This window comes from Spea bombifrons, chromosome 1, assembly GCF_027358695.1.
Source record: "Spea bombifrons isolate aSpeBom1 chromosome 1, aSpeBom1.2.pri, whole genome shotgun sequence".
Classification (NCBI taxonomy): Eukaryota; Metazoa; Chordata; class Amphibia; order Anura; family Pelobatidae; genus Spea; species Spea bombifrons.
In genome coordinates this window covers 61167351-61239439 of record NC_071087.1, presented here as the reverse complement: position 1 = coordinate 61239439, position 72089 = coordinate 61167351, and the positions used below count along the sequence as shown (strand labels likewise).

The following is a 72089-nucleotide window of genomic DNA, read 5'->3' as shown; positions in this document are numbered from 1 at the left end:
TAACGTTCGTTAAAGTGTATTGTGGGTTTTCTTCCTTTCCTGTCTATTTTCTTAAAAATCTTATTTATAGAGATACAGAAATACAGCCTTAAGCAAGAGGCATAGTAATATATCTTACTTTTATTTATTGTCATAAGGATATGACGTCTAAAGCAAGTTTTTACTGAAACAGAAGTTATGAGGTCACCCTATTTAGCGTAATGTGCATCAATATCTGATTTATGCAGAGGAGCACAGGCACAGGTTCAGCAACACAGACATCGGCATCAGGGGCCATGTCTGGCCCGACCCCCGGGGCGTCAACATCCGCCATACACTATAGCGGGCATTCAACACTGAGCACCCACCCCAGGACGCGCCGTGACCTCTCCCGAGAGCAGTCACAACTGCCACTGCTAGTGATTTTGCTACTCGCAAGATGGCGGCACGTCCTGTGAACAAAATAAAGAAGTTGAAAAGGTATCCCAGAGGGTTTCTCCAGAGAACTCTGGCTCCACTTGCAAGTTGAATACAGGTACTGCAATCAACCATGCAAGTCAATGGAGCCCAGTTTTCTAATCACAGTGTGATCACTAAAATAAATTAAAACCAAAAAAAAAAATAATACAAAATAAAAATAGTTAAAAAAATAACATGTAAAAATACATTTTTCCACTGGAAGAAAAAAAAAAATAATAATAATAATAATGGAAACAGTTAAAATACTTGCATGTTAAATGCCCATGGGGTGGCCAATTGCATTGGCCGAATTCAACAATGTCCCAATTAACACTGGGGGAAGGATGACCACATGTCTAATTTTCAATCTGAAAAATGCACACGTCCCAAATGTAGCCTTTTAGTCTCCAAACAATCCAACAAAATTTTCATGTACCAGAAGCAAGTTTCCCCCGGGCTAAACTTCAAAAAAGGTCTTAACTGTCCTCACCGGGCGTTCTGGGCCTGATGATGCTTTTAGTGTTAGCCATCTTCCCACAGAGATCACTTTATAGGCAAAATTTAATACACTTAGAAGAGACTGGAGCTTGCGGTAACTAGGCAGCCTGGCCTTTCCTACCTTGTCTGCATTAATTTCCTTTTGTACTGTGGCTATTTCAATACCCAAGACAGACAATCTATTAGGCCAACAAATATAGTAAAGCAGACAATAGTAAAATCTTCAAGGTAATGGGCTATGGATGATAAGTTTGACCTGTGTTGTAGTCACCAATGCAAAAATGTACTAAATTACTCAAAGAGACCGCCTGATATGGTGCAACTCATAGGCAAATATTTATCAACATAAAACTTCCCTTGAAAATAACAACCCGTGTACCTGTCTGGGTGCAACAGGAGCAGGGGCGGGCTGGGCCGGTGGGCCGGCCGGATGGCCGGCAGACGGATATTCAACGCAGCCGCTTAGTTTGCGGCTGGATTGAATGCGGCCGTCGTGCCGTTAGCGTACCTGGCGGGGGGGGTGGCGTGCCCGGGCTGCCGCTTATCTGAGAGGTGCCGGCGCGGCAACTGTGGCTGCGCGTCAGGACTTGTGCACTGAAGCCACGCCCACCATCTTCCGCACCGGAAGGACAGGACACAGAAGAAGAGGAAGAACGAAGAGGAGGAGGAAAAGTGACAGTGACAGAAGAAAGGTAGGACAAGATTCAGAGAGAGTGGATAGTGTGTGAGAGTGATGGGTGTTATGCTGAATGTTTGTGAATGAGGGTTTCAGATAGCATGGATGTGTAAATTTTGGGTGATAGCATGGCATAGAGAGGCTGTAATCACATTCCTTTCATGCCCAGATTCCAGCATATCCTGGCTGCCTAGGCATGATAGGAGTGTGATTGCTGTTACCATTTTTTTTTTGGTCCAACTTTGGTGTGTTAACAACACTTTTATTGGACAGAATACTTATATATATATATATATATATATATATATATTGCAAACAGCAATCACACTCCTATCATGCTAAGTCAGCCAGCACATGCTAGAACATGGGCATGATAGGATTGTGATTGCTGTTTTATATATATATATATATATATATATATATATATATATATATATATTATATATATATATAAATTAATTAATATTGTTGTTGATTTTTTTTAGTCTAGTTTTGGTGAGTTACTTTTAATAAAGTATTTTAAAGTTTTTTGGTTTTTGTTTTTTTGGTTTTGGCCAAGTGAATGTTGAATTTTCAATTTAGGTCCAGAATTTTCATTTCGGTGCATCCCTACTATATACTAAGCCAGTCACTGACGTGGTAGGCCTACACCACATCAATGTTTGGCTTAGTATATAGTGATAGGGGTTGTAGTGCAGTATTGTCAGTGTCTGGCTCAATGTATAGTGATAGGCACGCATTGACGTCAATGTGTGCCTCAGGAAATAATAGTTATGCTGTACCCCTGTCAATGTTTGCCTAACCATAGAAACTATGCAGTTTTAAAGTGTGAGGTGGTGCCACATACAGTATATGCCACAGGTGCCAAATACTCTCGGTACACCCCTGCATCATGCGGCAGTCAGACCCAATGGCTGTGCCTCAGGTCTTTGTCCTACGTCCTAAAAGGGGTGGGATGAAGAGCTGAGGCACAGCCATCGGCCACTTTGATTTCATTAGGCGCCGGTGGAGTGACTGCCGCACGACAGCCGCTTTCAATGTCGCTCACAGCCGCTTTGGTGGCGCAATGGGCCAGTTCACTAGACTTGCCCTCCAGGCCTTGGGCTGCCAGCCCTCCCCTGAACAGGAGTAACCTGAAAGCTCATTCAATGTAAATTTTGGGCCTTTAATGCTTTTGGGCCTTTGATGATTTCCAGGGCATCCTCAAATGGCTGGTAATGGACTCTGTAAACCTCCTTAACTAAAGCGTCATTGACTGAACTACCTTCTGAGTAGAAAAGGTGTTGAATAAGCATAATCCTTTCAATGATAAAGAAAAACCCCTTCACAACATTCAGCCAAGTGAAGAATATTTCTGAGGAGGTAGGCATATCTTTCTCCATGTCTACCATAAAGAGAAGACTTCACAAGAGCAAATACGGAGAGTTCACCACAAGGTACAAAGCATTCATAAGCCTCAAGAGAAGAAAGGCCAGATTAGATTTTGCCAAAAAAACATCTAAAGAAAGCCAGCCCAGTTCTGGAACAGCATCCTTTGGACAGATGAAACTAAGATCAACCTGTACAAGAATGATGGTGTCACGCCCCATTCAGGCTGCGGAGCTGCTTGTCTCTAGGTTCCCCTGTCTCGCCACAGGTCCCCCTTTGCTGTAATCCATTCCTGGATTTCCATATGCTCTGTTCTGTGCTTCTAATTCCTTGATTCCAGTTCTGCTCTGTGCTTCAGCTCTTTTTCCTTTATAAGGTGTACCCCACCTGTTTGTTTGTCTCAGTCAGCAGTCTAAAGGTATGTCCTTCTTGGTTTTGTGTTTAAGTTCAATGTTTAGTTTCAATTTAATAATAATCCAGTAGGCAGGGTTTAGAGCTATGACCCACTGAATATTGGGATACTTTGGTGTAGTAGTGGGCTAAGCATGCTATGGCCATATGATGTGATGGAATCTCCAATTGTTATCGCATAGTCCTAGGCTAGTCCTGTATTTATGTGTGTCAGTCTTTTTGTACCTTTGCCCTCTTTTTCCCGAATCATCTGAGGATTCCGGTTCCTCTTTCCTCTCCCCATGTCCCAGTTAAGATGTCCTATCCTTGCTTAAAGGAGAAGCGTCCGAGGATTCCGGCTCCTTACTCCATCCCCTGTGTTCCTTGCCTTGTTCCCTGTCCTCTGTTGTGTCCTGTACATATATGTCTTGTCTGGCTATGTTTCTTACTTGGTCTCCCTGTCCCTTGCTTGCTCTACCCCCCTTGCCTGCTATGTTCTACTGTTACTCTGCTTAGCTTCCCTACTCCCAGCCTGGATGGACCCTGACAGATGGGCAGAAAAAAGTATAAAGAAGGCTTGGAAAAGCCCATTACCCAAAGCATACCACATCGTCTGTAAAACACGATGGAGGCAGTGTGATGGCATGGCCTTGCATGGCATCCAATGGCACTAGGTCAATAGTGTTTATTTATGAAGGGACAGAAGACAGACACTTCACTTTACAGATGGGCAATGACCCAAAACATACTGTGAAAGGAACCCAGGAGTTTTTTTTTAAGGCAAAGTGGAATATTCTGCAATGGCGGAGTCAGTCACCTGATCTTAACCTGATCGAGCATGCATTCCACTTGCTGAAGATAAAGCTTAAAGCAGAAAGACCACGAACAAACAAATTGAAGAGAGCTGCAGTAAAGGCCTGGTAAAGCATCACAAAGGAGGAAACCCAGCATTTGGTGATGTTCATGCGTTCCAGATTTCAAGCAGTCAGGTGCCTGCAAAGGATTCTCGACAAAATTTTAAAAATGAACATTTTATTTATGATTCGTTTAATTACATATGACCCCCTGAAATAAGGGCACTTCCTAAACGTTTGATTTTTGTTCATCCCCTTGAATTAAAGCTGAAAGTCTGCACTTCAACATTTCTAGACCTAACACATATATGTATAGATATACACACACATAAGTTTACAAGTTTCATCACACCCAGCCATACGAATAATGAGGGTAATGGGAGTTGTAGTTGAGGAGCAAAAGTTTTGCATAGATATGGAATGTGTAGTTTTTACTTTTTGTATTTTAACTATTTGTTTTGTGTGTGCCTGTTTTGTGAATTGTTAATGAGAAGAATGCAGGTATACATACTGTACTTTCACCAGCAGAGTGCACTGTCGTTTACAGAAAACCAGAATCATGCCATCGGCAGTGCACTATAAGCCTACTAGGGCGCACACTATGTAATGAAGGACTGGGTATTAGATACCATTACAAGCCAAATAAACTTAATAATCATGCTGCCTTTAATATTGCATCTATCACCAATTGACAACATTGTGTAAGCTACAAGTTACAATGCAGAAGACCAGTTTGCTTAATTGTTTTATAAAAACTAAATGTTTCTTAACATATTAACTGCAACGTAACTTTTTGTAGAATACCAGACATATCTAAATACAGCATACCAAAGCACGATAGCAAGTGTGGTTACTTTGATGTGTCTTTCTATGAGGTTATTATGCTCATGCTCAGAGTTGGTTGTTATTTTTGTCTCGTGAAATAGCAGTGGCATTTCATACATTAAATTAATTGCAAAGCAAAGATCATTTGTAAATATAATTTAAAAATATGCCCAGTCCCATAAAAGTCCAAAATTACACTAGCATTCAGTGGATTCATGAGTAGGAAGGAAAGAGTGATAAACTGGACCCTTATACTACACTGTGAGTGATATATTTTAGCCTAGGATGACTAGGTTAAGGTGGCCTGCTTGAATCAGATCTGCATTGACATGACCAAGGTGCCACCGGATGCCAGATGGCATTGCAGGGCTGCTGGTGAGATGTAGCGCAACAAATCCTTAATAGAGGACCATGAAGGAGCCTCTGCTGGCTCAAACCAATATAGTACAGGTGGCCCTCTTCCTTGCTTCCCAAAGACAATGCGCCCCAGGATATATATGTTTATCCCAGCACTCAGCAAGAGTAAATGGTGCCATGTGCGGAAGCTGTACTATAAAGACTCCAGAGAAAAATATATCTGCTAGTTGTCCAGGGATAAAAGCCCACCCCACCCTATGGTTTGCATAGAAGAGTATGGTAAATGTCAATCTGGGGAAGGGAGACTTGATCAGAGCCAAGGCAGAACAAAATATAAATACAACATTGGCTGAATTTCAGTAAGAATTTGGAAACATACAATAAAATGCAGGTGGTGTGCACAGTGACAATAGCTTTAAAGTCAACCAGTCATACCAAAAATATCAAAAGTCATGCCAGCTTACAAAATAGCAAATGAATGCTACGTGTATTTTTAAGAAAACAAAATGTTCCCACATAAGCGTTGCTGTATTCATCTTCGGGTCTGCCATAGACCTAGCTTAGCCTTTTACGAATGTACTGTGCCAGGACGAAACTGGCCTATTGACAATATGGAGTACTGTGCTGATGTGGCACAGTACTCCATAGCGGCAATGGGCCAGTTTGGAAGACCAGTGATCTCCCTTTTTAACCTGCTCATTCAGCAGTGGTGCTAGAGGGCGCCTTGTTGTCAAGTAGGGCAAGTGGCTGCTTCACCCTTGGAACGGCTGGCCTAGGCCAGAATACACTGAAAATATTCTCCAGCTGCAAAATTGAAAGAATAGACAACTAAGCTAAAGTTAACGTAATGGTATTGTTATTTTGAAAGAGGTATGGATCAACAACTTTTTTATTGGGATGGCATTACCGGTACCAGAACCAAAATGACAGAATTGTATTCTTCTATTATTGATTGTAAGCTCATTTGAGCAGGGCCCTCCCAACCCTGTTTGTGTAAGTTCACGTAGTTAATTCTTATTTAGTCCTGTTTGCCTTTTGTACAGCACACCTGAATATCGTGGCACTATATAAACCAATAAATAATAATCTGTCAGAGGCTTATGTAATGTGATCTGAACATCACATTGGAGTGTCTTTTGCACCCTCATTTAATCTGCAAAAGTCACAAATGATTTTCAGGATTGTTTAGTCCTAACAAATACAATTTCACGTTTAATTTACTGTTTTACTTATAGTTTGATTCTTTGACTGGAAAAGAGGAGAGTTTTTTTGCGGTATTAGTTAATACCCTGCAGTTCATAGTATAAATAGCGCAAAACAATAATAAAAAAAAAGTTCCACCACTGTTGGGTCAGGTCAGTTCTGTGACAAATTGGGCATTTGAGCCTTCAAGATTATTAAGTAAAAGGCTACTTTTCAAAATCTCCAACAAGTTTCAGCTGCTTTGCAACCCGTTTTATTGTTCCTCTAGTGAGAAAGCAGGGAGATAACCAAAGGATCTACCTGGAAATCCCCGGCCATCTTTGCTTGCTTTCTTACACTCTGGGCCGGCAGATGGGTAATCACTCAGGTTCTCGGAACAAGATATGTCACCAGAGTCACGGACCGGGTGAGCAGGTCTAATAGGAGCCCAGGTGCAGGGGATACAAGGGGCTCTGTCTGTACCCCATGATGCATGATGGCTTGGGGTTGTTACAGACAGGCGCAGGAAATAAACCACAGACAGAAGATGCGGATTAAGAGTTGTATTGCAGATGATGGTACAACAACATACAATGATAGAAAGTAGGGCTGCAACAACTAATCGATAAAATCGATAATAATCGATAATGAAATTCGTTGGCAACGAATTTCATTATCGATTAGTTGAATCGATTATTATCGATTATAAAATGAGGGTTTTTTCAGAGCAAACGCTCTGAAAAATCCCCCTCATTATACAATCCGTTTAGTCTGACTCACCGTCTCACAGCAGCAGCTCCTACTTACTCCCCCTCCCTGTAATCACTGTGACAACTGGCCCCGCCCCTTCCTTCTCCAGGCCAGAACCACATGGCTGTGACACTCATCTAACTGTAAGTATATGTATATATGTGTATATGTATATGTATATATATATATATATATATATATATATATGTGTGTGTATATATATATATATATATATATATGTGTATATAATGTGTATATATGTATGTAATATATATATATATATTTGGGCTACTGAAAGTTAGGGGAGGTGGGGGTTAATTTAGGGGCAGTTATGGTTAGTGGGGTGTTTAGGGTTAATTTAGGGGCAGTTATGGTTAATTGGGTGTTTAGGGTTAATTTAGGGGCAGTTATGTTAATAGGGTGTTTAGGGTTAATTTAGGAGCAGCTGTGGTTAATGGGGTGTTTGGGGTTAATTTGAGGCAGTTGTGGTTAATGGGGTGTTTGGGGTTAATTTGAGGCAGTTGTGGTTAATGGTGTGTTTAGGGTTAATTTAGGGGATGCTGTGGTTGATGGGGTCTTTAGGGTTAATTTAGGGGATGCTGTGGTTAAGGGGGTGTTAAGGGTTAATTTAGGGGCAGTTATGGTTAATGGGGAGTTTAGGGTTAATTTAGGGGAATCTAAATCCTGGGGGCAGTGAAGTGACATATCTGGGGGTATAAGGCATATACAGTATATAAGGCATATGTGGGGAGGGCAGTGTGGCATGTCTGGGGAGGACGGAGTGGTGTATCAGGGTGTATAAGGCATATCTGGGGGTAGAGTGGCATATCTGGGGGTAGAGAAGTGGCATGTCTGGGAGGCAGGGTGGCATGTCTGGGGAGGATGGAGTGGGGTATCAGGGGATATAAGGCGTATCAGGCACAGTGGCAGATGTGGGAGGCAGCGTGGAGTGGCAGATGTGGGAGGCAGCGTGGCATATGTGGGAGGCATTGTGGAGTGGCAGATGTGGGAGGCAGCATGGCGTGGCATATGTGGGGAGGGCAGGGTGGCATGTCTGGGGAGGATGGAGTGGTGTTTCAGGGGGTATAAGGCGTATCAGGCACAGTGGCATGTGGGGGGTAGAGTGGAGTGGCGTGGCAGATGTGGGAGGCAGCGTGGAGTGGCATATGTGGGAGGCAGCGTGGAGTGGCATATGTGGGAGGCAGCGTGGAGTGGCATATGTGGGAGGCAGCGTGGTGTGGTATATGTGGGAGGCAGCGTGGAGTGCTGTGGTAGGCAGCGTGGCATATGTGGGGGGGCAGCATGGCATGTCTGGGAGGCAGCGTAGCAAGCCTGGGCTCAAATGTGCATATATTGGGGGGCTGGTTGGGAAATAAAGACAAGAAATGTATTATCAAAGTTTTTTTATTCTGCTGTTTGTATTTAACATCATTTGTTTAGTAAATTATTTTAAATAAATGAAAAATTTACATTCATTTTTTTTATCCGATTAATCGATTAATCGAAAAAATAATCGGCCAACTAATCGATTATTAAAATAATCGTTAGTTGCAGCCCTAATAGAAAGTCTCTTTGCTGGAAGCCCTCTGGATGGGGCACACACGGCAGGAAGCCCTCTGGATGGGGCACACACCGCAGGAAGCCCTCTGGATGGGGCACACACCGCAGGAAGCCCTCTGGATGGGGCACACACCGCAGGAAGCCCTCTGGATGGGGCACACACGGCAGGAAGCCCACTTGCAGGGCACTCAGCTGTGGAGTCCACTTGTGGGTCGTTGGCCGTAACTCAGGAACAGATCAGGAACCAAACAGGAGCCGATGAGGAACCAAACAGGAGCCGATGAGGAACCAAACAGGAGCCGATCAGGAACCAAACAGGCAGTCCTAAAACATCAATGTCAAGGCCCAGACTGAAGGGCTGGGCAGGTTTATAAAGGCTGGCTAAATCAGGTAATAAGGTGCAGCTGGACCTGATAATCAGTCTGAGTGGTTTAGAGTGACAAGGTTTAGAGTGACACTAGTGGTTGGAAACGGAAATGAGCCACACAAAGTTTGAACAAGTCCAGCCAGCGCAGGGTGAAACGTTACACAACATGACAAGGAATGAGATGCAAAGTGACTAACATGTATTGGGGGGAAACACATGATTCTTTTAAGCTGTTTGCATTTTCAAGACATATTAAGCAGATCCTAAAAGCATAGAAGACGACAACAAATGCTACAATTCAAATAGGTCCAATGGATATCAAGCTGCATATGCACTACCCGGTGTCTTGAAGATTCGAGGAAACAAATAGAAAAGGTTAGTAGTTAAAAGAGTATAGAAAATAGTGAGTAAGCAAAGAAGATGGAGGGGGATAAGAAAGTGGGGACTCTATAGAAGGATGGTATTTTGGATTCACATTGTCTCAAATTGGTGTGTCTCATCATGCAACTTTTTAGAACATTGAAACTGGCAAAGGGCACATTTCTCCTGGAATTTCCCATCTTGACATTAGAATTGACAATCTTTGTTCCAGGAATCTGAGGCGAGGTCTGGAAAGGAATTCTATCCTGCAACCTTGGGTCATAATGTTTAAAACCCAGTGTTGTGAGGTAATCTTTTTGAAGGAAATACATAAGACGAGCCTCAACAGAAGAAAGCCTGGAAAAAGAAGATGGCTTGTCACTCCCTCTTCCTCTGCCATGTCAGAAACTAAATCCTCCTCCACATGGAACATGTCACAGAAGCAAAGGCCATCCAGGGCTTTAAACTGGCTGTGGAAGCTTCAAAGGACCTACACAAGGCACCTTCTTCTTTGCGAACTAAGGGTCTTCAAAATGGCAGACCTCTGCAGGGAGAATAATTGTTTTAGCCACTGCGTAGCCCACTGCATAGCCCAGAATTCTGTATCCCAATCTTCAAAATGATTTTTTTCTCTCTTCTTAGATACATTTCATTTTCTGACTCGATGCTTCCAACTCTTCCATAATAATTGGACAGAGTGAATAAATGCAAAGGAAAATTGTTTGCCTTTCTAGCATACCCCTTGGCTTTTTGCTTCGCTTTACCTCCTGAGCTGCACATACTGCAGAAGTTAGCTTTCCAATTTCATGAATAGAGAAGAAATATGATTGTTCAACAATGTCACCCTCTTTCTCCAAAGGCAAGGCTTTATAAGACAGAATGTCAGGATCTGAAGCAGATGATGATTCCCCCTTTGAAAACATGCAAATCTTTTGCCGCAGAATGGAAAGGCTGAGAGGAGGCTGCCATTGCTTGAAAATGAAGGAGTGTAGACTAAAGCTCCAACATTATTCTCTGCATACAATCCTTCATGTCATCTACAAATTCCTTTGCTCTGAGAAATGCTTAACAGAGGGACCCCTTAGAATTTTAAAGGGTCTCCTTCCAGGTAGCATGATTAGTCTTGGCGGAAGCTTTATGATGAGCATCCCCCTATGGACCCTCTGAACATTTGGGCTCAGTTGACATCATGGGCAGAAGTGGCGGGGAGAGGGGAACTCCCCCAAAAAAGAATCATGTTGGAAGCACTGAAACTTGAATGCATGCTAAACTGCAGCACAGCCAGCAAGGAAATGCTTAATAAACACACACATTTGCGCATGCACAAAAGATGGAAAACTTTAATGAACAGAAAAACTGTGCAAGCTCCTCCATAGATGATCACACAGGGAAGCCCCCACATGTACAAAATCGCAGCTCAAACAAGGCTTCAACGAGACACCAGAGAACGTGGGGAAATGAAGAACTGATACAGAGGTCCTTAGGGGACCTACAGTTGCAATTAAAATTATTTGTCCATTGCAAATCAGGTTTGATATTCCACAGACTTTCAGCGTTTTGCAACGAACAAATCAAACAAAAGCAATTGAAATAGCTCAACACAACAAATACCTGAGTGGTTTCTCTAAATTCAACTGAAAATGCAACTGATGACTTCTCAAAATGATTCTACCCTCTTCATGACCAGCATCTTTAGTATTTAGTAGAGCACCCTTTTACTGTTATGACCTGTTTCAAATGAGATGCATAGCCAGACACCAGATTCTGAACAATGAACATTCCTCATGAACAATGGCCTCCACTTCAGTAATATTCATAGGTTTGCATGTTGTAAATGCCTTCTTCAAATCCCACCAGAGATTTTCTATGGGTTTCAAATCAGGTGACAGTATTATATACAGTATCTCACAAAAGTGAGTACATCCCTCACATTTTTGTAAATATTATATCTTTTCATGTGACAACACTGAAGAAATGACAATCTGCTACAATGTAAAGTAGTGAGTGTACAGCCTGTATACCAGTGTAAATTTGCTGTCCCCTCAAAATAACTCAACACTCAACCATTAATGTCTAAACCTTGACAACAAAAGTGAGTACACCCCTAAGTGGAAACGTCCAAATTGGGCCCAAAGTGTCAATATTTGGTGTGGCCACCATTGTTTTCCAGCACTGCCTTACCCCTCTTGGGTATGGAGTTCACCAGAGCTTCACAGGTTGCCACTGGAGTCCTCTTCCACTCCTCCATGATGACATCACGGAGCTGGTGGATGTTAGAGACCTTGCGCTGCCCCACCTTCTGTTTGAGGATGCCCCACAGATGCTCAATAGGGTTTAGGTCTGGAGACATGCTTGGCCAGTCCATCACCTTTACCCTCAGTTAGAATACTGAATACCAAAGGGAGGGGATAAGGCTCTGCTTCAGTATGTCACAGTACATGTTGGCATTCATGGCTCCTTCAATGAACTGTAGCTCCCCAGTGCCGGCAGCACTCATGCAGCCCCAGACCATGACACTCCCACCACCATGCTTTACTGTAGACAGACTTGTCTTTGTACTCTTTGGTTGCTGCCACACACGCTTGAAACCATCTGAACCAAATAAGTTTATCTTGGTCTCATCGGACCATAGGGCATGGTTCCAGTAATCCATGTCCTTAGACTTCTTGTCTTCAGCAAACTGTGGCTTTCTTGTGCATCATTTTTAGAAGAGGCTGCAGTGTGTGGTGTATGGTCTGAGCACCGACTGGCTGACCCCCCCCACCCCTTCAACCTCTGCAGCAATACTGGCAGCACTCATACGTTTATTTCCCAAAGACAACCTCTGGCTATGACGCTGAGCATGTGCACTCAACTTCTTTGGTTGACCATGGCGAGGCCTGTTTTGAGTGGAACCTGTCCTGTGAAACCGCTGTATGGTCTTGCCCATCGTGCTGCAGCTCAGTTTCAGGGTCTTGGTAATCTTCTTATAGCCTAGGCCATCTTTATGTAGAACAAAAATTATTTTTTTCAGATCCTCAGAGTTCTTTGCCATGAGGTGCCATGTTGACCTTCCAGTGACCAGTGCTCCCTATTCACACCTGAGACCTTGTAACACTAACAAGTCACATGACACCAGAAAGGGAAAATGGCTAATTGGTCCCAATTTGCACCTTTCCACTTAGGGGTGCACTCACTTTTGTTGCCAAGGTGTAGACATTAATGGCTGTGTGTTATTTGGAGGGAACAGCAAATTTACACTGTTATACAGGCTGTACACTCACTACTTTACTTTGTAGCAGAGTGTCATTTCTTCAGTGTTGTCACATGAAAAGATATAATATAATATTTACAAACATGTGAGGGGTGTACTCACTTTTGTGAGATACTGTAGGTTGGAGTGTAAAAAAAATAAAACAAAAAGAAATCGGCAAACACATTTACGTTTTAACAGATTTACTGCAGTCTTAGGATGCAAGTTCCTCGTCTGAGAAAGCCTAAAAAGACTATTTACTTGGAGTATACTTTATTTTTAATTCAATTCATACTTTAGTTTTATGAAGTTATATGAAGTTACATGAAGTGTATGCTTTTGCAAGTGTAATGTCTGACTAATACTTGGGACAAAAGGTCAATAGAATTAAAGTAACTTGGCAGATTTTTTTTTTTTTTTTACATTTCTTAAAAACAGTAAAAAAAAATTATATATTTTGCATGGAAAGGGCAAGCAAATATTAGAACATCCAATATAACAATTTGAAAACAATTGCATTGACATTGCCTTGAGCACAAAGCCTTTTAGCCGGGACCGATCTGCTGCTGCATACTAATGAATATTAATCTCTAGGGCCAACGGTCTTGTGCAGATGGAACACAAATGGGTTTATTTACTAAAAGCACAAGTTGGCAAGAGAGTTTGTAGAAGACTTTCCATTTCATCTCAATGACTTCAACTCTACGTTATGAAGGGCGGATCAAAGTGAGCTTCTGCTGCAAGAAGAGCTTGGATGCCCATCGTATACTACATCATGCATTATCCAGAGCTACACCAGTCCTTTCTGAAGCTGGTCAGGGATGGCCCCTCATAATGGAGAGTTGCAGAATTGTTCTAGAAATTCCTCATGAATAACTTAATTTTGACCCAAAATTACCAGCTTGGAGCCTATAAGGTGCAAGTCCGTTTATACAAAGGACACCACAGCCACAATGTCACATTTTGTCTTGGTTGGAAGAAACACCTGCAAAGTGTAATCATAACGCTGCTTCTCCTAGTAGGTAGTGTTGTAGCAGCATTTTAAAGAGACCATATAATACCCTTTGACAGGCTCACCCAAAAACAATGCATATTAACATAAACGGCTCCAGCTCCCCCCTGTGTTCAGATGAATCTTGCGACTGTCAAATTAACCAGAATACCCTCCACCACATGCATTTGGAACAGGGTCACACCGGACAGCTACAGTACATATGAGTGTCCCTTTAAGTATAAGACAAACAATGTATATATTCTAGACCATGTCTGCTTTGCTTAATGCATGCGTACATACAAAATATATCAATATTGCTTGGCTGTGTTACCTGTGACAAAGCGAAGTATTATGATTTATCATGCGTGCCTTATAACAATTGAGCATTTAAGGATAGAAAAGCTTTCGCTCTCCAGCTATTGATGACAAGAGGCCATGGAATTTACATTTCATTAACAAAGAGCCACGGTTTAGATTTCACCACTGACCATTAGATTAGGAATAGATAATGTAGCATTTTACCCAGATATCCCTTGTCACCTGCATCTGCTGTAATGCAGGATAGTACACAGGGAAGCAACATAAAATCATATAAAGATAAAAAAAATGTATGCATACATTTTTCAATCTGTAGCATTGGATTTTACAGCCAGGCCATGATTCTGAACAGAATAAAACAAGTTTCTGAAAACATTTTAAATAGAAAGTTTATAGTACCGTGTCTGGCACAGATTTAGCCAACTCCTTGCTGCCAAACTACCAATTTGAGATCATTTACACAGATAGTATCTTCAAATTGGGGTCCAAACCTTTCCTGCAACCTTCAAAAAAAAAAAAACCAGATCAACCAGTTCCTGAGAAGGCCTGAATAGCAAAGCCTACTGTCCCTTTCAATTTCTTGGCAGCAGTTTAAACAAAACGTGTCTATGGGTCTTGGCATTTTATTTCTTCTGCTTTAATCCAATTAAATCCCATAGGGAGGTTGAGTGTTTTCAGAATATTATGAGTTTTGCGTGGAGTTTGATTCATTATCTGGCTCCAGATAAAAAGGGCATTTAAAAGCAGTCTCTTTTTTTAGCAGGTTAAGAGAGCTTTTATAAAGCCCGACACGTATATTACAAAACCCTGTATTATTCACATTATTCAGAATACTATAAATTCTAATCACCACCCGTTAAGAAACCCAGAATTTTATTGCAGTTAAGAACCATTTTTGTCCATATATGCCCGTTTATTCCTGCTGTAAAGAACTTAATCAGTCCTTGGTCTAGTCTTAAATACAGATTCGTTTTATGCACATCCCATGCATGTTTTAGTTCTCTTACTGTATAAACCTCCTGGGAGGCTGTTCTGATGCTTTTATGTGAATTTCCATAGAAAAGACCAAGTTAAATGTTTAATGGATATACCTTTATTGGATTATTAACATTGCTTAATCTTTTGGAAATAGCTCAAGTTAAGAGGTGACATAACTTTGGTCACCCTTCGGTCTTCCGTGAACTATAAAGTACCAAACCATGATATAATAGTTTATGGATTTGCCTCTGCAGGTAGCTTTAAACAGTGCACAGGTAAGATTAACGTACACTTAAACTTTTAGCTGTGAACGAAAGGAGCTTCTACATATAAATGTTCTAGAATGGCCCTTCCCCAAATTAGTTATTTATGCAAAACGCAAGTTATACTCAATTCTATTCAGCATCTGAAGAGGCACTCCTAGAAATTATTTTTCCTGGTTTATTCTAGAGCACTATAAAGCATAATTATGAATAAAAAAAGCATAACTTTATTTATAAGTGAAACCTCCATAGCAGATGGCTAGTGAGGCAATAACAGTAAATTGAAATAGATTAATAATGCAATATAATGCTACAGCAACTGTAGTGTATGTACATACAGTATCCAAAAAAGAAAAAAAAGGTAAATAAAAAGTATTTAACTACTTTATATTCAAAGTCCATACACAGAATGTTTTTTTTTCAGTCTGCTTTCTCCAATTTAAAGCACCATGTGTTTGTTTTTAATATGATAACTAGCTAACATGTTGTATCGTTTCTATGCGCTTTCAAATAGGGCATTTTCCCCCAAAACTTTTAATTCAAAAAGTTTTGGGGTAGAGTTACATTTGTTATTAGGCAGAGAGTCTCCTTATTGCGGTTCATTCTTCTTCAAAGAAGTAGATAGGAGTTCATTATTTGCATCAGGATCTAGGGTTGTCCCGTCTGTACTACGGCAGGTCTGTGGGTCAGAAGTGGCCCCATCTGGGTCGGATTGTGGCACTGCAGGATCTGACGCAGGTCTGTCACCGCTCGAGTACTGTTCTGTGGAGTCTACCGCAGTGCTGCCAGCTGATTGGTGCATTTGTTGCTCAGTTGCATTTGAAACAGTCCTTTGTGTGTCTTGGTACAGTTGCTGCCCTGTGGCATCGGCTGCGGTATTGTCGGTGTTTGGGTTGGGTTTGGTGGGATGGCTGGTGTCCGTTTTCTGCTCATACTCCTCAGTATGTTGAGCATGTCCAGAGTCGGGCTCGCTAGAAGCCAATACCAAGGGAGGCTGAGGTAGGTCTTTCTGCTGAGAAATGAAGGAAAGCGAGTTTTAATAGTATATCTGCACATATAAAAAGGGCGTGCATAGGATGAATAAAATTTGTATACATCGTGTGTTTTTCCAGGGTAGCATATGAAAAAGGTACTGTAGTTGCTCGATTATAAGATGACCCCGATTATAAGACGACCCCCCAAAATCTGAATATTAATTTATGAAAAAAAGAAAAAGCCTGAATATAAGACAACCCTATAGGAAAAAAGTTTTACCAGTAAATGTTAATTCATGTAAACTATGTGAACATTTTTTTTTAAATAAAAGCCATGACTGAGAAAAATATTTTGTTTTTATTTCTTTTTTTTCAACCTGCCCCCCCCAGTTATGCACATCTGCCCCTGCTTGCCACTCTGCCCCAGAAATGCCTTATACCCCCTATATGCCACTGTGCCCCATGATATGCCTTTAAACCCTCTAAGTGCCACTGTGCCCCATGCCTTTTGACCCTCTATGGGGTCACTGTATTTACTCTACTAGATTTCCCATTTAAAAGGTAATTGAAGTAGGAAATACTATCTTTCACATTATACATGATTTTTATAACATAATGAAATTTTTCTCTGATATATGGAATCATTACATAATAAATGGAAAATAAATGTATTTCTAAACATTTTGTAATTAATGTCCAGTTATGCTGCATTGTAAGACTGAAGAGCAGATTTATTATAATGGCACACATATGAATTACTATACCCTTCATTAATTCTGCAAGGATTTACTCAACTTTATCTGAGTTAGGACTTAAAATATTAGTATTTCTCGGAGACAGTCATATCAAACTTGTATTCACCACAAAGCCGCTGCCTGTCCAGAACAGAGGCAGTTCCTTGCGCCAGATAGCCACTGCCAAACTCGTGAGGAGGGTGCAGGGGACTAGGTAGAGTAAAGCAGGCTGGCCCTTCTGCATCAAGGCTAGTGCTACAAAGGTCACAAGGAGACCTATTCCATAAGCTGGGGAGAAAAACGGCAGAAGAGTGTGAATGAATGAACTGAGTATACAGGTAAACTGATAGAGACTAAAAATAAAGTTAAAAAGAAAAGAAATAAATATGATTCATTCTTGTTATTGTCATAACGCATGCCATCCGACTAATGAAATCATTTCCACTTGTGAATAGGATCCTAAAATATCCTATAGATACCAACAGATCTGTATTTACACCGACATGATGCCACATTTTAATCTGACTGATATAATTTCATATATATTCCTATAATATATATAATATTCCTATTAATGAATAGACCAACAGAACTGTTGTGTATGTCTGTGTAGCCGTTGTATCCACAAAACCTACTTAGAGGACAGGGGTGCTTTTGCTGTCATGTAATGATTAAGCATCCAAGCTTGTGAACACACAAATTAGGCTCTGCAGCAAATTCTGGTACTTTGAAGTAAATTCCCTCAAGATAATTAAACATTCTGCCTATTCTAAAGCACATTCATTAGCCCACTTTATTAGGTACGTCTATCTGGTACCACACCTTTTGCTGCTTTAGCCCAACAGCTACGAAATTTGGTGGTTCTGAGATGCCTGCTGTATTTGAGTATTTGCGGGCTGTATAATGATGTTTCGGGTACTTCATGAAAAAAAAAAGGCCTTACAGAACCAACGATATACTATTCTCTGCCTGCCTCCTCACTGTGATTGTGAGCTGGAGAGAATGTGGAATTAGGTAATAATATAGATCGAGTTAGGTAGGGGGTTATATATTTAAAAAAAAAAATAGAAACATTTTTTTGAAAACTTTAAATAAATAGAGAGAAAAAAACAACAGCTATGTTAGATGTTTCCATATCAGGGCAGGTTAACGTATTTTTGGTATTTTTACTGGAAATATATATTTTTAAAAAAATATATTTTATTTTTAAAACTAATTTTTAAAAAAATGTCTTGTATATATCGTTTCAAAGAAAAAATATAATTTGTGTGGGTTACTAAATGTAAATGAGAAAGGAGGGAAACAACGCTTGAAGAAAGACCTCTTCCTCAGGGGCTTAATGAGCAAGTACCTATTGAGGTCTACTTGAGTGTATATTTGTAGTTCACAAACAAATGTACATATGTATCACAGATACTGAAAGAGATATTTCTTAGAGGCACGTACCAATAGTGCAGGCCACAAAATAGATCCTTGATGACTGCATTTGAATGTCAAATCTATGACAATAAGCAACCAGCAGACCTGAAACAGCACAAAGCACACAAAGACGTAATGCATTCATACATGAATAAATATGTAATGATCACATGATCTTAAAAGCAACCATCTTGCTTTGCTTTCAGAGAGGAACACAAAGCATGTAATGTAATGCAAGTCAGCTTGGTGCTTTTGAAATTGTCATCAAGAATAAAGGGCATAAAGACGAACAAATTGCGCTAGAAAAAAAAACAGCGAGACTATGGATCAAGACGTGTAGAGAAGGTCAGGCACCCTAGGGAGCATAATAAAATATTCCATTCATTATAGGTGTAAGAGGAGTTAAAATGAATTGACCTTGCCAAGGCACTTTTGACCTATGCCACATATACCAAATTGTCTTCAACAAGGGATCTTTTCTGTACCCATTTCATTGTTTTCCTCTGTAGTTTCATTTGTGTGTTAGTTATATGTATGGCCTCCTTTTACAGTACCATATTAATGGGCTATTGGCCTGGGCTTGCCCCTTTGTGCAAGGCAGCCAATCCTCCTCTAGTCGTCAGGATGGCAAATAAACGCAATATATATCCTTACCTGGTACCAGGATATCCCCAAAACCCAAGAGTGAGAAAGGTCTGTCACAAAGAGCCAGTGGTGAAGAGTTTAATCTGGGTACTTTCAGGACCATTGGAAGCTGTAGGGAAGAAGAAAAACGGGCTACAGACTAATAGACTAGCTTCTTAATTTCCTCAATGGGGGAGCCATGTAAAAAAAACACAATTACAAACACCTCTCTGGGGAAAAGACTGAGTTTCAAAATTAGATTTTGAATTCTAGGCAAAGATGAGCAGATTCCTTATCTACTGTTATATTGGTTCTCGTTTGCATATTATTTTTAAACATAGCTTTGAGCACAGTACAGAAGGGTACAGTTGAGAGCTTTTGTCACTTTCTTGGTGTCCATAAAGACAATGCATCTGTGGCTACCTGCTGATCCAAGATTAACCTACCCAAAACAGTAAGTAGTATTAGTACATATGAAGATGGTATTCATGTAATTTTAACCCTGTGCTATGTTTAAAGCTATGTATACACGATTGCATCACGTTTCAGCCCCTACGCAGAGTTTTTATCAAGATGCGCAGATATCTACCTATTTACCAAGAGTTGCAAGAGTAAATGCATGTGTGTGTGTATAGATGTCCTGAGACATATGAACACACAGCTAATTTTACCTTTTCCTGAGTGGAAGAGTCTGTAGGTCCAGCAGCGACTTCAACCATGATGCTTTCCCCAGTCTGAAGGATGAATGCAACTCAGAGATCAGGGACAAGTAATTCAAGCATGGTAAAGTACCCACAACATCTACTGCACATTTCTCAATACTCAGAACTCTTAAGATGTACCAAAAATATATATTTTACATATTTTAATTATAAGCTTGTATCCCACACACACCCAGTATGTTGATCACTAATCCCCTATAAAGTCTGCTAGAAGAGCAATTTACTGTATATGGAAGGAAACTGGAGGCATACCTTTGTGAGGAATGGAGTGATGAAGACAAAGAACACATCGTATACAAAAAGAACTACTAAGAGTAAAGTGCAACCCTGTATTAAAAAGAAAATAAATATTAAAAACAATCAAATGAAGCTAATAATATTATGGGCTTTCTGTGATTGGTGCAAGGTGGCAGATCCTAGGGGTGGCAACTCGCCACCCTAGTGGACCATTGCTCTGAAAAGTTTGGTTTTGAAGAGCAAAAATCTTCCATGAAATTTGCCCAATTGTGCCACAAACGGTTTGTGCAGACCTCTGTAGTAAAAATTCAATGGGAAATCAGGTGGGGCACCAGGACAGGGCAATGTTCTAAAAGAACAAGACCCCGAGTGGTCCTCTGCGATTCACAGGGTCTGAAGGGGTGGCTTGGGCACCAGGCACCATAAATAAGGCACTGATTTCTATGTTCAAAACGGGGAAGAGGGGCTATTATTTTTGAGGACTTAACTGTATGGAGACAATGAAACAAGCAGAGAAGGGTGTTGTATAGCTAGTGATGAGTATTGGAAGGCTTTTAACATGTATAACTTAGATGAGAGGGGAGGTGTGACATTAAAATGCAAAAAAGGCATTCAACATAATACAGGAGGGAAATATTAAAATAAGTATATGATAGTTTTTTTTAAAAAAAATGTACATATTTTTATTACATTAAATTTTTTTATTTTTTTTAAGAGCACTGCTCAATGTACAGAGATTCACTTTGGGGTCTTTTATGACCCAAGGGATCTCTATGATCTCTATCCCTGTGATGTCACTTGTGACATCATTTGTTAAGGTTCCCCTACAGGGTTCCAGTAGAAGGTTCCCTTGCTGTGTTGCCTTCTACAACAGTGACGGGAATCCTATGGGGAACCCTCTCATCGCTGTGTACAGCCCTGTGAAAACTGTCATAGGGCTGCAGCGTGCACACTGACTGGATGGCACACTGTGCAATTAGTCAGTGACTTCTGTCCTGATTTAATGTAAAGCAACATTACATTGCCAGGGGAGACTAGGCTGTCAGATTTGGCAAACAGGGAAAAGAAAAAATGTCGGTGCGCTAAGCTAGTCACAGGCTCAAATAATACAAATGTGTAATACAAGGCCTACCAAACAGGTGTAAGCATGCTGCAACCTCTCATTTATATTATGTTTATATATTTGTTGCCAACTTTATTAGGGTAAGAAGCGCAGACAGTTTTTGTTTCTTGTCAGATTTGGCAGCCTGATCTCTGTTCACCTGCAGGGATTTAACCCCGCCAGTACCAAAACACTAGGATGTAGAAGATACGTCCTTGGTCCTCATGGACATTTTTTTTTTTTTTCTTTGTTACGTATTCCCTACATTATCGGCCCTTAGCGGGTTAAACATGCGCTGGAAAAGCATAAGACTACCACTGAATATAAAAAGCAAATACGAAGGAACAAAAAATTTTTTGGGAAGGCTAGATGGTACAAATGTTTCTTATCTGCCATCAAATTCTATGTTTTAATTTTATTACCTTAACCTAGGGTTTGTTTGTTTTTTTCTTTAATGTTTATGTGGAAGAATAAGTGAAATGAATAACTAAATTTTTGAGACTAGCACCTCTTTACATACCTTAAACGTGGGCAGGCGTATGGTTTTCAACATGTAGAGACAGAATGCTATACCGAGTATGTCTTGGAGAACCCAGGCCCACCTGAATACAATGAAATTAGTATTAAAAATGAATTTCTGCAGAAAGGCAAAGTATCTATTAAACATGTAACAAGGGACTACTTAAATTTATTTTAGTCTCCCCCCCCCTGTTAAAAATGTATTTTAGCTTTTTAGAGTGAGAAATAACCAAATTACTATAGAAAATTAGTTCATTTTTTAAGCTAAAGACAGTTTTCTTAACAGGTACACCATAACACTTACTGGTCTTCATTCCTGTACACACCCCATATCACACTGACTGTAACGCAGAAAGATGCCAACAGTAGCTTCCAAACGGTCGGTCGCTTGTGAAAATATGGAAGGTTATTTTCTGGAACCCTGGGAGAAGGAAATACATTGCATGAACTTGATGTGATTATAATCTAGGCTTGAAGGAGGCAGCATCAATGATCTCATTACGGCCGAGAAGTAAAATTCCATGCTTTTACCTGCATTTTCCATAAGGAAATCTGCGAACAAAGGGAGCCAGACAGCTGTACAGACCAATGGATGCAGCCAAGCAGAATATCCCAATGATGACATATACTGTAACAGTGTCAAAAGGATTATTGTAAACAAGGTATCCTTGGTACAAACAGACTGTTGTATTACCAATACATCTTTATCTTGATATTTAAAAGTTACCAATATAAAAAAATTAGTTATTGTGTGTAATGTTACTGTAATTCTGCATAGATACCGATTAGAATAGTGGAACTATAGAGTGACTAAGAAGTGTACTAGGATCACCATTAACTTTAGGTTTACAGATAAAAAAAAAAAAAAAAAAAAAAGGATAAAACCAAACGTCTTACCATTAAACAGTTGAATGGATATAAAAAGAACCTCAAAATACTTAAAGATGTTCAATAATAATGCAAACATTACTTAATTAATGGCAGCTATATGTACCCATTCTGCAGTAATTCTATTTATCGTACATTACCAAAATCCTGAATGGAAAAATGTATGCTGAGGTACACGCGTTTTAATTGGAAAAAATGTAGTACAGCTATGAGGATAACAGGGTATGTTCCAAGTAAAATGCACGAAGATATAATACATCATTTAATCAATACACTAAAGCGATGTAAGTGATTAACAAATGTTATGTACAAGATTATATTCTTACTTAAAATGTGCTTCTCTAACATCAGGTGCGGTGTGCAGTTGGTACACACCCAACACACAGTGTTTCTGTTATTTTTCAAGAAACCATCTCTAAATAACAAAAAACTGCATTGCAAACTCATATTTTAATCATATAGTTTTACATCCAAAACAGAGACTGCATGATTTCTATATTTTCTATATACCAGTTAGCTCTTGGATACAAAAACAAAAGATGAAAACAGAAGCTATTCCACAGAATTGTTTAAATAAACCAGCATATTAAAATTTTAGTCCGGATTCCAGCATCCTTGAGTCGGTAGAATTTACATTGTTTACATGAAGGGAAAATGTGTTTTTTTTTCAGGGAAGGAAGGGGGAAAAAAGCCCAAGCCCAAGCATATGTCTACTTCCTCTATTCACAACAACTTAACATTCAGCTAGCCGTGTAGTTGCCATTTTAATCAGGTTCAAACTGCACTTGTACTTAGGTAATTTTGTTACAGGCCTCAGTAGAAGTTAAGGTTAAGGACTGTTACAGGCCTCAGTAGAAGTTAAGGTTAAGGACTGTTACAGGCCTCAGTAGAAGTTAAGGTTAAGGATTTAATCACGCACAAACCAGATATCAGCATTCCGCATAATAGTCTAACAGTCCTTTAAGTGAACAAGGACATCAACTTTGTAAACCATGAACAGGTGTTTGCCAGCATGGACCGAGACACCATCTGGAAGCTCGTTCCATCCTCCATCTGAGCCAAGTTCGTCACTCTGATCAATATCTCATACAATGAGATGCTCTGCAGCGTGATCCGCGCTGCATAGCATCCACGAGACCTTGAGGCTGACACCAAAAAGATTAGCTGGTTCCAAAAAATGTAACAATTGGCGAAACGTTTCAAGACAGCAGCCCCTTTCTCAATGTGCCTGCCAAAAAGTTAGGTTGCATGAGCGCATTGCACAATAGTTGGTCTGCGTGGTATGTTCATTCTTTGAATTTGGAAGTTTTGAACATTGGTACAGCAGCGGCGGTTTTATATACCTACATCATCCAAGGACACTTGCACAGCTTGTAAGTATCACATTGTTTCGTTATCTGACAATGGTTGGTTTGTTGTGATTTGTTTCATATCACATATTCAGTGCACTGCAAGAATTTTATACTTATAAAATAAGATAAGACAGTTTACTAGGAATTGTTTCTGTACCTAAATTATCGTAGAAGTAGTAGAGAAGAACCAGCATGGAACAGCACATGACTACAAACACGCAAATCATGATGGGAGTTACATCCACAGTTTCGTCATCATGTTTTTTATCTCCACCATCATCCCGCTTGTGTTTCATGTATCGCCTGTTAAAAAGAATGTTGATTATTTTAAGAAGTATGCATAATGATTACAAATCCACTCAGATTACAGCATTTCAAAGTTAGGAAGAGAAAACCAGTACGATGCAAGCTGTGTTAGGAGATGCATTTCATTTCAAGGCAATTTTAGCATTATATATTTATTATACAAATCACTTTTTACCTAATAACATGATCAGTTGTTATTGCTAAGATGGTGAAATTGATAAACACAAGTGTTTAAAACCGTAAAATTAACATGTGAGATATGAAACACCGGAATAAAACACTTGAGAAGATATGATGGACATACCAATAGTCAATGGCAGATATAATTTCTCTGATTCCCTGTATTTAGTTGAAAATCTTCAATACGGATATGAGAAGCACATACTCACTTTTTAACATCTCGGCTTCCAGCCCAGTATCCACCAATGGCAACTGTCCCAACAGCCATCACAAAAATAATGACCATATTATAGTCTACAACAGGTTCCTTTGGCGCATACATTGCTACTTTCACAAATCGTCCAAAAGTCTGCAATGAAGCAAAATAAATTTATGTATCGAAGGTATATTTAGACATCAGAGCCTTGGGTATGTCCTCTTACATAAAAAAAAGGAAAAATCAATTAAATTACATGGACAGCAAAGCCTGATCTGAATGCATAAAGAGGAACATTCTGGCTACCCTTTGCTGTTTAATGCGCAGAACCCTCATGTGTGGACGAGCAGAAAGCATTCCCATAGATTTAAAACATGAGCGTGTTCCTGCCACAGACCGACTGCTTTAAGGCTGACTGGGAACGACAGACTGTTCCTCTAAAGCAGCAGGGGTATCTAGCTTATATTGTATAGCCACGTTTGTGTTGCACAGGTGGATATATATGAAAAATACACATTCTTACAGATAGCCTAATTTTAGATACATGATACTTCATGATACGCAGTCCACTCAAAGCTTAACAATCGGAACCCGGCTGAACACAAGTCATGTTTTCAGTTCCGATAAAATGGAGAATTTGTGGATAAAAAGAATCATTTTCATTTCGAAGATGTGTGAATAGCCAAGTTGGCCTAAATGGCTTTAACACAGGAGAACACCCCACTGGCTGTGATTATCTTTCTAATTGTTAATCCAAAACCGAAAAGAATTTGATTTCTTACCTTTCCAATGTCAAGCATATCACTGTGGCTAAGGAGGGCCACCGGAATATCAATTTCTTCATATTGACTTCGATTGCCTCCTGGAGGGACCTTAAAATAAACAAAATATATTTAACTATAGGTCATCTTTGTATTACACAAAATAGCTTTTTAGCATTAAGTAAATTCATTAAAATAAAAAAAAAAAATACATACAGCCATACTTCCCCTCTCCCGAGTGTGTGACTACAAGCCGGAGGACAGAGGTAGCCAGATGTAGAGTCTACTCTTGCCCCGGTCATTCTTTCAAGGGAAGGGTGAAGTGTAGGCAGGTGTGGGTATGACCAAATGCCACTCACTTTCCCAATGTTTGAAGATAGTAACCCAGAGCCCAAAGGAAGCAGCACTTCACTGAAAAGTGATACGGTGTCACTTTATAGAAGGTACCTTCTCATCTTTATATTGTGCTTTCTAATCGGCAGTTTAATCTCACTGGCACTATGGCTGCGAACATATCCACAATCCTGTCCACTGTGTTGCTGCACACGTAATCGAGGATACAACGTTCTTGGATCCAACAGAAGACTGTCTGGGTAATTATGCATATTTGTACAGCACTCAGGTAGCAATTATACAAACACACACATATATATAATCTCCTTCAAAGATTTAATCTCCAAAAACTATGGCCAAATATACATTCCGTAACATCCCTCCTGCTGTAATTTTTAGCACTAATCTGTTTTTATGTAATTGTTCTTGAAGTCACTAAAATACTATTCCACACAGTTACCCTGGTAACATGTAAGAAAAAAGCAAATAAATTAAGCTAATGGAAATCTTCGCTTACTATAACAGAACCGGTAGAGTAGAAGTCATGCCTGGGATCGGGCCATTGACTGCTAAGGCACAGCATGACCTTGTAAGCATGCCATCATAAAAAGCCCTACTTATACGACACAAGGGAATAAAACAGAGTAAAAACTTGAAATCCAATGTGAATATTTGATAAAACCACAATTTTTTTTTATGCAATATATAAAAACTTCACTTGCTAGCACAAGAGGTTCATGTGCATTGCAAATTCCTTCAGAAGTATGAACATGCTGTAGAAATGAAACACCACCAATCTCCGCCAGTTCTCACATTGGTTGCCAATATCAAATAACAGTGTTGTCCGTTGTTTTTGAAATGCCAAGGATCGCATGTCTTGCAGAAGATTAGAGACTGGGCACAGTATTTAGCCAATGGTGTAACACAAATGGAATACACTTTTTTTTTTTTTTTTTTTTTAAGATTAGGCCACATGGGGGACCATATAAATAACAAAAATACCGTATTTGCTCGATTATAAGACAAGGTTTTCTTCAGAGCAAATGCTCTGAAGAATACCCCTCGTCTTATAATTGGGGTCGTCTTATAATCAGACCTCAAATAGGTCTGACTATGAGAGGACTAAGATCCAGATCTAATGTCTCTAATGTACTAGCTACACCTTATACACTTCAAAAAGGGATACGCTTCTCCAACTCAAACATTTACGGTTCTATACACTAAAATCTATGTGATGTATATAAATTAAAAATACATTTAAATCTTGAATTCTCCAAAGATTTAGGAATAATGCATCATCTGTTCACCCATCCGAAACTACACTACTCAGGTGATCAAGCAAAATCTTCAAACTAGTTCATAGGAGCTCTCAACAAAACTCTCAAAAGGCATTGGATTAAAAGCATTTTGATATCTATTTTGTTAACAACGTTTTGCAACATTAATAACCCACCTAATATGCATCCGCACGATTACTTCCCCCCACCAATGTTACCTCTCACCTATTGTTGGTTCAGGCAACCTTTCTAAGAGCAGGTTAAAGAAAAAAGTGGACTGCAGGACAGAATATTGATAAGATAATGATGCCCTCAGCTTCTACAAAATGAATCTGGTTTGTGATCACAATCGGTAATGCAAGTTCCCCAAAAAGCTTTTGAAGAAGAACTTGTATCTTATATGCCACATACAAAAGTAGGATTTAGTTAAAGGACTATACTGTGGACGTGTGACCTTAAGGACCATCTTTTAGAGGACAAGGTCCGATACATTGCCCTTTTTGAACTGCTTTGGCATACAGGTTGAGTATCTCGTATCCGAAATGCTTGGATCTTGGAAATGCTTGGAAAAGTATTTCAGATAAGGGATTATTTTGCATCTGTGTTCTCAGCTGCATCTGCGCCATTGTTCAGGATTCTTCCCATGGAAGAAAAGGGAGCAGAAGAGCTCTGCGGAAGCCTGAACAACAGAGTTGGCAGCAGGGAGAAGCCGAAACAGACAAGTTCATGCTAACACCATACAGTAACAGGCATACGCCAACATCATATGCTCACAAATACTAATACCTTATGCCAACACCACTTACTAACATCATATGCCAACATGCACACTCATGCCAATGCCATACGGTAACAGACACACACACACACACACATTATAATAAGCTCATATATACCAACACTACATACACACTATCCAAGAACATACACAGACTAACAATATACACAAAAGACACTGAATCTGGCACTACAACGTAGACCCTGACTAGCACTATACATATACACACTGGCACTACAGTATATACACTCTACTCCTTTTTTCACCCCGCAGAAACCAGTTGTACCGCTGCTGGGGGGGGGGCGTGCCCTGGCCAGTACTACCACCTTGCACTGCAAAACCATGGGTGCCCTGTCCTACAACATTTTCAAGATTGGAGATACTCCACCATTAAACAATGTATGCAAATGTTAAGCCAGATGTACAGAATTGATTACCACTGCATCCCAATCTGATACCTACCAGCCGCTCCCGGCTGACAATGAGAAGCCCCCGTGCTCCGTTGATCTGTGCCAGGCGAACCTTCTCATAGAAGGTACAGTTCCCCCGCATTACCATGGGTATTTGGTTATTAAAACCTCCTTCTGGGACATCTGATGGAGAGCACAGTACAGACGTAGTCTGGTCTTGCAGCTGCAACAAGGCCTGGGAAAGACAGTTTGGTTAGAAATGACACAGCCTGTATATCACACAAAAAGGGCTGCCACAAGAAGGTTTTTTTTTGGGGGGGGTTGGTGTTACTTTCTATTAAATGCATAACGTGTCTAGATTTTAGACAATCATTTCACCATGACTGGTTTATTTAGGTCCTCCTACTGTTTTCCCTAGAGTCACATTTGATGAATAGTGTGCTTGTCATATGCATTGTGGTATTAATAGGACACGTAGCTGGGTTCGCCAGCTCTTTCTTGTCTGAGGATTTGTCCCAGTTTTTACTTATAAATAGTCATACTAAAATAGTAATACTTTGTACTCTAGGAATGACACACTTTTACATACATTGCATATTTATTTTATAACAAAAGGTTAGACAACAATTTAATAGATTTCTATCCAAAGCCCTCTTTAAAGAGAGTAGCTGTGAGCATAGGAGCAACAATGGCATCCTCTAGGCTACTACTCAGCTTTTGAGAAAGTAGTAATTGCCAGCAGTGGGACCATATAATGTTGGATGAATGTTTTGCCTATGCAATTGGCACACAAATAAAAATACGCACGCATTCACTAGGCACTGGTTTACCTAAAAATAAATCATTTTAGTGACAAGCATAGACAGCTAATTGGCAGGTGAAGAGGAATTGGGTACTTACAGCTTTTGCAAGGTCCTGAGGTAGACTAGCCCACAAGGGGTTAAACAGAATGCAGTAATCTTTGGAGCTACCACTGCTCTTCTCCGATTTGACGTGTACCATTCCTGGTGTACATAGCCCCTACAAAATAAAAACGTGCTGGAGTAAGTCATGGTGATTTTGTATCTTCTAAATGTCCTTGTTAGGGAAAACAACCCCTTTCTGGACCCTCAATACCACAGTTTTTGTAAAGGAGCTCTGAAAGGTGGATTTATTCCAAATATTTAGGACCGGGGTTTACCCAGACGTGGCTATGGAACTCTGGCCCGGCTACCGCATGGATCAAGTAACTTTTTGGAATAGAACATCCTGGGACCCTGAGCTCTCCATTGGTACCCCGGAATTGACGTCTCTCCCTTGGGATCCCCCTTCTGTCTACAACACTGGCTTTGTCTGGCGCTGAAGGGATTAACCCCAGTTTGGTGGGAGTACCTTGTCGGGCTACAGGGCGTGCCGTTACAATAACGCGTTGTTCTTTAACGCTTTAGTGGGTACATTGAGTAGATACTTAACTAATGATATCAATTGGAATAGGATGAAGGAGTAAAGAAAAAACCATGCAAGTAAGATAATTTGCTTGTGGAATTTCTCAATATCATTCACAGACAGTTTACCGTCATCAGATCCCCCTAAACTTAGTATAGCACATGTAACAAAATTATGTTCAGCTCAAGAAAAAAAACTAAACAAACACATAAGACCTTCATAATTAAGTTTGTACCCATAACTGCGCTTTTGCTAATTACATAGTGAAGACATCAAAAATTACATCGCCAATAGCACTTTTCGTATTTATTGGAGACTCAGGCAATTTTCGTTAAAAAGAAAAGTTCGTACACGGATGACATGGAATAGCATTGCCAAAGAGATATTCACTGAAGTGCGAGTCCATTGTCCTAGGTTGAGCGTTGTGCCAACTCGTGTTTCTCGTGCCGCAGTTACCGAAGTTTGGGTTTCGGTTTGGGCCGGTGTGGAAGTTGAATAAGGAGGTTTAATTCTGGCATGTGTATGAGCTGCTGAACTTCCAAGAGAGCATTAATATGACGACTATGCAGTTTTGATACACTGTTTTGATGTTGGATTACAAGGCATAACATTACAATTTCAGTGCAACATTTTTATTTTATTTCTATTGATTTTAGCATTAACTGATTTTTGTTACTACCAGGATGATGCCGATGTAGGTTGTGCTGCCAGTGTGTCATAAAGTAATTTTTTTACATATTAATCTTTAAAATTTAGGTCATTACTCATGACGAGTAAGATTGCCAGAGGCCAAGGAATCTGTGCATGGGTTGGTCTCTGACAAGGATTTACCGTACATTTACACCACTGGCATCAGCGCTCTAGATCGAATGAAATGCTACTAGAGCTTTAAAATAAGCATAAAAGTATTGTTGCCAGAAGACGTGTGTTGGTGCTAGGTAAAAAATACCAGTGCTGGATCTTCGATGTTGCTAGTGATTCTGCAGATAAGTTGACTTGTGATATAACCGATTGTCATTTGTGCTGTTACCATCAGTAAGGTAACCGATGAAGTCATTCTTTGGTTTGATGAGGTTTATTTGACGTTACTACTAATGTCACACAGGGCAACCTTATCTTCACAGTATTGAGTGCGAAATATATATATATATATATATATATATATATATATATATATATATATATATATATATATATATATATACACACATTTAATTTATCTTGGTGTACTGTTATCAACTTATAAGAAACAAAATATTCTTTTTTTATATATATATATATGATTTATACTAATATTGGTATCAAAAAGAAAACCCTTGACGGAAATAAAATTTGCACTGATACACTAAATGTAAAGTGAAGTCAGATGAACAAAAGCATGGTAAAACGTGCAAAGCTCCAAAGTTTTAGGATATAAACAGGGTAGCCATCAGGAATGTTTGGGCCCAATACTGATGTATGTGTGCCCCCCACACATATGCAAGCAGCCCCTCCCCACTGCCTCTCGTTCCAATATCCATACCAATCAACCCCTTCTCTCCCCAAAATACATACATATTTGCTCCCTAATGCCCATCTCTTTGCCAATACCTTCGTGTTGCCATCACCCCTCTGCTCCTACCTTGAAAGAGACGCACATGATGTTATAAGCGCTATCTTACACTTCCTACTGCTGGAGCGACTCTATGTTGCTTGTGTGTCAAGCAAGAAAGGTAGGCACAGAGGGATAGGGACAATAAAGCTCTATGAGGGGCCTATGCCCCTTTTAGCCATATTGCTACACCCCCCCCTGATGGCAGCCCTTGGGTACAAAATAGGGGTTAAACAGAAAATTATGTAAATACTAAATGAAAAGTCTCAATTTAATGCAAAACACTAAATCCAAGAAAATGAAAACAAACCGATGCCAAATGACCATTTTGGCTCGGGATTGAAGGCATTCTTCCATAACTTGATCATCAGAAGGATAACTATTGTCAGATGTTTCACTTTGGAGATTATGCTTTATTATCCGGCCTCTGGAAAAGGCTTTTAGCGCCTTGCTATTTTTACGTAAAGTCAGCAGATGTGAATAGGGGCAGTATACAATAAGGGAAAAATACAATATATAAATATGTGCTTACATTAAATACCAGATAAATATAGTGGAGATCATATTGAGCATGAAGCTTATAAGAAACTACAAGCAAGGACAACACAGCAGGTGAACGTTTTTTTTGTGTGGTTTTTTTGGAGGGGGGGTTTGGTTTTTTTGGGGGGGTGTTGTATCACCATAGTATCCAATGGAATGTTCCTATTCGGGAAGTAGTCCCAATGGTATAAATAACCAGTAGAACGATCCAAAGTTTGCACCAGAATCACCTTTACACGTAACCCCACCCCCTTTTTTTCTACCCAAAATCTAAGTAGAAAAGTGTAAGCTTTCGGGACAGTTCTGCTATGTAACCCTGTATGACCTATTCGTGACAGGTACATTGTGGTATAAAACAGTAGCTTCAGCTTGAAAGTCTGGTATCTTCATTCTGCTGACAAGAAAAAGCGGTTTTGCTTGTTACAGTGTTTGCCATTATTGCATCTGCACATGACTACAGGTCTGCTGTCAAAGGCAATTGCCAATCAGCCCATCCTAAAAGCAGCCACTGAAGCTTTTATTTTTGAATTTTAACACAACAAAAGATCTGATGCTAATCCCTGCCTTTCCCCATTTAGGAACGTTCCTATTTTCCAAGCATGTTTGGATTCTCAAGATTGCCGGTATCTACATTTGCACAAAGTCCAAATTCTTCACTACAAATGCACACTTCGAGACTTGAGTCTCGACAGTGTCTCCTCTCTTACTCCGCCCAGGAACAAAACGGAGTCACGTGATGTGACGTTACTTCCCGTGACTCCGCCTTGTTCCTGGGCGGAGCAAGAGATGAGACGCTGAGGGAGCAACTCGAGGGCAGCCTTGCGGGACATCATCCAAAAAAAAATAATGAAAAGCCTGCTAAATAGATTCTACTATTTGTCCTGAGTTTAGAAATACCCAATATTCTTATGTTTTTTGCTTTTTTCTACATTTTTTGGCAATAAGTACAAGTAGTGTTTTGCTATTTCTTATTGATCGCCTCTTAAACTCTTAAAACGGAGCAACGTTGTATGAAGCAAAGTTATTGCTGCTTAAGGTGGTTCTACTACCTATTGATCATAAGGTTTACTTAGTTTTTCACACATGGCTTCTCCTTTTTGGCTTTTTTTGTTGAATAAATCATGACACTGTTTAATATGCCATGTGGTGGTCATTTGAGGTTGTATTTACTTAATTTTTTAGACCTGCTAAGGAACAGATGATTAGTATGTCCTGATAGGTAAAACCACAAAATTCAAAGAGGATGTACTTTCTTCTTTAAATGACCTTAAAACTAGACATTTCATTGTCATTGCACATATGATGTCTTAGGCACATTACAATGCAGAAAGCTATTGGAACTCCAAAGGAAAGCTATGAAGAAGAAAACAAAAAGGGCTGGAGGCATTAAAAAAATAAAGCCATTAAATAAATGGAGTGCAGCGAACACTCCACCAAGCTGCTATGAAGCATGACTTGTGCTTGTTAGCTGCAGATCATCTTCACAGAGACTATAGCTTTTTGACACAGATGTACTACTCTGCTTGATCTTATACTGGATTGGTTTTAAAGTTTGCATTTGACTCCACTACAGTTGCTCAATGTATTATCATTTGAGCACATATGATGAGGCACTGATGAACCTTTGTTGCGAATATTAAAGCTATAAATCCAATACATAGGTAAACAGTGTGCTTGTCCTTGTTAGACTTATAGGGGAACTCCAGCCATCATACGCACTTTAATGCATACACAATAGCTATGAGGCCCCTTCAAAACAGTTTTTTATTATTATTATTATTTTTAAACATGACTAAATCACTTTTTTGCTTCTAACATTTAAAGGTTTAAAACATTCCTGGTGACTTGTTATAAAGAACATTGGCAGGAAAGCGCTACCATTGAAACCAACAGGAGTGTTTTTCACACATGTGCATGAGGGGGTTTGGGAGTTGGCTGGCAGGTTATTATCACGTATGTTCAACCGAGCATCCACTGCTTGAAATATAGCAGGGAGGTAGGTTGAGACAAAGGGGAAAATGCATATTGGTGGTCTGCTTTGGAAAACTGACAAAATATACCCCTTTCAGAACCTAACGATCAGAGGTTTTTTGACATATGTTTGTTAAAACTATGATTCCCGTTTTCCATATCTAATGAACCCATTCAAATTATGCACTATTCTGAACAGTAGACATGGGCCTTCTCAAATTATAGAAATACTTATTATTAAAAAAAAAAAACTTCTGAAAGTGTAGGTGCTACTGCTTAACAATGACCCAATTTATGTTGTAGCATCAGGGCTAATGTTTGCACTGTTCCTAGCACAGTATGGTTCTAGATCCCTTTGGGACCCTCTTATACTTTGTCATGCTGGCAGGGGGAAAAAAACTGGCTGACCGCAATATGTGAGCTCAGCCAGCAGGGGGAACAATGGAGACTCCTGCAGGGTCTAGAAAACCAGTGGGTGTCAGCACTGATAGCTAAAGGAAGGGAATACCAGATTGCGTGATTACATTCTTGCACCAACACAGTTTGAAACAAGCAAGCTCCAAAATCAAGGGCAGTGTAATGTCCCTGACACCCCTATTAAAGCAGATTGTCTATTAAACTAATCTGTCAAACAAAAAACTACTTACCAGCACTGTTGCTCCGTACTCTGACATTCACAGGCTTAAAGCGGCTAATAAACAGCAGGAAAGAGCATTGAAATCAGCCTGAAGGAAAACTACTACTTCAAGGAGCTAAATTCTTATTAAAAAACTCTAACAAAAATGGCTAATATCCATAATACAGTTTAGTGCACCAACTGAAACAAAGTTACGCATTGCACATGACGTTTGGCAGCCATCATATGCACTTTACATTAAACATGTTTTCTTGTATATGCATGGAGGGATTATTAGGATATGTATGGAGGGATTATTAGAACTTCATCTTTGCATTTGTAATGTTTCTCAGTTTCCAGATCTCTATAATGCGTGTTCAATCCAGCACTGTTTCTCGTGAGACATTGCATGCACACAAATCGCTCCCATCTATTTCAATGGGAGCTTTTTCTTGACAGCCTGCTATAAGCCAAGGCTATCCAGGGCAAAGCTGATTAACACAGTTGCCACAGTTTTACCGCCTCTTGAATCCTACTTAAATTTTTTTTTTTAAGTACTTGATATCAGTAGCACTGAAAACTGATTTGCATCACGACAGAGGTGGCAAGTAGAAATATAGCTGCTTTCACCTACAGTGAATTATCAACTTCTCCTTACGTTATAAGAAGGCATCCAATTTAATCTTATGACTTTTTTTGTACAAGCAGTGCCCTATCTACTGGACAAGAGGGGCAGTAGCATCAGTTGCCACAAGGAGTGTAAACGAGCCACTGGCAACGCTTAACTTCTGGAAGCAGACGAGACATCAGTCTAGGGTGCAACCTCTTGCCCCAGGCGTCAAGATCTCTATTTATGGATATTTGTACATGAAACACCAAAGTCTAGTTGTTGATTACCGTTAAAGTTATACATCTCAACATCAAAGATAGGACAGCTTTCCAATGTAACCAGGGGTAGATTTTGTTCTCCACTAACACTTACTCTGTAGGAAAAAACCTTTAAGCTGTTTTTGTTTTCTTCAAGTTAAATACAAATCATGCGCTGTAATGTCAATGACAAGCTCATTAATATCAGCAAAACGTCAATGAAAGCAAGCAGAGTGCTGGGTCATACAGCTAGAGGTATTAGCAGTAGACACGTGCAGGGGCGTACCTAGAGTATTTGGCACCTGGGGCGGATCCTATTTGTGCCCCCCCCACCACACACACACACACACACACACACACTTTAAAACCGCATAGTTTCTATCATAATATACTGTCGCAGACATTGACAGAGGTACCGCATAACTTATTATACCGAGGCACACATTGACGGGGGTACAGCATAACCTATCACTATATACTGAGGCACACAATGATGGTGGTACAGCATAACACCTATCACTATACATTGAGCCAGACAGTGACAATGATGCAGCATAACCCCTATCACTATACATTGAGCCAGACAGTGACAATGATGCAGCATAACCCCTATCACTATATACTAAGTCAAACATTGATGTGGTGTAGGCCTACCACTTCAGTGTCTGGCTTAGTATATAGTAGGGATGCACCGAAATGAAAATTCTGGACTGAAACCTAAACTTCAGCATTCACTTGGCCGAAACCGAAAACGACCCCCACCTTTATATAAATATATATAATATTAACAGCAATCGCAATCCTATCATGCCCAGGTACTAGCTGACTTGATAGGAGTGTGATTGCTGTTAATCAAAGATCCTTGATCTCCCCAACGGAGCCTGCTCCCCTAGCGGCAGACATTACTGTCCATCTCTAGAGGGGTGCCGGCACGGTGGCACCCCCCTGATGAGCGGCACCTGGGGTGGACGCCCCACCACTAGGTACGCTACTGGACTTGTGCGTTCTTTTTGTACAGTTGCAAATTTGCGTATTTTGTCTATTTGTACAAATCTCTGAAAACCAGGCAAAACCCCTTGACAAAAACCTTAGAATTTCCGTTCAAATTTTTACTCCCATTTTCTCTGTCTTCCTACCTATCAGCGTGTCTTGCAGCTCTGCTGTTTCATCTTCTTCTCTTTTTGTCCACATCTCCATGGACATGACCTCCCAGTGAAGTTCTGCAAAATGGAAGAGATTCCGGTGACATACACTCCCCGATTGGAGGATGTCAGCAGAAACGCCATCATTATTCAGAAGTTCACCAGACGGTCAGGACCATGGAGATGTGGACAAAGTAAGAAGACAGAAGACAAAAGAAGATGGAGAGGACGCTGGAGAAGAAGAGGAGCTGCAAGGCATGAAGGCAGAAGCGATTGGCTAAGAATGTAGGAAGACATACAGCAAGCGTGAGAGAGCGTGGATGTAGACGTCGGACAACAAATTAAAATTTTAAGATTTGATCCCACCTCCCTTCCAAAACATATGAGCAGACCACAATAAATTGAATAATTTTTGGCCTATATGCACGTCTCATTAGTAGCAGGAAAAGGGACAAGATCATGCCATATTAGGTGAGGTTTGACCAGAAAACTTTAGAATGTTGTGTACAGTTCTAGAGACCCCATCCATCACGTGGAAATTTTCATTGCAGAATAAAATCCCATATGCTAGCATTTTAACTCTTTCCATGCCAGGATTTTTGGAAAGATACAGCGCTAATTTAACATATGCTCAAAAATAAACATTTTGTTGGAACTGGATGGTTCCCCTGATGGCAACATTACTGCATAATTTTTAAATGTTACCACATTTTTTTAATTTTTGTTTTATATTTTACTAATAACTAGGGCTGCAACTAACGATTATTTTAATAATCGATTAATCGGCCGATTATTTTTTCGATTAATCGATTAATCGGATAAAAAAAAACAATATGCAAATTTTTCGTTTATTTAAAAGAATTTAATGAACTGGATGTTAAAAAACAACTTAAAATTTACATTAACATTCTTATTTTGTTATGATGTAATAAAAAACAATATTTTCAAAGTACAAGAACCCAAACACAATATTTATGAAACAAAATAACCCCAAACATTCTGAAAAGAGGTGGACTATTACTGTTCAAGAAACTTTGCCCCAGCACTTTGCACTTTGCACCCAGCACTTTGCACCCAGCACTTTGCACCCAGCACTTTGCACCCAGCACTTTGCACCCAGCCCTGGCACTTTGCACCCAGCACTTTGCACCCAGCACTTTGCCCCAGCCCTGGCACTTTGCATCCAGCACTTTGCACCCAGCATTCAGCACTTTGCACCAGCACTTTGCACTTTGCACCCAGCCCTGGCACTTTGCACCCAGCACTTTGCACCCAGCCCTGGCACTTTGCACCCAGCACTGGCACTTTGCACCCAGCACTTTGCACTGTGCCCCTGCACCCAGTCTCTAACTCTGCCCTGCACCCAGCCCTGCCCCCACATTCTGCCCTGCCCCCACACTCACACTCTGCCCTGCACCCACTCTGCCCTGCACCCACACTCACACCCTGCCCTGCATCCCCACCCCCACTCTGCCCTGCACCCAGTCTCCCACTCTGCTCTGCACCCACACTCACACCCTGCATCCCCACCCCCACTCTGCCCTGCACCCAGTCTCCTGCCCTGCACCCCCCACCCCCACTCTGCCCTGCACCCCCACCCCCACTCTGCCCTGCACCCCCACCCCCACTCTGCCCTGCACCCACACTCACGAACCGCTCTGTGCGAATGGAGCCACTCGCACAGAGCGAACCGCTCTGTGCGAATGGAGCCACTCGCACAGAGCGAACCGCTCTGTGCTAATGGAGCCACTCGCACAGAGCGAACCGCTCTGTGCGAATGGAGCCACTCGCACAGAGCGAACCGCTCTGTGCGAATGGAGCCACTCGCACAGAGCGAACCGCTCTGTGCGAATGGAGCCACTCGCACAGAGCGAACCGCTCTGTGCGAATGGAGCCACTCGCACAGAGCGAACCGCTCTGTGCGAATGGAGCCACTCGCACAGAGCGAACCGCTCTGTGCGAGTGGAGCCACTCGCACAGAGCGAACCGCTCTGTGCGAGTGGCTCCATTCGCACAGAGCGATTCGCTCTGTGCGATCCGTGCACATAGACATGAAGAATACTTACCTCCGGAACGCGTCACATCCGTCACGTAGCTAAAAGAAGGCGGAGACTGCAGAGCGTGTAGCAGAAGCGGGGAACGCTCGCGGAGGTAAGTAAAAGGAGCCGAGTGCTCCAACAACGAATTGATCACTCGATTAATCGATAACGGAAATCGTTATCGATGATTTCCGTTATCGATTATTATCGATTTTATCGATTCGTTGTTTCAGCTCTACTAATAACATTGTGAAAGCTGGGCTCCATCGGCTTGCATGGTGAAATGCGGTACTTGTATTCACCCTGCAGGGGAAACCCAGAGTTTTCAGGCGGGTCTGGAGATTATAAGCCTGTGTGAGAAGGCCCTGCATCTCTTTTGTTTCTATGTGTCCAAATTGCTACATCCTGTTTACCTACCGGTACAGCACTATGGTGCAGAGGACTGCATTGGGAGGTGGGCGGTCTTGCTGGGGTTGCGGGTGGTCAGACACCGTACCTGCAGGTCCCGGTAATCCCGCGCAGTCCCGCAAGGCTGCCTTCTTGCTGCTCCCTTACAGTGTCTCCTCTCTTGCTCCGCCCAGGAACAAAACGGAGTCACGTGATGTGACGTTACTTCCCGTGACTCCGCCTTGTTCCTGGGCGGAGCAAGAGATGAGACGCTGAGGGAGCAACTCGAGGGCAGCCTTGCGGGACTGTGCGGGAAATCATCCAAAAAAAAATAATGAAAAGCCCGCTAAATAGATTCTACTATTTGTCCTGAGTTTAGAAATACCCAATATTCTTATGGGGTTTTTTTTGCTTTTTTCTACATGTTTTTGGCAACAAGTACAAATAGTGTTTTGCCATTTCTAGTTGAGCGCCTCCTAAACTCTTTTAAAACGGGCATCCACTGCCATACAGCGTATGGCGGATGTTGACACCCCAGGGGGGGCCAGACACGGCCCCTGATGCCGATCTCGGTGTTGCTGAATGCCTCGACATTGAGGCATTACAGCAACACTGTTTAAGCGAAGAAAGTGATCACAGATCACTATCTAAGCTTGCTTAATGAAATGATGTGCCAGGCACGTCATAGGTTGTTTTTGCTTGACGTGTCTGACCCATCAATGGACGTTATGGGATTAAATTATAACAAGGAGAATTTTTCTTCATTAGAAAACGGTTTTGTACCTCTAAAATGCACACAAATATATATAATTGCATTCTTGGGCCAGATACACCAAAATATCTCAACAGGAGATGCCGAAATATTGTTGGTTTTACAGCTGTCTTTTTATTGCTAGAATGAACAGCACAAAGCACCATATACTTGCACCCAGGACTACACAAAAACAAAGTACAAAAAACATATAGTAAATATAAGCAATGACAATCTTATTGAATAGCAATCATACAGCAATCGTATGAAGTCAATTCATACTTGAGATACTATGGTAGTTAATATTTCAGACAAAATACCTTCCAGGGTACAGACAGGGACACAGAGAGAAGCAAAGAGGTATTCACTAAAAAGGAAAGCTGTGGTTTCAGTTCCTTCTTATCATTGTTCATTATGAAATGCCAACACTGGCAGTTTAACCAACAAGAATGGCTGAGCTGGTTCTGTATAACAGATGCATCAATGGGTGATGAGACTGAAGTAAGCTCAGTGATTTAACTATGCATTATACAGTGCCAGCCAAGCTTTTCTGCTGCAGAGGCTCACTTGGGTGGGACCTTCATAATGTCTAGTGAAACCAAGAAGTTTCATAAATCTCAAGTTTTCTTACCCGACATAGATTTCATTAGGTTTGTAATAATTTATTTTTTTAGAAACTGGACTATGGTGAATACTACCGTACTTTATAGCTAATAAGGGTGCTTGGATCTCACAGTTCAGCGTACCATCTAGGCACATGATTGCATTAGCCAAAACTGCTAGTAATTATAGCTATACATTAAAAGACCCTTTGTTCTCTTTTGTGCATTTATCACGTGCACATTAGCAATACTACCCTTTGGATTTGCATCTTACTCACCGACACAGCACACATTTACAAATATTGATATGGACATTTGATCGCACAATCTGCATACATTTGCTAAATAAAGACATGATAAAACCATGATAACTGTATCCCAATGAAGGGTTGACCACCTCTGGCACAGCTCCTTCGATGAAAAGGGGGCAAACGTGCAAGAGTAGAAGACAAGGGGGGGGGGCAAACGTGCAAGAGTAGAAGACAAAGGGGGCAATTTTAGTCTAGTGTCTAAACTGCAAAGACATTAGGTGAAGTAAGAAGGGGAAAAACTTACAGTTGAGAAAAATAGAAATAATGATTGATGGCTACAGGGGAACCCTAAATGGAAAGGCAATAAATGGGGTGATCACTCCCCTCCCCCCTTTTGATAAGACAGACATATAAAGAGGTACTATGATTTTGATATGGGGACATTTTTGCAAAGAGTACAAGAGCATTCCTGACTGGGAATGGAAGATCATATGAACTCACTTTGGTTACCAGGAGCCCCACCGACAGCAAGAATCCTAAAAGCTTCATCCTGTTCGATCACAACAAACACAAGTCAGTAAGGAACACACCGTCAATCAGCTGTTACTCAGCGCCATGCTTAGCGCTTGCGCGATGGCTTGTGACTGGCATTACTCGCCCCAATGACAATCGCACAGGTCACGCCCCTGCCTTCTATCCTATTAGAAGGCAGAGGCAATGCTGTACGTGAAAACAGATACTGACGGGAACGTCGACATAATAGCCCTCCCCCCATGACGCAAAGTAGCCATCTTTGTTTAGGTGAGCGTATGCTTTATACCGGATTACAATGGGCATTTGGACCTGGTTGTCCTGGGAACAGGGTTGACCTGCTAGATTTTCATTATTTGGCATACGGGAAATATGCGAATATAATTGGATATAATATTTGTATGTTTAACAAAGTTAAACCGTGTGCCAGTAACAAAGATGGCTGTAACGCGACTGCGGTATTACTACACTTGATAGAGCCCAAGCGGTTGAAATAATTTGTACATCAACCAATCTGGGAGATCTGAACGTTTTATCTCCCTGCTAAGACAATATATTATGCAAGGATGAACCCAACCACTTCTTCTAGGAGAATTTCACTGTGATGGGCCTTTAAAATAGTGATATCTAGGAGTTCATACTTTTAAAATCCATTGAGGACCAGGGTTATTACGGTATAACTGTTTGCACTACATCACCAAAGCAGTTTTTGTGTTTGACTTTATTTAATCAATAGTTTTTTTTTTATTAATTGCACTGGGGATGTATAGTTTTGTATACCCCTTAACACCAGTCTGTCCCAAACATTATTAAAAATTAAAAAAAAGGGTTTCTTTTACTGCAAACACATTATACAAAAACAGTGTTTTGATACATTTCTTTCACTGAGTACAAGCAATTACTGAAACAACTTTCAGTTTTCAAATTTGGAATTTTTACAGATTTCCTTATTTGAGACACAGCAGACATCCCATATTTCAATTTAACCCCATTAAATTATATATATACCTGAAAAGCACATCCCGTAAAGATTTACCTTTCTATGTGCCCATTGCAAGCACAAATATAAAGGGAACATAGAGTTTTGAGGTTTTTGTTCTACCTTTTCACATGCAGGCGCATTTCGAGATAGATGTTTTACATCTGCCTACCTGGAACAAATAAAACAAAAAAAATAATTTCCCGTTTCCCCTGAGCACATAGATACAACATACCGATTTTGTGGATAAAAGTACCCATTAACATCAAAATAATTCCATTAACTATATATTCCCCGAAAGCACATCACCTAAGGATTTCAGACACCCCACTTACCTCTCTGAACTGCCGCACCCGCAAATCTAATGGGAACATAAGAGGATTAGTTTTTTTTTATTCTATCATTTCACATTACTTGCAGGTATCCCAATGGAGATCAGGATTTCCTTTTCTTGTACACATGGCATCGGGTTTTTGCTGAAGTTCCTTCCCTGGGCTTAGGGGCAGCTTTTTAATGGTTTTTGGTGTCTCTCCTTTGTTTTTGAAGGCAGATGCCTGATTTAAAAGCGCTTATAGAAAAATTTAAAAAGTTTACTTTCGTGAGCAAATGTACAATTAGAGCTGTATCTTTCCAAAAATCTAGCATTTTAAATACCCAAGGGGTTTCTACTTTTTTTTTTAAATAATGGTTTCATGTGGTAACAAAGATGTCCCAAACAGGGCGTAGGCACAGACTGACCAGATGTCAAAATGAAGAAACAAAAAGCACACTTCCCAAATGTGGCCTTTTAGCCCTCAAACAACCAGACAAAGCCATGCATGGGGGGTATCACTGAACTCGGGAGATATAATGGAACACATATAGGGGTAATGTTTGGCAGTTATGTATACCAATGGCTGTAATACAATTTGTGTGATAAAAAAACCACAATAAATTATAACCAAAAAGTTTGACAAAGGGTGGTAGTGCATACCTAAAATACAATTTGTGTGATAAAAAAAAACCACAATAAATTATAACCAAAAAGTTTGACAAAGGGTGGTAGTAATATTAGTGCATGGAAATGGAAAGTGCCAGCATTTGAAATACCTTGGGGTGTCTATTTTTTCAAAAATATATGGTTTGATGTGGTAAATTGCATTGGCCGGATTCAAAGATGGCCCAAATAGCACATGGGGCAGAATTACCAGATTTGGGAAAAAATGGTTTTGAAATAGCAAAACGCTACTTGTATTTATTGACCTATAACTGAAAAAAAGCAAAAAACATTTTGGGTATTTATAAACTCAAGATAAATAGTAGAATCTATTTAGCGGGTTTTTTTCATTAGCTTTTGTAGATGAGCAAAAGGTTTTTCAAATAAAACTGGCAAAAGTGCTTTTTTCCATTTTCATCATATTTTATTATTTTTTAATAGGAAATTAGATGATATGACCAGAAATGGTATCTGAAGAAAGCCCTTTTTGTCAATATGTAACTTGTGTGGGTTCACTAAATAGGAGAGGAGAAAAACAGCTAAACATGAGCACCCCAAAAGTGTTAGAGCCATTGCCACGAAGGGTACACAACATAAAAAAAAACATCCTGGTCCTTAAGGGGTTAACGCACCCATCCAAGTACACAAACTTAAGTTTGGGAAATGGCTTCCCTTGTACTGCTGTAAAACTGCTGTAAAACTGCTGTTCTAGTCACATTCAATAAAATAGTGAATCTACCGGCGCATTGCATAGCTTTACTGCAGCACATCTAAAGCAGACATCTGATTTGCTGCCACAAAGCGCGATAAAACACATTTTATTTTGTAGGAGGGATTTTAATACAACATGCGAAGCGTTCAAGTTGCCTCAACCCTCACTAAAACGACCCTATTCAAACACAAATCCAGAGAACGTCGTTACGTCATCCGTAAAGCGTAAGAGGTCGTGCGTGGCCGGGTTTTACCAAACGCCCCAGATTTAGGGGTGCTGAGATTCAATGGCATTGAAATGTGTTAAGTTTAGGTACTTTTGTGTATAAAATGTAATATGTTATGCAGTACGCAAAATCTATTGGAGTAAAATACCAATTGAAAGTAATATGTTGCTGTGCAAAGTTGTGGAAGGGTTGGAGTATATTGCCATTAAGTATGTACGCCTTCCGCGTTAAAGTGGCATCGTCCGGACCAGTAGAGAGGCGCGCGGGAAGATGGCGGTGAGTGTATATGGGTCGCTATGAGCATTACTTATAGTACATTTCTGGTTTGTGTTAATGTAGTTTGTGGTAGCTGGGGGATGAAAGTGGTTATGTGCGGCTAACGGCTGCTTTTCCTTATCTAAGCCAGCTGGGTTGTTAGATATTAGTTAATATGAGTAAACGAGGCAACGTTCCTAGGTAGCGTAATGTAACTAAATGTAGTAAAGTGTCGCCGTCCATTCTGACGTAAGTAAATTTAGTGCCTAGGTTATGAGCTGTGGGTAGAGACTATCGGGGCATTTTTGATGTGAAAAAGACTTTTTTCAGCCCCAACCAGATACCCCGTGGGGGTCCACCCCAGATTTCCCTGAAAGTGAAGCAAACTCAATTGCTAAAGACAGGCATGACTGCCCATTTAAAACCCATTTCCTTCTAGGCGAATAATTAAAGGACATAATTCCCACAATCTAAATAAAGTTGATATGGCAGTATTGGCCCAAGAGAAAAATGGAATGACTTAATCCAAAGAAAAGACCTCAAAAGCTTATGTATCCAAACATCTGTTTATGTGTTGGGCCAATAAAAGGTCTCTATTTCAGCAAAAGACTATACAATTTTCTGATAAGACACATGTCAAAAGTGCTTAGATATGCACACATGTTATGTCAATTTTGGTTACACATGGGCTGCTTCATTTGTGTATCCAACAGCCTTTAACAGCCTTTGGGACCCTGGTCAGGATGCATACAATAATTGTGTGGTATCGCGCACACACACTCCCATTAGAGGTTTGAAACCTCAGACTACTGTTGGGTGTGGGAGCTGCTTCTTGTTAAGGCTTGGGAAATTACCGGTAGTAAATTGTTCAGTATCCCCTTAACTACCATGCACAGGGATCACTTCATTTGTTGTACGTGTAGGATATCCCTTCGCCAGAAAGATGACGAGTGATATATGCATGGGTACACCCTACATGCAATAGGGGTTGCCGTTCATGTGGACGCATTTTATTCGTTAGATTTTGTTTTTTCCTTTAGCATCGTTTTGCAGTTTAAACACTTATATTGTGTCACTACCCTGCAATCTACATGTACGTCCTACCGTGTGTGTATGTATATAATATATATATATATATATATATATATATGTGTGTGTGTGTGTTCGATTTATTTATTGTGTAGGGGTTTTGAGAAAATATTTTTTTAGTTTTACTGTTTAGGAATGTAAATGGTGGGCTTTTTGTATTTTTATCCCTGTATTGTATGGTTTGCCCTAGACTATTGTATGGTTTGCCCTAGACCAGGTATCGATGGAATACAAGCTAAGCTTGTCATGAATAAAAATATATATAGGTTTTCCATAATGAAAGTGTTTCGTTGTCACCTACACCTAATCATTGCAGAACTGCGAACATTGTTCTGTTCTCCCACAAGGAAAAATGTGCCACAACCTCCCCAGCACTCAAAGGGTTAAACAGCCGTTTGCTCAAATTAGACACTGTAGTGCGCTGTAAGCATTGAGGCAAGCAATGAAACTGGCCAATCGATTTAATTTCATTTCTACATAAAATGTTTTTTTTCTTTCTTTCAGGATAAGGAAAAAAAGAAAAAGGAAAGCATTCTAGACCTCTCTAAGTATATAGATAAAACTATTCGGGTGAAATTCCAGGGTGGAAGAGAAGGTACTTTTTACTAGTAATAATTATATATTTAACGTTTTTAAGGTTATAATTTGAGTTTGATTGTGATAGGCTCAAAAACCCTAGGTGCCAGGTTGCCATGGTGACAAGAAAGTGCGTCTTGGCACCTGGGTTAACTGTACAAAAGTACATGAACTCTAAATTTAGCGGTTTGGTCTGCATTATACTATGCCTCGGGGGGGGTCATTTCCCAGCACTCAGATGCAAGTAACATATGTTTTTTATGCCAGTGATGTCACAATGACTCCTCATGATTGCAAGGGAGACTAAGAGCTGTCCTAAGCCAACAAAGGTAGAGATAAAAAGTGAGCTAAGTGATGTTATTGTGACATCGCTGGCATAAAAAACATAGTCATGAGGTCCCCAGAGGGATCTGTATCCAGACTGCACCGATAACAGTACAAAACAAAAATTACATCCCATTGCCGTAATTCTACATGTAAAAAGTATAACCCCCTCCCCTGTTCACTACCCCCAAACCTATTTATCCTTAACTACGTAAGGGATGAATGTGGTCATCTAGAACATAAATGCATATATGGGGTATGTCTGTAATCGAGGCATATTGCCGAATGTAAATTTGATCGTTGTTCAGCAGTGACATGTAGAAGAAATTCTATTTCCATGGTTTCAAGTTAAAGCCCTATTTTGTTCTGGGAGGAAAAAGGATGTGTAATTTTGTGTGGGTACCTCAAATGCAGAAAAAAAATTGTTAAACCCACACATGGTAAAAATGGCAATAAAAGCTCTGGGATGTAAGGTACCAAAAACCACTGGGACTGAAGGGATTAATCTGCTTTTTGTTCTTTCTTAGAGTAGTTATAGTCTTCTGGTGATAAACTGCACCTGTTCACAAAGCCCAGGAGCTAATCGGTCAGGCATCTCATTAACTGATGCTTTGTTACCGGGTTCAATTATTATTTAAATTTCTTCTTTTAATTTGTATGTTCAAGTGCCAGCAGCTTCAACGTGGCCTGCATAGCGTTTGTTTTTGGGTTTTTTTTAACTGCAGAGCTGGTTGGCCCTGCTCCTTTCGCTTTAATGACAGATTAGCCTAGCATGCTTATTGTAGCGGACTGTGTTTCAATGCACAGGTATTAATCGTTCATGCGTACTTTGCAAACAAACTTTTGAGCTATAGAACAATTTTATATAATAGGAAATATACAGTTAAAATTTAGCATCTCACCACTGTAGATTAGTGTTGTCTTTCCATATGTATGGGTAAATGTTACTTGCTTTTATTTTTTTATTTTTTTTTTATAGCAAGCGGAGTCCTGAAAGGGTTTGACCCTCTATTGAATCTTGTACTGGATGGCACTATAGAATACATGAGAGGTGGGTGTTAGCTGCAGGGTCTGCAACGTGGCAAATCCTACAAAATGTATGAGAGATTTCTAGACTACCTAGCATATTGTTAAGGCTGTTGAAATGACAAAATATCTTCTCGACTGTTCATTTTAAATTTATAATTTTTAGGTTTTGATCTGCGATATTTTAAAAAGTCTGCTGTAGCTTAAATGCATTAATTTTGCACGCATCACAGTGCTTAAAGGGGGGTTTAATGGCAAAAATATTTTCTCGTTTAGCAAAAAATATAGAGCTGTATGTGATTAATTTTGGATAGTTTTAACAAAAAGTTGGATTGTTCCTCTTAACTTATATCAGCAGACCTGGAGGCTGCAATTATTGTCAGTCCTGTGATGTTTCTGAATAACTTTCCCTGCTCGCCATACTGAGCTGTTAAAGTTGTTCCTCAAACTCTGATTAGTGAAAATGTCTGGCTAGGTTATTAGGATTCTGTCATTCTATTGTTTACTATAGGCTGTATTATAATGAGCTAGGCTAGTAGATTGGGCTAAAACAATAGATTGCAAAATATACAGGGTCAGTAGAGAAACCAGGGCAATTTTTTCTTACCCTAAGGATGCTTACCTGTATATCATATCTTTTTATGTATGCAGATCCAGATGACCAGTACAAATTAACAGAAGACACAAGACAGCTTGGACTTGTTGTTTGCAGAGGGACATCGGTAGTTCTAATATGTCCACAGGATGGAATGGAGGCTATCCCTAACCCCTTTATTCAGCAACAAGATGGTTGATTTCCCATACTAAAGCTCAATTTAAGCCTCAGGTCCAGAACCGCCAGATTCCTTTGGGATATACCATACTTCAAGTTGAAGATCATGATTTGTGTGTTAGGATGGGGTTTTTTTGTTGTTTTTTTTTAACTAAATGCAGACCAGATTTTTTTGTTTGTTTGTTTTTTGTAACGGTGGAAATATATTGTTTTAGTCAAGTGTGGACTTGCATTATGTTATAAATCAACTTTTTTTTGTTCATGCCTTGTTCTTTGTCTTATTTTATTAAGCTGCACTGAAACCCACTTCTGAATTTCCTGAAGAGAGCAGCTGCTAGATTTGATCTCTTTCCTGTGTTGCCACACTGTGGGTTTATGTCACTGATTACATCAAAAATAGAAAATGCCCACATCCAGTTATACAGAAGTATAGTTGTCTAAAAAGTAACTGCCTTTAACAGAATGTATTATTTATCTGGAGATGACAATAGCAACATAATGCTGCAGTTTTGTGTTGTGTTTATACTTGGATTGCATATTTACAGTGGTCAGCTTTGAATCAGCTAGTGTTTTGACAGAATGTGAGACTTGTATAAACCGTGTATACTCTTGAGATCAGCATTTGGCTCCCACATTTAAAGAAATGAGCATCCTGCACAGTGTGTTAAAGTATCCCTGACTTGCCCTAAAGCAGACTGTACATTAGCCTGGTAAAGCCTTTATGACGTTTCATGCCATCGTGAAAAAAATGGGCCAATGTCACGAAGAAAGTAGCTGTGTATGCACCTGTGTGACTACATTGCATCTGAGGCAGTCCTCAGAAACCATTAAACCTTGATGTGTTGGAAGTCTTGGTGCAATGAATGTGATGCTCCATTTATATGACTGACCGATCAGCAGGCTGGATCGGTGTCAACAATCAGGAACCGCCAATCATGTTCTCCCCACTTCAGAAGTCTTCCACGATCAGGTCTTGTATTCCCAATGAGCACAATGCTCCATTCTTAATATAGTGAGTGCTGCTGATCACCAAGAGACTGATCAGGAGCCTCAGAAATGTTAAAAGTAAAAAGATAAATGTTAAAAAAAAGTGTGACATGTTGCCAGTTGATCTGTAGATAGATTAGCGGGCTGGCACACCGAAAAAATTGATCCCTGCTGTCATGCAGTGAGCCAGACATGGCACAGCCAACCCCCCTGCATAAAAAAAAAATCAATAAAAAAAAAAATAAAATCACAAAACACAAATAAAAAAAAATACCTTACAACCTTATCACCAAGGTGATAAGGGTGATGGGAGTTGTGGCCCACAACAGAGGTGGGTGCACAAGAAGCAAAAGGCTGGCGCACATAAAGAAATGCATATTTTTGTTAACTTAACTGCATAGCATATTGTTTAATCCTTTGTTTTTTGTGTGCCTTCCTTGTCCTATTCGGTCTGCTGTATTTCCTGCAAATGCACCTGAATATATTTTGTTGGGTTTTTTTCTGATATTGTATGTAATCTGTACGGACATTCCTAAGAAACATGTAAAGTTTGGTGGGAAAAAAATAACAAAAATTAATGTCAGGGGTCATTTTGCTAGGGTTTTGTGACCAACTGGTGGCATCATAAATGCTCTTTGTGAAATACCCTGGGTTGTCTTGAGTCCAAAAAATACATACTTTTGTGGGGCTGTAGTAGTTGGTGGGCTGTTTAAATTCGAAAAAAAAGTTTGGAAAACTCAATGACATCTTCCAGAGTATATAAATCTCAGGTTTATATGCACAAAATACTCTCTGTAAAGAAGATCACAGACTCACACAAAAGAAGAGTGCACCTAAACCCCTTAACAACCAAAGACATGCCTATCACATCATGGAAAAACCTACAGTTTAGAATCACTATGAGATAAAAAAAATTTAAATAACTTCAGCAATGTCACCATGACAGGGGCACCATCCAGCTGCAAAATATCTTTACGAGCAAGCCCTAAAATTAATACCACCCATACATAGTGTCAAGGTTTGTTTGGGTGCTAAAAAGCCACATTTGAAGCTGGCCAATTCTGTTTACCCCCGCAACATATTTTTTGGTAAATAACATACCAAGAGCTGTAAATTCATACCTGAGTTACATGTGTGAAAAAAGCACAACAAATCACCAACTCTGACAAGGCTGATATCATGTCTACTTTTCAAAAGGATGTCCTAAATAGGACATGGGCACAGGATGACTAGATTTGGAAGAAATGGTTTTATAATGACAATACACTACTTTTTTTTGCCCTATAGCGTGCAAAGAAACATTGGGTATTTCTAAACTGAGGATAAATATTAGAATCTATTTAGCAGGTTTTTCCCATTTGCTTTTGTAGGTAATAGATTTTCCAAATAGCCTTACCATATTTTATTTTTTATCGTAAATTAGATATCAAAATCATCTAAAGAAAGCCTTTTGTGTCCTGACAAAAAGCCCAATATACGTACAAGAACGAAAAACATTGTAAGATGGGTACAAAATTAAAAAAACAACTGAGTACTTCTGTGTATTCTTCCCAAACAAACAAAACTCTTACGTGAGATAGACACCTGTAGCCCTGCTCCTGCAGTTGTCTTCCTCCTAGAAACAGTCAATCAGTATAGGAAAAAATGCTTCCATTAAAGTCAATGGAAGCTCTTTATGCGCATGCACACTGGGGTCTGAGCAAGCCTCGCCAGCGATGTTTTCTGAGCTGACTGGAGATGTGTATCACATGTAGGGAGATCTCTTTGGTGAAACATGTCTCCTGCACAGCAACAAGTCTTGCCCATATTGCTGCATTTTCGTTCTCACTAGGTGGTATATTTGAGTATAAATTGCATTTGCTGTCCTTTGGTGGTTTTTAAATGTCTCATTCTATTTATTAGCTAAAACTATTAGATTGGTTGTTTTACCAATATTTAATTTGCATTTTATGTTTGAATGTTATTAGAAAACCCGCCGAATGCAGGAAAACATTGTGCTTTGTGTCTCAGCTCTGTCACTTTCTTATGAGGTGATTGATGCCATGTCCAGGGTCCAAGGACACTCTGTTTACTCCTAAGTGAAAAATATTATACAAATTGCATTGTGAGCAATTAGAAGGCAGCCACTAACTGAGCAGTGCTTTATGGCAAAGAGCTGGCCAGAAAATGGAAATACTAATTTGGGTATAGTTGCTCATTTTCCATTTTAACATGAAATGCATACTAGACTTGAAATACAAATGTTTAGCTGCAATATTCCTAGAGTCTTTTTTTGTTCTTTTGCAAGAGGCAGTATAGGTTAGAACTGTCAATAGCAAACTTTAACGTGTGTTTAAACAGGGTAATCTCCTTTAGTTAATGAAGGACAGGCACAGAAGTTAACCAAATACATGCTATTTTTGGAACAGCTGAGTATTCAAAATTCAAACTGTGCTACAGCTAAACGGTGTTATGAATTCAGCAACATCAAAGCAGGAGTAACCCTATTTCTTGGACAAAGAGAGAGCTACTACATGCCGTTAAGAACTGAACCTTCGCAACACACAAAATAAAAAGCAAGTTTTAATTGGTCATATGTTCTGTTACTAACCTGTGAGTGTTTGGTTTGGCTTTAACTTGGTCAGTTGGCTCTTTAAAGAGCAACAGCATAGAAATGCTTACTTGTCCTATGATCTGTACTCTTAAAATACATGTTAATTAATTCACTTTAAATGTTAATGTTAAAAATTGATTACTATACAGAACATTATTTATAATTTATATTTCTTGCTCTCATCTAATTTGATCAAAATGATCTTCAATGCTTAAGCAATGAATTTGTGTTGTGTTTTGTGCCTTGGGGGAAACGTATAGGGAATAATATTTTACATTGTATTTATAATATAGTGATATAATCTTAAAGAAGATGGGACAGTCACCGTGGTTACTGAAATTCAGTAAATAATTTATTTACATACACAATATGGCTACATTAAATGACGTCATTCTGGAAGTTGGATACCGATGGTTCCATGTGGACAGATCTGTTCTGGCTGCACACAGTAGATATTTTGAAGTCCTGTTCAATGGTGGGTTTAAAGAAAGCACTCAGCATCAAATTCACCTGGAAGGGGTTGATAAAGATTGTTTCCAGATCCTTCTTGATTTCATCAACAAAGGTACTTTGGCAATAAATACATGGAATGTCACCGCAATTTTAGAAACAGCAGATTATCTAGATTTACAACAAGCTAAGGGTCTCTGTGTGGGATTCTTAGCACATGAGCTACGTGTGTCCAACTGCTTGGGCATGATGTCCTACGCTCTGCAATACACCTGCCCTGAGCTTTTTGATTCAGCTTTAAATGTGGCTCTTACCCACTTATCAGATCTGATATATTATCATGAGGATGAATTCAATCAGCTTGATAAGGAAACCCTTGTGCGACTTCTACAGACAGATGACCTTTTTGTTTGTAATGAAGATGTTGTATTTGAGGCTGTTATGAAATGGGTCATGGTGGACACAACCAGAGAGAAGGACTTTACAGAACTGATTGCGCTGGTGAGACCTACATTTCTTAGCCTCAGCTTTCTTGATGCCTTAGTCAAGCGAAGCCAATGGTCAGAACGGCAGGACACATATACCAGACTGTTGAAGACTTTAAACACAAATCAGCCAAAAGCATGGAACTACATGAAGGAGAATATGACTACAAGCAGAACCTATGACACGTTGTACGTTCTGGGAGGTAAACATGAAAAAGACCAGCAGGATCTATATGTTTATCTTCCGAAGACTTCCACATGGCGAACATGCTCACCTCTCCTACGTAAAAATCTCACTCAGTATGCTGTGGCAACAGTAGGTAACGCTTATTTTCAAATTACATTATTGTGATCACTGAAACTGTGCAGCACAACCGGTTTTGTGTCTACAACATAACAAGCATCCCATTTGGCCATCTTGAAATAAACATATTTCTTTTACAGGTTAGTGTTTTTTGTTCCCAGTCGTTATATCAAAAGTATACCTAGGACCTAACTGGCTTAGTTAAAATGTTTCTTTACACCCGTCCCAAAAAAGTAAAGTGCTGGAGGTTGTTTTTCTTCGTTCGTTCCATAGCAATGTCCAAGATACTGCATAGATACACTGGGGTTTATTCACTAAACAGTTGGAAGGAGGGTTGCAGTTTCCTCTCAAAGACCTCACCATACGCTATGAAGGACAAATCCCAATAAGCTTCCGCTTCAGTAATAGCTTAAGTGACTTTACAAAGCATCAGTGGAATCACTGAACCACACAATGTACAGAACCAGCTCCTTTGTTTAATTATAAATGATGCTTCATAATTCATGGGGAATTTGGACAAGGGTAGCCACAACTCTCTGGCCACCTCCTGCTTTATTGGAAAAACTTCACTGAAAAAAACTTAGTAACACTATTACTTTTACTTCTATAGAAGTGTTACTTCTTTAATGACTTGGGCCATTTAATAAATATGTCTAGCACAAAACTGACGTCAGTGGTCAGTCCTGGCCTGCGTCCCGCAAGGGAAGGCTCCAGGTAGCCGGAGCCCAGAAGTTCCCAGGTATGACCATGTGTTAAAGGAGCGCCCCTGCCCTCTTTCAATGTTAACTGCATAGTGGTGTCTATTTTGAATGAAATCCAGTGAGTTTTACTGCATCACAAACCTAGGCAGGCATTTAAAATAGAAGAAAGTAACTACTAAAACAGAATATGAATGCCGCACAACATTCCAGCAACTGTTCAACTAAACTTGTTAATCGTGACACTAATTCCGTTAGGCCATCTGTTGGAAATCTTGTTTATCTGCAGCTGCGACATCTGGTTCCACAATATAATTTTGAGGTGAACAGTAGTGCCTATTCATTAATGTTACCATTGTGCTGGGTACCTTCACAGGGATGTTCTCAATTTTAGATACTTAGGCAAGTGAATCCCTCAAATACATAAAGCATTGAAGGCTTACAGGGCTTATGTGTGACAGTTGTGCGCAGAATGCTTAGTATATAAAATGTGTGTGGCGTAAAATGTCCTGTATGCTCAAGGCCCAGGTCTTAAACGACCCTAGTACATTCTTTTTAGAAAAACTGCACATCCCTTTTCTTCATAATCACAATGCTATTTGGAGATTATTTGATCATTAAGATAACAGTGGAAAAAAGCAGGCATTTGCAGGCTAGGTGCAAGAAGATTTTTTTTTTCAATGAAAGGACAGTGGTAGACCTAAGAATCAGAGTGCTCCATGCTTGAAAGCTGTCGAGACGGGTGCACATTGAAGCTGTTGTTTAATATATACCTCCTCACAGAATAGGGTATATGATATATCACATGGCTACTATGTGACAGCAAGAAATTTGCCGTTGTTGAGAATAGGGATGTAAGGGAGTTGAAACCACAACAATTTACAATTCTACACAAGGTAATGTGACAAATGTCTCTTCTACATGCAATTCATAAGGGCTTATGTAGTGCTGGGCTGCTGGGGGCAGGAAGCACAGTAAATGAAGATCTAACCATATCCATATAGAGACCAATAACACCACCATATCTTCCCTCTCCATTAAATAAAGCGTGGTCCGAATGATAGAGGTTGCCAAGGCATCTTGACTACAAACTCTTATATGTTTTATTCATTTTGTTATGCAGCATCTGCAATCTCTAACATGTCTCTTGTTACAGGCCATCTAGTGATTGTGACTGGTGGATATTTCCGTGGGGACTTTGTATGGTACAGCATAGACTGGGTACTCATTTATGATTCTCTGCAAAATTCATGGGTGGATGGACCACCCATGAAAATATCCCGGAACTGTCACTGTGCCGTGGGGATCGGAGATCACCTTTATGCAATTGGAGGGAGCACAGATGAAAGTGTTACTGCAGATGTAGAGAGACTGGATTTAGCAAAAATGAAATGGGAGAGCTGTAGCCCCCTCGTCAGAGCTGTGGAAAGAGCAGCAGCTGCTAGCGCATGCATCCATCTGTATGTCCTTTGTGGCCGCGACGAGAATGGAGATGTGTATAGTGGGATGCAGAGGCTTAATACTGAAACTGACGAGTGGAGTGTGATCACTTACTCTCCTATGCCCAGGTATGTACATATACCACGAAGAAATGGGATATTACTAAACATTAGCAATTGAATTAATGTGGGGATTTGGGAAATAATTTTAACTGGATCTGGGGAGGGATGTAGTATAAGCAATACAGCTTATTGGCTGTTCTGCCTTAATAATTTGGACAACAGAAGCCCTTTATCATTTTAGTTTTTTAATTACAGTACTATTCCATATACTGCCACAGTAGTGCCTACAAAAGTAACTTCAGCAAGAATTTTGGCTAAATTAGATACTTTCTGTGCTTCTTTTATATTGTTATATAATTGTTTGATGAGCAGACAGCTTGTCACTGGCAATGTGCTCTGTCAAATATATTCTTACCTGGACATACTCAAGAGCTTAAAGACAAAAACCAGCAATAGCCCTTGACACAGGCATTTGATGTACACTATATGGACAAAGGAGGACCTACTTCATATTAATGTCTATGTATTTAGAATGCAATGTCATCAAATTCCCTGGGGCAGCTTTTTACGGGGCTGGTCCTTTGCCTAAAAGCAACACAGGCAAAATACATATTGGTACACCCTAAATGCACATCATGTTTTTTTTTTTTCAATTAGAATGCCAATGTAGGCCTTGCAGAGGCTTCTGTTGCACCTCCACCAGCTGCCACATCTACTTCCACATGTTGAAGACATTTTGTGTGGGAATAGCCAACATCCCACCCCAGTCAATAAGTGATTGAATAACAATCATTATATGGATTGCAATGGTAAAAAAAATATTACAGAAAAATATAGGATTTATCTACAGCATTGAATCTAGCCCATTGAATTAAAAAACTGATCTGTTTTCTACCCGATAATTTGAAATGTAGTCTGAGACAAAAGCAAGAAGGGTGCCCCAGCTACTTTGTTTGTCTTGACCAGATATATCATGAATGACACCAGGTTTGACATTTCTCTTTAATACAAGAACATAAGAAGGTTGGCTGTTGCCCCTATAAACAGTAGTTTTATTAGACAACATCATAAAACAGGGGTTCTCAAACTGCGGCCCTCCAGCTGCTGCAGGACTACATCTCCCATAATGCTCCTTCATCTAAGGGGCTGGCTGAGGAGTATGGGAGATGTAGTCCTGCAGGAGCTGGAGGGCCGCAGTTTGAGAACCCCTGTCATAAAAGAACATAATTTTACTTTAGGTTAACTGGTAATTTGTCTTTTAGATATGATCTATGTGCTACGGTTCTTAATGGAGTCATATATACCATCGGCGGACAAGCACTTCGGTTTGACCTCAACACAGAAGAGTGGTCAGTGCTTGATGAGGAATGTCTCAACCGCAAGTTTTTTATGGGATGTGGGTCTGTCAACGGGCGAATCTACCTCCTAGGCCAGAGAAGGGCAAGCATTACTCAAGACATTCCAAGTTTTGTGTTGTTTGACCCATATTTGGACATCTGCCAGGTGAAGGATGCCAATATTCCATGCCCTTTGCCCATCCGTGGCTGTGTGACAATGAGACACTATGATGTTTGGCCGTAAGAATTGAAACGTCCCAGATATTGAAGCTCATTTGCATTCACACATTTAATATAGCAGTTCAAAGATTTAGAATGTGTTGCAGTTGCATTGTGCTGGAAACATAGGAGGAAAATGTTAAGTCTAAAGTATGTCACCCATGTGTATATTGTAAAAAGCAGCCATCTTATCTTCTTTTTCTTAAAATTCTCTTTATTATTATTCCAAAAACTTACCTTTTCAGACCCAACATTTTACAGTCTTATGGAGTAAATAAGAATGCTAAACAGTGCTTACTGATTAAAATAAGTAAAAATGCTTAATCATAGGAGTAGTCTTTCCCCCAAACTCACATCATTATTAATCCAACTGAAAAACAAAAAAGCTATGAGCAGTTGTCATAAATGTATTCAAGTTTACTAAAATCCGCAAAGGGTGAGATCTCCCCTCAGAGCCGAATGTTTTATAGTATCCTGATCCATAACAATAAACACAGAGAATTTACATCTAAATGTATGTAATTGTGTTTACAGATTATGTATTTAACCCTATTGAGTATATATGCCATGGGAAATGGTAACTCAAGTTCCTTTTTGATTATTCGTATATGTTTATTCCTCTATCCGTTAAGTTGCTAATTGTTGTTTAGTTCATGCAGCCTGTGAAAGAATGGCTAAATGGAAAGGAGAGAATTTCAAGGCAGAAAATTGAGATCCGACTGTTGCAGATCTCAGACTGGCATTTGAACTAAATATTATTGTTTTATATAGCGCCATCATATTCCGCAGCGCTGTATAATTGGTAATCAGGACATAACAAAAAATATTTAACGTAACAATTTGACAAGCAACAAGTGAGAAGGACCCTGCTCAAATGACCTTACAATATCTCAAAAACACTGATAATCAAGTAGCACAATGCATAGCTTTTTTTTTTAACAAATTACTGTTTTTGCTCGATTAAAGGCCGCACCCGAATCAGTCCGAGTGGAATGGTAAAACAGTATTTTATCTAATGAACAGGAATACATGTAATGTAACATTTTTGGTATCTATTATGCAGTCAGCAAATGCTATATACAATCAGAAATTTTAAGGCCCCTATTAATTCATAATGTACCTTACTTATAGATCTGTCACTCTGCCCCCCAGGTATGCTTTATAGCGCCCAGATATGCCAGACTCCCTGGTGTCTAGCGGGGGCAGCCGGTGGACGTCTGCGCACATCACACAGATGTTCACCAGCTGCCAGAGAGGAGGATCCCTTGCAGCGCTGCGGGGGATCCTCATCTCTGGCAGGCGGTGAAACAACCTCCGCTGCTGCTGGCTGGTACTTCCGCTGGGGCTTCTATGGTGGAGCACGTAGCATCGCGCAGAAGGAGGACCTGGATCCTAACCTTGCTGCTTGCTCGCAGCAGTGCTAAATGAAAGAGAAAAAATAACACTGCATGTCCCGGGCAATACGAATTGCACATCCCTGGGCTAAACCCCGATTATAGGCTGCACCCCCACGTTGAAGACAAAAAGTGGGGCCTGCAACCTGGCCAATATGGTACTTATGGTTAAAGCTATGATGATTTTATTTTGACCTAAAAATAAAATATTTTCAAAAATACCCAAAGTTTTAAAGGGGTAGTACAGGCAGATGCACCTGGGTAAAAATCTATTTTCTACTGCGGGAGGGCCTGTATTTTAGGATGGTAGTGACAACAATTGTTCATATTTCATTTAACCTCATACCACCTAACATTTCATATGGCCAAAGACAAGGAGTTTGATTAAGGGTTAAGGTTAGAGGCATAGGGAGGGAGCAGAGTTTTACTGATTTTGTTTTTCTTTTGCCCATTTGTCATTTAAAATTTGATTTACAAATAAACAAGCTATGTTTTACCTTGAAATGCTACCTATTTTATACTCAGTTATACACTGACCTTGGGTCACACACCACCACTGGGTGCCCTTCTCATTGACTGTCACAGCCAAAACAGTGATTTATATCTCTGAGCCCAGTCTCAATCTTCATTACGCATTGTGGAGAAACCAGTTTGAGATGATGTGAACGTTGCGACATGGTGCATTATCCTGCTGGAAGTAGCCATCAGAAGATGGGTACACTGTGGTCATAAAGGGATGGACATGGTCAGTAACAATACTCAGGTAGGGTATCCCGTTTAAATGATGCTCAATTGGTACTAAGGGGCCCAAAGTGTGCCAAGAAAATGTCCCCCACACTATTACACCACCACCAGCCTGAACCATTGATACAACGCAGGAAGGATCCATGCTTTCATATTGTTTACGCCAAAGTTTGACCCTGCCATATAAATGTCGCAGCTGGAATCAAGACTCATCAGACTAGGCAACCTTCTTCCAGTTTTCCATTGCCCAATTATGGTGAGCCTGTGCGAATTGTAGCCTCAGTTTCTTGTTCTTAGCTGACAGGAGCGCCACCCGGTGTGAATTCGACATGTTGTGCGTTCAGAGATGGTATTCTGTAGGGTTGCAACTAACGATTATTTTAATAATCGATTAGTTGGCCGATTATTTTTTCGATTAATCGGATGAAAAAAATGCAATTTTTTTTTAATTTAAAATAATGCAATAAAAAAACTTACAATTTACACTTTCATCTCTTTATCACAATGGCATTTCTCTATTCACCTTCTTATTTAACTGACATAATAATAAAAGCTACAAGAACCCAAACACGGTGTTTCTCAAACTAGGTTTTAATACAAAGTTATTAGTAAAAATTAATTAATATGTTAACTATTTTACATATTTAATAAAAACTATGAGAAAAAAAAGCCTTGTTTATATTTTCTTTTATTTACCAAACTGCCCCCAGTTATGCACATCTGACCCCCAGCTTGCCACTCTGCCCCCAGATATGCCTTATACCTCCTGTATGCCAGAGATTCCACTGTGCCCTCTGATATACCACTGTGCCCCCGATATGCCTTATACTCCTTATATGCCAGTGATATGCAACTGAGCCCCCTGATATACCTTTTACCCCCAGATACGTCTTATGCCCCCCTGATATGGCTTATATTGATATGCCTTATACCCCCTATATGCCACTGTGCCCCCTGATATGCCTTATAACTTCCAATATGCCACTCGCCCCCATTTATGCCTTATACCTCCCTATATGCCACTATGCACCCTGATATGCCACTCCGCCCCCCATAAATGCCCTGCACCACCCTGAAATTCATTATACTCCCTGATTCACCACTCTGCCTCCCCCAGATATGCCACTCTGAAATTCATTATACCCCCCATACACCACTCTACCTCCCCCTATACACCACTCTACCTCCCCCAGATATGCCACTCTGCCTCCCTGACATTCATTACACCCCCATACACCACTCTGCTACCCTGAAATTCATTATACCCCCCATACACCACTCTGCCTCCTCCCCCTCCCATATACCACTCCCATACACCACTCTGCCTCCTCTCCCCTCCCATACACCGCTCTGCCTCTCTCCCCCTCCCATACACCACTCTGCCTACTGTCAGCAACGGAGGTTCACAAGACACCAGGGAGTCGGGTAGAGAGGCAGAGTGGTATATGGGAGGGGGAGGAGGCAGAGTGGTTTATGGGAGGGTGGCTCAATTGGATCAACTGACATTGAGGGCAATCCAGGTCCCCTACAGCGTTGCGGGGATCTGGATTCTAGTGTTATAATCCGATCTCTGTTTGAGGTCAGATTATATAAGGAGAGGAGTTTTTCAGAGCAATTCAACTAATTGAATCAATTGTCAACGATTTTCATTATCGATTATTAGCGATTTTATCGATTAGTTGTTGCAGCCCTAATGGTATTGTTATTATTTTAAATAGAGGTAAATTTTGTTTTCTTCATAGTGGGAGTTCATCCAGTTCTGAGATATATAGTATAATTTATAATTGCCTATGACGGCTTATTAGACTACAGCTCATGACCTGAAAATATCACAATTATTTGTACGATATTTACCTCTAATTGTGGTATATTCTTCTGAAGATTGACAATATTCCCATGTATCAGAAAAAATCAGCAATAATCTGTTAAAGTTGATCCAATTGAGTACTGTGACAGAACCCTCCATCACTGGGGCCCCTGGAGAGGCCTGAGAGCCAGCCTCCTCCCTATCGACTATGGGCCCGGGCCTTGTAGAGACTTCTGTGTGTGGATACAGGGGTTCAGTCTGCTGATGTACCCCATGTTTTAGCACTCAGAGTCTCAGAACTGTAACGTCTGCTGGACATCCTGTGGTAGGAAGAAGGCTGATTGTCTTAGCATTGTTAATTGTATAGGTGTGAAGTGTTTCCTCTGTTATTGTGTGTTAGCCCTTGTCTTAAGACCCCCTGTAGGTATGACTAGGTGTCACTGCTGCATACCTAATTATCAATTACATAACAGGTAGCTGTTAATCCTGTGAGCTCCTGTTATCTCTGTGTCCTGGCCATTGTCTGTCTTAAGCCAATTATATGTCTATCGTCATTCCACGTCTACGTACCCAGTTAATGTCATTATTTATGTCTCATGTCATCCTGTCCTTCCCCCGGATATTGTGTTGCAGGATTTGATCTAATTACTTCCTTCCTGACATGGTAATTGGATCATGTGATATTTGTCTTGCCCCTTTTCTTACTTGTGTATATATAGCTCTGTCTTTGGTTTTAATAAATGAGTCCTGTTTTCACCTCAACATGAGTGTTGCCTGATGTTTGGGGTGGGCTGTAGACTCGCTGTGTAGCTAAGCTTCGGATAGCCACAGTGCCAATGCAGCTACGGTGCAGCGACGTCCCCCCTTCTATCTACAACGCTGGTTCTGCCCGGCGCTGAAGGGGTTACTTGTTGGTGTCCCGGCAGGAGGAAGCAACGTTAGGCGGGAGTACCCAGTCGGGGTATAGGTCGGTCCCGTCACATTGGTGGCAGCGGTGGGATGTTTCCTTCCAAACGGGACATCCAAACCAGCACCAGGATTGGTCACCCTTCGGGCAGAGAAGGAGCAACGCCAGGATCCTCAGCTATGGAACTGGAGTTCAGACTGCGTATGCAGGAGGCACGGGCCCAACCCGATGGACCTGTATCAGCTGAGGACGAGCTGCGGTGGAGGGATCATATCCGTCGGCAACTCTGGTGGGAGACTCTGCGATGGGAACAGGAATACTTGGGTAAGTGCCTCCCAACCAGCGAGGATATTTACTGGTTCCAGCTGGAGGCACGAATGCCCAGCGAGGATATTTACTGGTTCCAGCTGGATGCACGAAAGCAGCCCAGGGAGGAATGGGTGTCCGAGTTAGACGGGCTGGTCCAAACCGAGATGATGTGGGATGACGGATACAGGGCGTTACGATGGTATGCAGCCGAGGCGGGTTGGTGCCTGGAAGGTACAGAGCCCACGGAGGGCTATGACTTTGGCGGCCTGGGATTGTTATGGGATAGTCTTCAGGAGGACCTGGACTTCGGCACTACAGTGGAGTGGCGGATTATGGACATCCGAGATTTCAGGGAATTGGACCTCCCAGGTGCACTGAGAGGTGATTTTGACTTTTTAACTACACAGGAGTGGGAACTGGAAAAAGCATATAAAAAACTGTTTGACCGTGTTCAGCAGTATGCCCCAGTGCCCATGGATTTTGTCGATTGTTCATCCGAGGATGTTAACCCAGGATGGGGGGATGAGGCTGCGGTCTTCCCACCGGGGTCCTCCGAATGCTGGGTAGTTCGCTCAGATCCACAACCCCCAGCTGAAGCGCTGACAACAGGGTGGGGAGCCCCTGGCCTCTGCCCCGTATCTGGAACAACAACAGGAATCCAGGGACATGTGGTAGCCAGCCCATATCCCCAGCGGCAGGAGCACGAGGGAGTGGAGGGTGCTGTCCCTCCTCCCCAGCGGCTGTTGGATTACCCGGGAGACAGCGCAGTCGGCTCATCTCCCCAGCGGCAGATGGAGAACCAGGGAGGGGATGCAGGCGGCATCACTCCCCAGCGGGTGGGCGAGTATCCAGGAGATGGTGGAGCCGGCCAGTCTCCCCAGTGGCAGCTCACAACTCTGGGAGCGGAGGAACCTGTTCTCTTTCCCCAGCAGCAGATCCCAGTTGAGGGAGCTGGGAGTGTCGTCCCTCCTCCCCAGCGGCTGACGGATGACCCGGGAGACGGCGCAGCCGGCCCATATTCCCAGCAGCAGAAGGAGCATCAAGGAAGGGGTGGAGGCGGCATCCCTCCCCAGCGGCCAAGTGAGTGCACAGGAGATGGCGCAGCTGGCCAGTCTCCCCAGCAGCAGCTCACAGATTCGGAAGCGGAGGAACCTGTCCTCCCTTCCCAGCCGCAGATCCCAGTTCAGGGAGCTGAGGGTGTCGTCCCTCCTCCCCAGCGGCAGACAGATGACCTGGGAGATGGCGCTGCCAACCCATCACCACAGTGGCAACAGGAGCACCAGGGAGAAGATGCAGGCATCATCACTCCCCAGCGACCGGGAAGATTCCAGAGAGAAGGTGCTGTAGGCACTTCTCTACAGCGGCAGTTGTATTTTTCTGGAGAGTCAGAGGTGGGGCGGGGGAGTACTGCTCTTGGAAGGGCAGATTATTTGGGGCACCAGTTTCGGGAGGGCATTGATGGGCTAAGTGAACTAACTGACTACGGAGTCAACCCGTTTGGGGTTTCCTCCTGTGTCAGTCCTATTTGGAAGGAGGAGACGTGTGACAGAACCCTCCATCACTGGGGCCCCTGGAGAGGCCTGAGAGCCAGCCTCCTCCCTATCGACTATGGGCCCGGGCCTTGTAGAGACTTCTGTGTGTGGATACAGGGGTTCAGTCTGCTGATGTACCCCATGTTTTAGCACTCAGAGTCTCAGAACTGTAACGTCTGCTGGACATCCTGTGGTAGGAAGAAGGCTGATTGTCTTAGCATTGTTGATTGTATAGGTGTGAAGTGTTTCCTCTGTTATTGTGTGTTAGCCCTTGTCTTAAGACCCCCTGTAGGTATGACTAGGTGTCACTGCTGCATACCTAATTATCAATTACATAACAGGTAGCTGTTAATCCTGTGAGCTCCTGTTATCTCTGTGTCCTGGCCATTGTCTGTCTTAAGCCAATTATATGTCTATCGTCATTCCACGTCTACGTACCCAGTTAATGTCATTATTTATGTCTCATGTCATTCTGTCCTTCCCCTGGATATTGTGTTGCAGGATTTGATCTAATTACTTCCTTCCTGACATGGTAATTGGATCATGTGATATTTGTCTTGCCCCTTTTCTTACTTGTGTATATATAGCTCTGTCTTTGGTTTTAATAAATGAGTCCTGTTTTCACCTCAACATGAGTGTTGCCTGATGTTTGGGGTGGGCTGTAGACTCGCTGTGTAGCTAAGCTTCGGATAGCCACACTGCCAATGCAGCTACGGTGCAGCGACGTCCCCCCTTCTATCTACAACGCTGGTTCTGCCCGGCGCTGAAGGGGTTACTTGTTGGTGTCCCGGCAGGAGGAAGCAACGTTAGGCGGGAGTACCCAGTCGGGGTATAGGTCGGTCCCGTCACAAGTACCATTTCAGCAGACTAGTACAGTGAGATTTGGTGATTTATTTTGCTATCACCCTTATTATTGCACTTTGCAGTTTTTTTTTGTTTTTTTTAAAACTGTGTGGAGCGGAACATAATTATTGTTGCTATTAACACATGCTGTTCATCTCCGGTAATATCATTTTGATAAATATGAGATGTTTATGCAATGTTATGTAATTTTTGTGTTGCATTGTTTTATGTGTTGGATCCATAAGCCAGTGAGTTATACATGATAACCAATTAACAGTACTTTGAAGGTAAATTCTTTGTTTTACCTTCAATCTGATCATATAGATATTTTGTAGCTTGGTTTTCAAAGACGACCCCCCAAAATTTGAATATTAATTTAGGAAAAAAAGAAAAAAAAAAAACCTGAATATAAGACTACCCTATAAGAAATTTTTTTACTAGTAAATAGTAAATTCACATGTAAACTACTTATTCATATTTAATAAAAACTATAATTGAGAAAAATGCATTTTTTTGTTTTTATTTGCCAACCTGCCCCCAGTTATACACATCTGCATAACCCCCTATATGCCACTCTGCCTCCCTGATATTCATTTCAACGCCCTATATGCCACTCTGCCTCCCTGATATTCATTTCAACGCCCTATATGCCACTCTGCCTCCCTGATATTCTTTTTAACCCCTATATGCTACTCTGCCTCCAGAAAGCCCCCCCCATATGCCACTCTTACCCTCCCCCGACTTTTTCACACATTTTGGGGTCAAAACTAGAACATGTGCATTCGGTTGGAATTTTAACAGATCACTTTACTGGGCCGTGTCTCATTTGAGACACAGTAAAGGTTCTATATTTTAATTTAACCCCATAAAAACGGGTGAGCATGAAAAGGAACACAAAGGGTGCGTTTTCGTTGTTTTTGTTGCATTCCGAAGAAACGAACATGGCGGCGGGAAAACGTATATGAAGACGAAGACACACAACACGAAGAATCTTCGTGTTCGTTTACTAATCTTCCTGGTCCCTCCCCCATCTAGCCTACCTTATCTGCGCAGCATCGCAGGGGTTAACAGGAGCGGAAATCCGTAGGTTCGCCATCAGGAGTTAAGGACCTTTAACATCTGATGGCAGAACTTGGCCTCGGTAGATCATGGTCTCCCCGCTCCAAGAGTTAAAGGTGCTGGCGACTCTATTGGTTGCCAGCAGGGGGCTTGTCTGCCATCAACCAATAGAGTCGCTCCTATGGACCTTAACTCCTGATGGCGAACGTACGGATTTCCGCTCCTGTTAACCCCTACGATGCTGCGTAGATAACGGGAGCAGAAATCCGTAGGTTCACCGTCAGGAGTTAAGGTCCATAAGAGCGACTCTATAATGTCCCTCACATGGACCTTTAACATTTGATGGCGGAACTTGGCCTGGGGAGACCATGGTTTTCCCGCTCCAAGAATTATAGGTCCAGACAAGCGACTCTAATTCTCGCTCATACGGACCTTTAACTTCTGAAGCGGGGAGACCAGTGGTTTCGGCACAAGATTTTAAAAGTTTGTATGAGCGACTCTATTGGTTGCTCGCATGGACCTTTAAAATTCTGGCGCCAAAGTTGCTGCGTAGTGCGTACCGCGTTAACCCCGTATTTACCCCTTTTACAAAAAACAAAGAAAAAAAAAACGAACGCAAAGAATTACACAAATATTCGCCCGAACCAAACACAGGAGAGGGGAAATATTCGTGGAACACGAAAATTTTCTTCGCCGTGAAGACGAACACGAAGAGTTGTCTGGCGCCCAAGTGTACTAAAGACACACCATGTACCTTTATAACTGTCTCACTGCCGCCACAAATCTAACGAGAACACAGGAGTTTGAGTGTTTTTGCTCTACCTTTTCACATGTTGGACATGCTTTAGGATAGATGCTTCATACTGGGCTATCTGAAATAAAACAAATCCACTATTTCTCCTGAGCACATAGATACCACATATTTATAGTATGTCACGCATGACATGCTCACAAGAGAGCAAAGTGGTTTCACATTTTTTTACAGGAACCAGGAAAGTGCACCTCATGCTTTTGGGCATAAAGCTACCCCAAAACACCAAAATAACCCCAACAAACTACCGTATTTATCGGCGTATAACACGCACTTTTTTAACTAAAATATGAAGTTGAAACCCTACCTGCGTGTTATACGCCGATAAATCCTAGAGCTGCACAATCTTCCCCTGCACAGCTCTCTCGCGCGCCCTTTCTGATGCCGGGAGCCGGGTGATGACGTCACTCCAGCCCCGGCATCAGCACAAAAGTAAAATGCTGGAAGATAAAGAGGACCCATACCAGATCTCCCAAACGGTAGGGAGTAATATATACATTTAATGTGTGTGTGTGTGTCTGAGTGTGTGTGTGTGTCGCTGAGTGTGTTTGTGTGTGTGTCTAAGTGTGTGTCTGGCTGCATGTGTGTCTCAGTGTGTGTGTGTGTCTGAGTGTGTCTTACTGTGTGTTTGTCTGAGTGTGTGTGGTTTCCCAGATAGCAGTGATTCTGATGAAGTTTTTTTTGTGCTTTTTCTTTATTTCTTTTATTACATTATAATAAATGTTATAATGTTATAAACATTATTCCAACATTAAGTTCATAGCTTCCAAGTTTAAATTTATTTTTTTCTTACTCAAATTTCCTTGTTAAAATGGGGGTGCGTGTTATACACCAGTGCGTGTTATACGCCGATAAATACGGTATATGTTCTCTGAAAGCACAACACCTGTGGATTTTAAATATGCTTGCCTTTCTTTGTGGGCCATCACAAAAAAATCATACGGGCACACAGAAATTTTTCCCCTCTCTACCTTTTGTATCCACAAACAACATATTCCCTAAAAGCACACCCCTTGAAGATTTGAACAAGAACACCGGATTCAGGCAAGAGATAAAAACAATACAAACAATAATAAATACAGGAGATAACCCCTTTGTGACAATGGCTGTTTTAACATTTCTGTGGTTCTCGTGTTTAGCTTCTTTCCTGTTTACTGAACCCACACAAGTTATATATTGTTTTTTTTCAGGACAAAAAGGGCTTTCTTTAGATGTCATTATATTGATTGTGTCATATCATTTACTATAAAAAAGTATAATACTGATAAAAAAGGACTTTTTCTGACTTTTACTTGAAAAATCTTTTACTCATCTATAAAAGCTAATGAAAAAAACCTGCTAAATAGATTCAACCAATTTCCCTGAGTTTAGAAATACCCAATGTTTTTATGGGTTTTTTTTTCTGCACGTTATGGGGCAATAAGTACAAGCAGCGTTTTGCTATTTCAAAATCATTTTTTCCAAATCTGGTAATTCTTTCCCCTATGTGCTATTCCGGGTGTCTTTGAAGCTGGCCAATGCAATTTCCCCCATCAAACCCCAGGGCTAGACACCCCAGGGTATTTCAAATGCTAGTATTCCCGAGCACTAATTCTACCACCAGTCTTTGTCAAACTTATATATATATATATATCTACAATCGGAGATTTCGAGAAAGCCTTCCCTGATGTTTAACCGAAGTAGCTTACAAACAGAAGATCAGAGGTTAGGAAATCAGCTGTACATTTCAGGTACATTTCCAATGCCCCTTTGACGTCTAAGGTGTGCGACTTGGCTTCTTCCTGAGATGATGGTGATTGGAAGAAGGTAGGAAGAACAATTGGTTGATTGCTATTGTCTCTGGAAAAATCCCATGAGGGAAAGAAAGACTTCTTATATGGTCGCTGTATAATGATGGTTTTGAAGAATCTCTTAACAAGAAGTTTTGAGGCCAAGTCTAAAAGTAGTGCTGAAACCTGTCCCTTCAGGGTAGAGACACTACGGTCGGACAAAAAACCTTCTTGAAGGAATTGGAGTATAGAACTCATGTTAAGATGGAGGCTTTGGAACCCGTAGAGCTTAAACTATGAGAGAAACTTCCTACATACCCCAAGATATATCCTGGAGTTAGACCTTCTAACTGAATAATAAGAACATTCGCCATATCTCTCTATTCCATGTTATCGCAGGATTGCACATACAGGATTTGCCGCAGTACACAGATTGCCCACATAGGACTTGCCCAACACGAACATTGTATCCACAGAACTGTCCAGAACCCAAACTACACACATAGGACTTGCCCAGCACCCAAGTTGCATTCACATTGCACACATAAGGACTTGCCCCAGCAACTGGATTGCACACAGACACAAGACTTGTCCAAATTGTATCAACAGGATTTGCCCCAGTACTCAGATTACACAAAGAAACAGAATTTGCCAAGATTTCATCCACAGGATTTACCCAGCACCCCGATTGCACCCAAAGTGGCCTCCTCTCCCATCAGTCTAGCTCACGTGCAACCTTTATTCATTCTATACCCTTTAGGCCCAAAACAGCAATAGAGAGTCAGGACACTCTCATAAATATACTACTCTTACAAATGCCTGCCCATAAATGCAAGCTTCTGGCAATATACATGCACGTTTACAGTTTCTCTCATAAACATCCCGGCTTGCACTTGCCCTTGGATCCAAACACTTGCTTGCCTTTAGACATAATTGCCCTAACTTACGAACAAACACATTTTCACTCTCCTATCTCATTATCTCTCCCCTTCTCTTTGATCCACTTTTTTCATCTCACTTCTCCCTTTTCTGTCTCTCCAGATCTCCAGTGTCTCAGTCTCTTATTTCTCTCTCTCCCCTTTCTCCCCCCTTCTCTTTTGTCTCTTCTCATTATCTCTTCTTCTATCACTCCTTTTTTCTCTTTATCTTTGTTCTCTTTATTTCTATACCCTTTCTCCATAGCTCTCCCCTTTCTCATTAACTCCCTTTTTCTTTCTCTCTCCTTCTTGTCCACTTTCCCTCTTCTCCCTTACTCTCCCATGTCCCAATCTGTCGACATTCTCATCATCCACTCCCTTGTTGCTGCAACTTTTCCCCATCTCTCATCTTGCTCACATGCCACATGTCTGAACTGAAGTCCTGTGGTGGGGGCACAAGGCCACTGTCACACTGCTCAATTACAGTGCGCACAGCTTCATTGTTGAAGGAGTTTTTTAATCGATGGCAGAATTGCATGGGACTCATGTTCCCTCTCCTTAGGACCGGTTAGATTTGTGACCTCCCCACCAGCCCTGCTCCTCCAGTGGATTTACATGGGAGCATATAAATAAATGACATTGAAGCTAAGGCTTCTACCAAAAATCATGTAAAACACCCAAGCCCATTATACTTCCTCAATCAAACCTTACAGTGGGCACTATGCATTCCAATAGGTTCATAACTCCTGAGAACATGTTTTCACTGCGCCACAGTACAGGGATGGTGCTCTCTACACCCTCCTTTTACCTAATAGTGCTGGTTGCTGTTTATAGGAGAACAGGTTGTGATCAGGTAGCCTAATCTCTCATACACTATATGACCAAAAGCATGCAGACTCGCAGTGGCGAGTATGGAGCGTGTATGCGTGTATGCATGTATGTATGTATAATACACACACACAACTGCTCCAAGCAGAATAGAAAAAGTGGGACTTCCACTGTCATTTTAATCAATGACAGGTAAGGAACTACAAACCCCTAAAAATACTTTGCATTATTTTGATGGCACCCTTAAAAGGTCTCGAGGTGCAATTGTGTAAAATCTCAATGAGGAAAACACTACTGTTCATGTTACTTTTCAAATTCAAGAAAAATAAACATTTTAAAACTAAATAAACCAGTAACGTCCGGTCTCCTAAAAGATTGACAGTGAAAGGCTTTAGGGGCGCGAAATAGGGCATGCACGGAGTACGTTATTCACCCCTCTCAAGACTATGTCTTCGGTTTTCAGAAACAGATATTATTTCGTTCCATGCATGGAAATACCTGCATAAAAAGAAAAGTTAACTTATATACCAATTTAACACAGTGACACTGCTCTACTCCTTCGGCTAAACTCTTTACCGAACTCCTCACTGACTCTAGCGCTCGCCGCTGTATGGGCGGAGACAGTTGATGTCATCACTACTGCGCCGCATGTCGCGCTGAAGTCGTCAACGAAGTATTCGGTGCGTGTATAGCACGTGAAAAAAACTTACCTGTGCCCCCCCCCGTGGACCCCTTTATTTCGTGTCAGTCCAGACTCGGGTAAGAGGAACACTAAATGTTTAAAAAGAGTTGGACTGCAAGTGATCTGTGTAATGTGATATAAGTATTACTGTATCCACAACGCGAGATTTATGTGGTTATAATGCAGCTTAAGCACACTACGTTATTAAGTTTAGGATGTGTGAAAATTATATTACAAATATTGCTTTATAAGTCATGATTTTTCATACTGTTGTGTGTATGTGTTTTTTTTTCCTTTCTTTTTCTAGCATGATTAGCATGATTCCCATTTGTATGTTTATTTTACCCAGCGTTTATACATTTTTTTTTTCTTCACGATACGGATTTATTTTCATATAAAAATGTTATGTATATTATTTATTGATACACTATCACCAACGGTATCTGAACACCCCTGTTAACCCTTTGCTTACAGGTGTATAAAACCTTGTGCGTAGGCATGCCATCTCAATGAGTCTCTACAAACATTGCTAGGTGCCTCTGTTCTAGGCGCCTGGGAAAGGTAGAAGGCCTGGGCTACCTCCTGCACCCTACGCAAAAGATGGCCCTGCCTGGCAGTGTTTAGGTGGACTCTCCTGAGTCTGTACAACTTCCTTTAGTTCATTTAGCAATTTCAGTATTGGCACTGCTAGAAGAAAACAACCAAACTTAAATTTGGGCAAGCAGCAGTGAAACGTAACAGGTTCTCTTACCGCATGTTAACACAGAGGCGTCAATTCTAGCTTCTCTTGTAGAGGAAAGTACATGCCAGGGGTTGCACAACTTAACCCCTTGGCGACAATCGACATGTCAGGCATGTCACGGAAGTTCATCCCAACAATTGATGTGCCTGACATGTTATGGGGTTAAACGAGCAAAGAAAGCAATATGTTGTATCTTTCTTCACTCAGCTGGTGTTGTTGCGCTGCCTTGACATCTAGGCATTAAGCAATACAAAAAAAAATGTAGGACCCCGTTCCTCTGCTCCTTCAATCATGTTCACCATATTGAAAAGCTGTATGCCTTTAAAATATAGTAGTGCCCAGCAGTCAATAAGTGTGCAAATGGATAGAGTCAGTATGTCTAGTGCAGGGGTGTCCAACCTGTCCTCAGCCAGCCCCTTAGCTGAAAGAGCATTGTGGGAGATGTAATCCTGCAGCAGCTGGAGGACCGCAGGTTGGACGCCCCTGGTCTAGTGTATTGTAATGCCAGATTCAGTGTGTGTCCATAGTGTTAGTGTGTAACTTTATGTTAGTGTAAATGTATATCGGTGTATGGCCAGGCTCGACAAACCCCTGGGTGCCAGGAAAACGAAAACATGATTGTGGAAGGAAAAACGCTGTCTCCTAACTTGCTGGCTCATAGATCCAAACTAAATTTGCTGACCCTTGTGTTAATGATATTTAAATTTGCATTCATTTTTGCTATACCCTATAGTGACATTGCTACTGAATCTGCAGGCACTATATAAATAACGCCTGTAATGGCCAAGAATATGGGAATGTTTTTGTGTATAGTGTAGTTCAGGGCTCGACAAATCCCAGGCGCCAGGTCGCCATGGCAACTGATAATTTTGTCCTGGCACCTAGGTGTTTGTGAGCCAAACCGGTGGCCGTAACACATAGTCGGCAAAATACCAATTTTTTTTAAAAAAAAAGGCCGAAAACAATCCCCGCAGGGGCCGCACTGCTTAGCTGTGCGTTGCTCTTAATGTGCAAGCAGCGTCTCTTGTGCTGGAGTGGCCACAGGAAGCAGGAAACCAGAGGAGTCACATGACTGCTCTGTTCCTCCTCTCAGTGGGTGGAACAAGAGAAGTTCGTGCAGAGAGACAGAGATAGAAGCAGCAGGGCCCCTATGGAAGTCTGCGTGTGAGAGATCTGCAGTGCAGGTAAGGGGGTGAAGGAGGGTGCATGAGTGAGTATATGAATGAATGAGTGAGTGTATGAATGAGTGAGTGTGTGATAGCATGGTTGTGTAAGTGGGGGGAGGAGCATGGCACATGGG

At 40.9% G+C, this 72089-nt stretch overlaps 4 protein-coding genes across 7 annotated transcripts in view; 3 read left to right on the top strand and 1 right to left on the bottom strand.

Moving 5' to 3' along the window:
• Positions 1-15239: 15239 nt before the first annotated feature.
• Positions 15240-41043, bottom strand: SPPL2B (signal peptide peptidase like 2B). 4 transcript variants are annotated; one of them, XM_053462130.1, is made up of 15 exons: positions 40906-41043; positions 29123-29242; positions 28275-28457; positions 25446-25535; positions 24677-24816; positions 24139-24284; positions 22273-22369; positions 22046-22162; positions 21743-21824; positions 20136-20210; positions 19833-19895; positions 19192-19291; positions 18565-18642; positions 17246-17406; positions 15240-16422 (listed from the first exon to the last, which is right to left on the bottom strand). In XM_053462130.1, exons 1-15 carry the CDS (start codon positions 40951-40953, stop codon positions 16000-16002), a joined length of 1923 nt encoding a protein of 640 aa, XP_053318105.1. In that variant the 5' UTR covers positions 40954-41043; the 3' UTR covers positions 15240-15999. The 4 variants fall into 4 exon arrangements, with proteins under 4 accessions (XP_053318105.1, XP_053318113.1, XP_053318123.1 ...); XM_053462138.1 differs by having other exon boundaries at positions 15240-16419; XM_053462148.1 differs by having other exon boundaries at positions 16242-16422; positions 17180-17406.
• A 2825-nt stretch (positions 41044-43868) lies between these two features.
• On the top strand, positions 43869-48015 carry LSM7 (LSM7 homolog, U6 small nuclear RNA and mRNA degradation associated). Its single transcript, XM_053462107.1, has 4 exons — positions 43869-44104; positions 45677-45767; positions 47052-47123; positions 47750-48015. Exons 1-4 carry the CDS (start codon positions 44099-44101, stop codon positions 47890-47892), a joined length of 312 nt encoding a protein of 103 aa, XP_053318082.1. The 5' UTR covers positions 43869-44098; the 3' UTR covers positions 47893-48015.
• A 3171-nt stretch (positions 48016-51186) lies between these two features.
• Positions 51187-57978, top strand: LOC128490290 (kelch-like protein 23). Its single transcript, XM_053462120.1, has 3 exons — positions 51187-52705; positions 54544-54955; positions 56152-57978. The coding sequence occupies exons 1-3, from the start codon at positions 51820-51822 to the stop codon at positions 56468-56470; spliced, it is 1617 nt and encodes a 538-aa protein (XP_053318095.1). The 5' UTR covers positions 51187-51819; the 3' UTR covers positions 56471-57978.
• Positions 57979-70041: 12063 nt separating this feature from the next.
• The window catches only part of ELP1 (elongator acetyltransferase complex subunit 1), a 65921-nt gene continuing 63873 nt past the window's right edge, over positions 70042-72089 (top strand). The window contains exon 1 of the mRNA XM_053462046.1: positions 70042-70124. The gene's annotated coding sequence lies outside the window, so the exon portion shown is untranslated. The remainder of the gene's footprint in view (positions 70125-72089) is intronic.

What these genes read in the sequence shown, in the direction of transcription:
- SPPL2B (XM_053462130.1), bottom strand. Translation starts at nt 40,953, where the DNA reads ATGAAGCTTTTAGGATTCTTGCTGTCGGTGGGGCTCCTGGTAACCAAA. An exon ending in TTTCCTTATGGAAAATGCAG is followed by an intron (nt 22,163 to 22,272) that starts GTAAAAGCATGG and finishes TCCTTCTCCCAG; the next exon opens with GGTTCCAGAAAATAACCTTC. An exon ending in ACTCTTCCACTCAGGAAAAG is followed by an intron (nt 19,292 to 19,832) that starts GTAAAATTAGCT and finishes TCTTCCCTACAG; the next exon opens with CTTCCAATGGTCCTGAAAGT.
- LSM7 (XM_053462107.1), top strand. An exon ending in ATTCCAGGGTGGAAGAGAAG is followed by an intron (nt 45,768 to 47,051) that starts GTACTTTTTACT and finishes TTTTTTTTATAG; the next exon opens with CAAGCGGAGTCCTGAAAGGG. An exon ending in CACTATAGAATACATGAGAG is followed by an intron (nt 47,124 to 47,749) that starts GTGGGTGTTAGC and finishes TTATGTATGCAG; the next exon opens with ATCCAGATGACCAGTACAAA.
- LOC128490290 (XM_053462120.1), top strand. Translation starts at nt 51,820, where the DNA reads ATGGCTACATTAAATGACGTCATTCTGGAAGTTGGATACCGATGGTTC. An exon ending in GTATGCTGTGGCAACAGTAG is followed by an intron (nt 52,706 to 54,543) that starts GTAACGCTTATT and finishes CTCTTGTTACAG; the next exon opens with GCCATCTAGTGATTGTGACT. An exon ending in ACTTACTCTCCTATGCCCAG is followed by an intron (nt 54,956 to 56,151) that starts GTATGTACATAT and finishes TTTGTCTTTTAG; the next exon opens with ATATGATCTATGTGCTACGG.